The sequence below is a fragment of the Enhydra lutris genome, unplaced genomic scaffold (assembly GCF_002288905.1).
Source record: "Enhydra lutris kenyoni isolate GAN:26980312 unplaced genomic scaffold, ASM228890v2 scaffoldscaffold2, whole genome shotgun sequence".
Taxonomy (NCBI): Eukaryota; Metazoa; Chordata; class Mammalia; order Carnivora; family Mustelidae; genus Enhydra; species Enhydra lutris.
This window is the reverse complement of record NW_019154086.1, coordinates 6506845-6567792: the sequence shown is the minus strand read 5'-3', so window position 1 is coordinate 6567792 and position 60948 is coordinate 6506845. Positions and strand designations below refer to the sequence as shown.

The 60948-nt window shown below is 40.8% G+C and overlaps 1 protein-coding gene and 1 long non-coding RNA gene across 3 annotated transcripts in view; one reads left to right on the top strand and one right to left on the bottom strand.

The window, feature by feature from the left end:
* Positions 1-242: 242 nt before the first annotated feature.
* Positions 243-48760, bottom strand: LOC111150208 (enoyl-CoA hydratase and 3-hydroxyacyl CoA dehydrogenase). Of its 2 annotated transcripts, none has more exons than XM_022507628.1 (7): positions 48687-48760; positions 43240-43343; positions 36160-36332; positions 32166-32277; positions 23457-23561; positions 8513-8854; positions 243-1851 (listed from the first exon to the last, which is right to left on the bottom strand). In XM_022507628.1, the coding sequence occupies exons 1-7, from the start codon at positions 48758-48760 to the stop codon at positions 590-592; spliced, it is 2172 nt and encodes a 723-aa protein (XP_022363336.1). In that variant the 3' UTR covers positions 243-589. The 2 variants fall into 2 exon arrangements, with proteins under 2 accessions (XP_022363336.1, XP_022363344.1); XM_022507636.1 differs by lacking the exon at positions 48687-48760 and adding an exon at positions 48351-48383.
* An 11254-nt stretch (positions 48761-60014) lies between these two features.
* Positions 60015-60948, top strand: part of LOC111150413 — an 8864-nt gene continuing 7930 nt past the window's right edge. Inside the window, exon 1 of the long non-coding RNA XR_002640800.1 lies at positions 60015-60092. This is a non-coding gene — a long non-coding RNA (uncharacterized LOC111150413). The remainder of the gene's footprint in view (positions 60093-60948) is intronic.

Here is a 60948-nt window from a genome sequence, read left to right as displayed (position 1 = left end):
AGGGCCCGTAAGTTTTCCTATCAGTGCTGTGTGTGTGAAGTGGAAAGGGGTCAAAATGAATTTATGACTTAGTGGCGTTTATCAGGGATTCATTCTGGTTTTTTTTTTAAAGATTTTATTTATTTTTTATTTGACAGACAGAGATCACAAGTAGGCAGAGAGGCAGGCAGAGAGAGAGAAGCAGGGCTTGATCCCAGGACCCTGGGATCATGAGCTGAGCCGAAGGCAGAGGCTTTAACCCACTGAGCCACCCAGGCACCCCAGGGATTCATTGTTGACATTTCCAACAATCAAAGCACTTGGAAACCTCAACTTAATACTGAGTTTCTCTCCTTAGCTATTACGGTATTGACACAAGTTTATTCACTGGGATCGAAATGATTTATCCAATAAAGATGGACTCAGAGGCATAGGAAGCACATTCCTAAAGATTTGATCCATTAGAATAATCAGACAAAAGACATAAAGAGAAGCTTCAGCTGCTTTGTATTTCAGAGCAATCTTACTTTGGATCTTTTGATTTAATATCAATGAAATTCCATGAGCATTTCCTGATGCAAGCACATGAGTCATAACCTGGAAGGCTGAATCATAGTCTACTGCTAGGGGGTCCTGCTAAGCTCTGCCATTCTTTCAGAGGAGGGTTGCCCAGGTAAGCCAATTTTTTCAGATAGTCACAAGGCTCTAGTTGTGGAATATCAGGATTCTGCCTGTAATATTTCTGCAACTTCTCTAGCACTGTGGGCAACCCCACTGTGGAGGCGTAGAACATGGGCCCACCCTTGTGCCTTGGCCATCCGTACCCATGTAAATAGACAACATCGATGTGCTCTGGAGTGGCAGCCATCCCTTCTCCCAAGATACGGAATGCTTCATTGATGAGTGAATACAAACAGCGCTCGAGGATCTCATCCCGGCTAATGACACGTGGCTCGATGTGATAGGTTTGCCTGTACTGTGACAGGAATTCAGAGAGCCAGGGGTCAGGTTTGTGAATCCTACCCAGTGGCTTATCATATTGATACCAACCCTTTCCTGTCTTCTGGCCAAATCGTCCTGATTCACAGAGCATATCAGGAATTGGGCAATATCTCTCGCTGCCTCGCTTTCGGGCAGGCGCTCCTGAAGGCAACATAGGTCCAGTAAGACCTTGCCCTTGTCGAGATTTCCACCCCACATCCAGTCCAGCAAGATCTGACACTCTAAAAGGTCCCATTTTGAAACCAAACTCTTCCAGCACCTGATCTATCTCCTCTGGCTTACCGCCCTCTTCCAATAAGAAATATGTCTGATTGTAATAAGGCTTCAACATTCGATTGCCAACAAATCCAAAACAGTTACCTATAACTACTCCAATTTTTTTAATCTTTTTTGATAAATTCATAACTGTGGCAATGGTAGTAGGGGAAGAGTACTGGCTGGGAATAATCTCTAACAACTTCATGATGTGAGCTGGTGAGAAGAAGTGAGTGCCAATGACCAAGTGAGGGCGATCAGTGGAAGAAGCAATCTCGTCAATGTTCAAGGCTGAAGTATTGGTGCACAGAAAAGCTTCTGGCTTGCACACAGCTGACAGTTCAGCAAAGACCTGCTTCTTCAAGTTAATTTCCTCAAATACTGCTTCGATGACTAAATCTACACCACCTAGCTCCTTCAGGGATGTGGTTAACCTGGGTTTTGGTCCTAACCAATGGTGGCTGCTGGGCTGCATTTTGGATGCTTCCTTTTCCAAGAGGGAGGTTATTAACTGCTCAGCAGTCTCTAGCTGCTTCTTGTCCAATTCCACAGCAATCACAGGGATCCTGGCCTTCGCAAGAGCAGTGACGATGCCTCGGCCCATTGTTCCCAAGCCTGCAGATGAGAGTGAAGAGGAAAAAGAATGGTTCAGTGATATTGGGAACTGAAAAATTACTCGGTAAATGGGAGGCTTCTGTGGCAACAGGGCATTTAAAGAGATCGATGGGAGGAATACAAATGGACTGAATATTAGTTAAGATTAGGCTCTGTGTTAAATGCTCCAGAGGATGTGACATTGAGTAATATTCACGAGTGCACACACACACACACACACACACACACACACAATATTAGGACTGATAAACAGTTCAGCAAGGTTGTATAATACAAGATCTATATATAAGAATCAATTGTATTCTGTATACTAGCAATGAATAATCAGAATATGAATTAAGAAAACAATTCTACTTATACTAGTATTAAAAAAATAAAGTACTTCAGAATAAATTTAAGAAAGAATTGGAAGACTTATAATGCTAAAACCCACAAATCATTACTGAAATAAAGAAGACCTAATAAAGAGATATACATCCCCTGTTCTCATAGATCAGGAGACTTAATATTGTTAATATGGCAATACTACCCAAACCGATCTGCACCACCAATGCAATCCTCATCAAAAATTCAACTGGCTTTTTGCAGAAATCAACAAATTAAATTAAGCTGATCCTAAAATTCATACATAAATACAAGGAATCAAGAATCACCAAAGACATTATTAAAAAAGAAGAACAAAGTTGGAGGATTGACTCTTCCCAATTTAAAAATTTATGACAAAGCTACAGTATTCAAGTATTCAAGTGTGGTATAAGGGTAGACCTATAGAATTGAGAGTCCTGAAATAATCTCGTAACTGTGGCCAACTGGCCAAGATAATTCAATGGGGGAAGAATAGTCTTTTCAACAAATGATGCTGGGACAGCTGGGTATCCACATGCAAAAGTATGATGTTGGACTACTGTGCACCATATACAAAAATTAATTCAAAATGGATCACGGACTGAAGTAGGAGCTAAAACCATTAAACTGCTGTGAGTAATTCTCCATGATCTTGGATAAGACAATGGTTTCTTACGACATCAAAAGCATAAACAACAAAAACAAAAAACAGATTAATTAGATAACATCAAAATCAAAAAATTTTTGTGCTTCAAAGGATACCATACAGAGAGTAAAAAGAACCCCATGGAATCATCTATCTAATAAGGGACTTGTATTAAAATATATAAACAATTCTTACAACTCACAATAAAATACGATTTAACTTAAACATTTTTTCTGAAGAAAATACACAAACAGCTAATAAGCAATGAGAAGATGCATCCTTAATCATGAAGGAAATGCAAATCAAAACCACCATGAGCTACCACTTCACACCCATTAGGAGAGAGATCATTAAAAAGAGAGATGTACAAGTGAGGATGTAGTGAACTTGAAATCCTGACGCACTGCAGGAAGATTACAAATCCTTTCCCCAGACTGGGGAAGGGAAAAGGAAAGGGAGTATTACTTTAAGCAAAGGCAAGAACAGAACATGTAGACAAATTATTTGATGGCAAAGATGTTACTGTTCCTTCCCCTTACCATTTCATTTTTCTTCTGGGCACATGGAAAACTATTCTAGATCCTTTATTTCTTTAAAGATTTTATGTATTTATTTGAGAGAGACACACAGTGAGAGAGAGGGGACACAAGCAGAGGGAGTGGGAGAGGGAGAAGCAGGTTTCCTGCCACACAGGGAGCCTGATGCGGGGCTCGATCCCAGGATCCTGGGATCATGACCTGAGCCCAAGGCAGACGCTTAATGACTGAGCCACCCAGGTGCCCCTATTCTGGATCCCTTGTATCCTGATAGGGCCTGTGAGTACTTCCGGTCAATGAAATGGGAAAGGAGCGTAGTGTGGGATCACGATTGGCGCCCAGAACCTCCCACAAGATCCTTAATTACTTCAGGGGTGTAGAGGCTGCAGAGAACAACTGTGAGGCCTTGGAGGAGACCCTTGAGCAGGTGTTGGCAAACTAGGGTCTGTGTGCCAAATCCATCCCACCATCTATTTTTGTACTACCTATGAGCTACGGATGGTTTTGCATTTTGAATAGTTGAAAAAAGAACAAAAACAAAAACAACAATATTTTGTGACACATGCAAATTATGTCAAATTCAAATTTTAGTCTCATAAATAAAGTCTTACTGGAGCACAACCACACTCATTTCTTTCCATATCATCTATAACTGTTTTGTGTGCAGAGTTGTTTTGGTGCTGCAAAAGAGATCATACAGTCCAGAAAGCCTAAAATATTTACCATATGGCCCTTTAAAAAAAAGTTTATTGACCCTTATTCAGGAGAATGACAGTCATTACTTAGAAAAAACCTGTCCTAGAATGGCCTTATAGAGCAAGCAGGAAATAAATCTTTATTGTGTTAAGCCACTGAGATTGTTATCTGTTACAGCAGCAAGTTATCTGTTACCTCATCAACCCATTGTGGATGAAACCGTTTTGTGAAAACTATTTATATATTATTCTTCTGTACTTCTCATTGACTAGCTTTGGGGATTGGTTGGTTTTGTTTTGTTTTTTGGGGGATTGGTTTTGAATACAGAACGTTATCAGACATCAGAAATCCTTGTTTCTCTGGAATATATTTAAATTTCAAACTGTATTAATTTATTTAATGTAATAAATATATTAAATTAGTTAAAAACATTTAATTTTCCAAAATTAATAAACATCTGCATTTCACTCAGTAGCCAGAAGGCTGGATAGCTCTCGCTGCTATAGCAACTTGTATCCAAAACTTCGGCCTGGGTAAAGGGTTCAAATGGGGTTCAAAACCCTGGCCTCCTAGCTTTCAGTCCCAAGCCTCACATACAATTTTTAAGAGTATAGAAATTATAATCTCTCAGAGACAATGAGGACTAACAAGATGTAACGTGAAAATACTTTGTAAAGTGTCACATAAGGTAGGCGGGATCTCAGAAAGGACCACAGAACAGTGAAAAAAAGGCACCTGGGAGGGTCAGGCACAGTTCTTCCACGTTCACCTCGTGGAGCGGACCTGAATGACCTGGAATCCAAATCACGAAGTGGACCAAACTAATGCTTTTTGCAAGTGTCCCAGCCGTAACTTTAGATTCTCTTCAGCTCTATAAACGGACACATTTCATTTAATCACTGAAACAATAAAAACATGAAAACACAATGTATATTTATTTCAGAAAGTTCTTAGCTCTGGGCACCTGGGTGGCTCAGTCGGTTGGGCAGCTGACTCTTGGTCCTGGCTCAGGTCATGATCTCAGGGTTCTGCAATGGAGCCCCACATCAGGCTCTGCACTCAGCAAGGAGTCTGCTTGAGGTTCTCTCCCTCTCTTTTTGTCCCTCCCCCTGCCCACACACACACTCTCTCTCTCCCCTCTTCTCTTTCACCCAAACAAATAATTAAATTGTAAAAAAATATAAATAAATAGTTCTTAGCTCCTAATTTCTCTTCTCATGAACTTGTGGTCTCAAAGATCTCAAAAAAAGGGGGAGCCTGAAAAACCAAGATTTTCATTGTTGATAGTTATGTTTCCAAAGGTGCATATTGTATTTATACTGAATTTAGTTCCCTAATTTTTCCTCATTAAACACATGGAGGGGCAAGGGGTCCTGCTTCCCTAACAACTCATTGTCTTTAACTGCCAAGGAATTAATTCTAGTCAAGAACCTCTTCTATTGACAGAAGTAAAGACAGAACAAAGGATGCATTCATTGAAGGTTCTGCTGTTTTGGTCAACTGCAGTCTTCTCCCTTTTGGATGGCTTTAGAGCTCAGGCAAGGAGGGGGGACATGAACTTGCAGTAGTGCTGACCTTTCTGAGAAGACTGGAAATGGGCTCATGGAAGAGCACACTTGGGGTTTTGCCAGGGGCAGAGTGAAAGGACGGTAAGTCATGGAGTTGGAGGGCACTGACAAGAGAGTGGCTGAAGGGATGACCCTGGAAGCGAAATTTAGAAAGAGAAGAAAGTAAAGATAAGGGGAGCTGATTAAGTAATGGATATAGTTGGAACAACCAATGAAGAGATGTGGGAAGATACAAGGTTGTGGGGGAAAGGTCAGAATTTGAATTGCAGACGTGGAGATACATTAGGGTATAGGCAAGAGCCAAGGAAAAGTCCTAAGTAGGGGGTCACGGGAAGTGAAGTGAGGTGAACGTCACCGGATCTGAGGAGGCAAAGGCACCAGGAAGCAGGAGGGCTGGATGCATTGTCCACACAGACGATGGCAACAATCGGGGTGACAGCAGGATTTGGGGGAAAGTGGATAAGTGTGAGCCAGCCAAATTTTTCAACAAATGGGGGTGGTAGGAGTAATGACAGTAACAAGGAGGGAGAGAGCCATCAGACCAGGTGGCAGAACCACGGAAGAGTGTCCTGAAAGACACAATGGTCTGGGAAGGGAATTGGGAAGAGATGCGGGCAGGTTGGGAGGCAGGGCGTGGACTGTGAAAGAAGCAGCAGCATTTTTCTGAGAGGGCCACAGAATAAGTGGGTGCCAGAGTAAGCCGGGTCTCAGGCAGGAAGCAGATCAGGCTGTAGGAGTGTTCCAGAGGGCACAGGGAATAGGGGGAGGCTGCATCACAACAACGATCCAGTGTGGAGCAGTATGGGGATAGACGCGATGACGAAAGGGGAAATAACCAAACTCTCTCACTTTTTTTTTCTTTTTTTAAAGATTTTATTTATTTATTTGACAGACAGAGATCACAAGCAGGCAGAGAGAGGAGAAAGCAGGCTCCCCGCCGAGCAGAGAACCCAATGCGGGGCTCGATTCCAGGACCCTGGGATCATGACCTGAGCCAAAGGCAGAGGCTTTAACCCACTGAGCCACCCAGGCGCCCCAAACACTCTCACTTTATTTGTATCCAAGTTATCTTCCGTGGATTTTTAAATGGTTCTTCAAATATTTTTCTGAACAATATGGGGTGTACTCAAAAAAACAAAACCAAAAACTTTTAGATATTTCATGCCGGACATGAATTGGAAATCTTTTTTAAAAGGCTCACAACAGGGCGCCTGGGTGGCTCAGTGGGTTAAGCCGCTGCCTTTGGCTCAGGTCATGATCTCAGGGTCCTGGAATCGAGTCCCGCATCGGGCTCTCTGCTCAGCAGGGAGCCTGCTTCTCTCTCTCTCTCTCTCTCTCTCTCTGCCTGCCTCTCTGTCTACTTGTGATCTCTCTCTGTCAAATAAGTAAATAAAAAATCTTTAAAAAAAAATAAAATAAAAGGCTCACAACAAGGAAATAGGGAAATTCTCAAACAAAGGCTGATGAACTCAATACCGATAAATTTCATCTTTGTTGTTATATTGCATCAATTATCCTTGGCTTGAAGGAATATAGAGAAGAAACAGAGTAAGTGCACAACTAGAAACAAGTATTGGTGCTGCTGAAAAAAAGCGCAAAAAAGAAACATTCATAGTTCTCTGTCACACTCTCTATCCACCTCCTTTAAAAATCACAAGTGAGGGGCACCTGGGTGCAGTCGGTTGAGCAGCTGCCTTCGGCTCGGTTCATGATCCCAGGGTCCTATGATCCAGCCCCGTGTCAGGCTCCCTGCTCAGCTGAGAGCCTGCTTCTCCCTCTCCCTCTGCTGGTCTCTCTGCCTACTTCGTTCTATCTGTCTGTCAAATAAATAAAATCTTCTAAATAAATAAATAAATAAAAATCACAAGTGAGTGGGGGGGATGGGGTACCTGGGGGATGGGCGTTAAGGAGGGCACATGATGTGATGAGGACTGGATCTTATATGCAACTGATGAATCCCTGAACTCTACCTCAACTACTAATACAGTATATGTTAATTTGTTGAATTTAAATAAAATAAAATAAATAAAAATCACAAGTGAACAGAGTCAATGCTGGAAAGATCACAGCGTGACTGATACGGTAGACTGAGAGGATGCAGCGTGGGCTCTTTCCCTCCAAACTGGGTTGTTGCTAGACAGCGGGGTGAGGGTTCAGAAGGTTGACACTTTATTGTAAACTATGGACTCCTCCCTTGGAAGACTGTACATCAGCTGACACATATAACATTTTGCTCACCATTTCATGGGGTTTAAAATCCACCACAGACCATTCTTGGGTTGATACTAAGAACAAGGGAAGCTTGGGAAAGTAGCTCAAAAAAGCCAATCAGAGGGCTAGCTTCTGAGGAAAGAAGACATTTTGTTTGGGAAAATCCCAGAGGGAAAAAGTAGGGAGGTCACTCTTTCAGGATGCAGAGAGATTTGAGGTTAATAGTGTCGAATGGGAAGTGAATGAATCCAGGCACCAAGAAGGTAGAGCCTTCATTCCAAATACCTAGCTACAAGAGTGACAAACCGTACTTGGAAATGTGGTACAAATAATAATCATTGCTGGGAGATCCAGGAGCAAGAGATTCACGCAGGGGAGAGGAGGCGATGAATAAAAAAAAAAAAAATACCCAGAGTCTAGAGTCAGACAGACCTAGCGTCAGACCCTCACACTGCTTGTGTTTAGCTCACTGGTGAGGAGGTTGGTGTCTCTAGGCCTCACATGTAAAACGAAGATCATTCCCGTGCTGGGGTGAAAAACAAGTTAGCCACACAAGTAAAGTGCTTCGTATAGAGCCCAGTACCTGGCGGCCCTAAGCAAACAGCAGGATTTCGTATGTGCTGATTTGGAGAATGACTTTAACCCCACCACGTTCTTACCGACGACGCCAACTGAGGAGATGGGCTGTGCTGTTGCTGTTTTCCAGGATGCTCCTGAGGGGGTTGACCACTTACTGGCATTCCTCTCCGCAAAGAAAACATATTGCAGGGCTCTAGCCTGCCCTGATTTCTGAAGGTACATGAACAGCTCCTCCTCCTTCTTGATACCCACTTCATAGGGATACTGGACGGCAGCCTGGATTGCACGGACACAGGTCTCCTGAGAAAGGCACCCAGGATGCTGCTTCCGCATCTTCAGAAGGGCTTCACTGAAAACGCTGTCCATGTTGGGGAAGCTCTGAATTGGCTTGTTGCAGAGTCTACGGGATTCCAGAGGCTGATCTGGAAGGAAGGAGAAAGAAAATAGGACCTTTGGAAATGTTACTTATACAAAGGGAAAAGGAGTATGTTATAATAATAATAATAATAACAACCTGTTCCAATTCAAAGTACAAAATTAAATACTCTCCATCAAGCTATTTACTGTAGCACTAACATCAAAATATCTAATGTACCTTAGTCCAGTAAGACAGAATTTAGCAGATTCAATGCAATTTTCAAGTGACCTCATGTAGGCATAAAAGTTTCATTTTCCTTCTGTTCCAAAGTCAAGACAGTGCTATAATAGGTTAAATTTTAAACTCTCAGTGAGTTTAAGGAAAATATTTCTGAGTTAAGAATGACCCTGCAACTGCACTACTGGGCATTTACCCCAAAGATACAGATATAGTGAAAAGAAGGGCCATCTGTACTCCAATGGTCAAAGCAGCAATGGCCATGCCAAACTATGGAAAGAGCCAAGATGCCCTTCAACAGATAAATGGATAAAGAAGATATGGTCCATATATACTATGGAGTATTATGCCTCCATCGGAAAGGATGAATACCCAACTTTTGTATCAACATGGATGGGACTGGAGGAGATTATGCTGAGTGAAATAAGTCAAGCAGAGAGAGTCAATTATCATATGGTTTCACTTACTTGTGGAGCACAAGGAATAACATGCAGGACATGGGGAGATGGAGAGGAGAAGTGAGTTGGGGGAAATCGGAGGGGGAGACAAACCATGAGAGACTGTGGACTCTGAGAAACAAACTAAGGGTTTTGGAGGGGAGGGGGTGGGGGTTGGGTGAGCTGGCAGTGGGTATTATGGAGGGCATGTATTGCAAGGAGCACTGGGTGTGGTGCATGAACAATGAATTATGGATCACTGAAAAAAATTAAATTAAATTGAAATTTTTTTAAAAAGAATATTTTAGGTTCAAAATAATCTCAATTCCATTCCTAATAGTAACAAACACTTATAAGACGTGGAAAAGAAGTCAGTGTCTCTTGGTACAAGAGGAGACATACAAATCAGTGGAAGAGAATTGAGAGTTCAGAAATAAATCCTGACAGAGCCAACTGATTTTCAGCACAGGTGTCAAAACAATTCAATGCAAGGGGAATTTTTCCAATAAATGGTGCCGAAAGAACTGGATAGCTATATGCAAAAAAAGAAAGAAAGAAAGAAAGAAAGAAAGAAAGAAAGAAAGAAAGAAAGAAATTAGATCCTTACCTAGAACCATATATAAAAATTAACTCAAGGTGGAACATAAATCTAAATTAAAGAGCTAAAACTATAAAAATTTCTAGAAGAGAACACAGGGAAAATCTTCATGACTCTGGGTTAGACAAAGTATTCTTAGTATGATTCATGAAAGAAAAAAATCAATAAGCTGGAGGTCATCAAAGTTAAAGACTTTGTACTTCAAAGAATAGTATCATGAAAATTAAATGATAAACCACAGACTGGGAGAAAATATTTGTATGGTAGGCACGGTGTGCTGCACATGCCCAATGTCTACTTCCTGGTCCCTAGAACCTATGAGTATATAACCTTACATGGCAAAGGGACTCTACAGATATAACTATTGGCAAAGAAACTGAGGTGTGGAGATTATCCTTTATTGTCTAGATGTTCCCAACCTAATCGTATGAGTCCTTAAAAGAGGAGACCCTTTGCCAGTTATGGTGAAAGAGACATTGCTAATGAGGAAGGGTCAGAGAGACACAACATGGCGAAGATGTGACCTATTGGTGATGATACGGCTTTGATGATGGAAGAAGGGGGCCAAGAATCAAGGAATTTGGTGGTCTCTGGGCCATTCCCTTGACTTACAACCAGCAAGAACATGAGGACATTGTTCTCACAACATAAGATACTGAATTGTGCCAACAACCTGAGTGAGCAGGAAACAGATTCTCCCCTAGAGCCTCCAAAAGGAGTATGGCTTCAGACACCTGCATTTTATTTTATTTTATTTTTTTAAAGATTTTATTTATTTATTTGTCAGAGAGAGAGAGAGAGCGAGCACAGGCAGACAGAGTGGCAGGCAGAGGCAGAGGGAGAAGCAGGCTCCCCACAGAACAAGGAGCCCGATGTGGGACTCGATCCCAGGACGCTGGGATCATGACCTGAGCCGAAGGCAGCTGCTTAACCAACTGAGCCACTCAGGCGTCCCAGACCCCTGCATTTTAGGTCAGTGAGACCCACCCAGCAGACTTCTGACCTATTGATCTATAAGATAATAACACTGTGTCATTTAAACTGCTAAACTTGTAGTTATTTGTTAACAAAGCAAGAGAAAACCAATACAATTTGTAAATCAAATATCTAATGAAGTATTTGTATCTGGAGTATGGGAAGAATTCTTGTGACTCAACAGTAAGAAGGCAAACAACTCAGTTTTTTAAATGGGCAAAAACTTGAGTGGCTATTTCACCAAAGAAGATATAGGAATGGCTAATACATATGTGAAAAGGTGTTCAATAGCATTAGTCATTAAAGAAATGCAAATAAAAACCACACTGATTAAAAAAAAAAACCATAGTGAATGTGGTAGATTGTCTCTAAGTAATAGGGTGTCATTTCTGAGATTAAGTTACAAAAAGACTCTGGGTTCTTCTTGTTCACCCTCTCTTGCTCTCTCACTCGTTCATTCTGGTGGAAGCGAGCTGCCATGTGTGAGTGGCCCTTTGGTGAAGCCCATGTGGGAAAGAACTGAAGAAGACCTCCTTCAGCCAACAGCCAGTGAGGAGCTAAGACCCTCAGCCCAACAGACCACATGGAGCCGAATCCTACGAACAACTTGAGTCAGGTTGGAAGCAGATCATCCCTTAGTCAAGCGCTGAGGTGGAAAGAGCCACAGAAAATACCTTGAAAGCAATCTTGTGTGGAATCCACAACCAGAGAACCTAGTTCACCCCACCTATATTCCTGACCCACAGAGACTGCCAGGTAAAAGAGGTTTGATTTTAAGCAGTTAAATTTGGGAGTAATTTGTTGTGTAGCTAGAGATAATAAAGACACACCCACTAGAATGACTATTACCAGAAAGACATCACTAAGAGGTGTTGGTGATGATGTGGAGTAGCCAGAATCCTCAGCCATTGTTTGTGAAAATCTGAAACAGGACAGTACAGCTACTTTGGAAAACAGTGAGGCAGTTCCTTGAAAGGATAAGCTTATTGGTTAACCCAGCAATTTCACTCCAAGGAATCTACCTAAGAGAAATAAAGACACATGACCCCATAAACCTTGTACACAAATATCCATAACAGTATTATTCATACTAGCTCATCAACTGATGAAGGGATAAAGAAAATGCAGTATGGATATGCACAATACTGTTCAGCAATAAAAATATTATTGGCAAATTGCTGAAGCATGCTACAATTCAAATGAACCTCAAAAACATTATGCAACCTGAAAAGAAGCCAGATCAGAAGTTTATATATGATATGATGCTATTCGTGGTCAATGTCCAGAAAAGGCAAATCCATGTAGACAGAAAGATTAGTGGTTGGCTAAGGCCAGGGGTGGTAGTGGGATAAAGCTGCAACAAAATATGAGGGAAATTTTCGGGGTGGTGACAAGTTTTAAAATTGACTCATGGGGATGGCTGTGCAACTCTATACAGTGAACTGAATTATGCCTCATTAAAACTGTTTTTAAAAATGCCTCGAAACGAATTTATCAAGAAATGTATAAGACCTTTAAGAAGATAATTATACCATTTTATTGGAGAACATATAAAGTCTCTAAAAAGAGAGAGACTCCATGTTCCTGGATATAAACATTTCATAACATAAAAATATAAATATTTCCCATATATATTATATATGAATTTCTAATCAGAACACTCTATAATTTTAAAAAATTTCTCAACAGGAGTGCCTGGCTGCTCAGTTGGTAGAGCACGTGACTCTTGATCTCAGGGTCGTAAGTTCGAGCCCAACATCGGGGTGGAGCCTACTTAAAAAAATAATAGTAATAAAAGTAAAAATAACTCAACAGAATGATTCTTTTTTTTTTCAACAGAATGATGATTCTAAGGTTTGCATCAAAAGATAAATGTGTATGAGAAATGTATCAAATAAGACATGATGTTAAACTTTCTTCAGAATATACTTGGATAAAATTCCTAAAAATCTGTTATGGCCTGGTGTAATGTTATCAGTCATAATTTTAAGATGTATGTCACAGAAATAACCAAATTCTCTTGTCAACTGCAATATAATAAAGTCTCTTGTCAGTTGCATTATAATAAACGCATTATCAGATCTTCAAATAAAAAGAATGAACGTGGAACATTATATTACCAAAACTGCTGTCTACCTAAGCCAGAAACTGTTTCTTTTTAAAATATTATTTATTTATTTATTTGACAGAGAGAGAGAGAGACCACAAGCAGGCAGAGAGAGAGTGGGAAGCAGGCTCCCTGCTGAGCAGAGAGCCGGATGTGGGGTTCGATCCCAGGACCCTGAGATCATGACCTGAGCCAAAGGCAGAGGCTTAACCCACTGAGCCACGCAGGTGTCCCAGAAACTGTTTTTTTTTTTTTTTTAAGTGCTACCATCTCTTCAAGAATACACCATTACATCAAAAATGTACCTCAGTTAATTAGACAGAAAACCCACCAGAAGATATAAAGGAGTTTCAGTATAAAAAGGCATGTTCACATGAACCTGTCTGGCATTGGTGTGATACCACATATGTAAGGGAGACTGAGTAAGGTTTGGATTGAATCACGTACACATGTAAATTTATCTTTGAGGCACTGCATAATCTCAAACTTTTTTTAAAAAATATTTTATTTATTTATTTGACAGACAGAGATCACAGGTAGGCAGAGAGGCAGGCAGAGAGAGAGGAAGGGAAGCAGGCTCCCTGCTGAGCAGAGAGCCCGATGCGGGGCTCGATCCCAGGACCCTGGGACCATGACCTGAGCCGAAGGCAGAGGATTTAACCCACTGAGCCACCCAGACGCCCTCAAACTTTTTTTTAACCTAGGAGGCAACAATATTTCCTTAATGCCTGATGACTAAGTAGAATAAAAAATCATGGATTTTTAAATTAATGCTTTCCCATATGATGTTGAGAACAGGAAAGGAGGGGAACACAATGGTTAGCTATACGGTCCCTGTTTGCCCTGCTATAGTTGGAAAGATATGAACTCTACCCAACAGGTTTCCAATGACTGGCTCAGTTATCCAATGTGTTAGCCCGATCCTCAATTTCTAGGAAGGCAAGTTCAGCAGAGAAGGATGGAGACCTTCCCAGGGCCTACAACTGATTTAATTTCCTGGTGGTCCAAAAGGGAAGACAAGAGTGGTCAGTGGGGGGCTGAGGTGAGAGGGAACAAGTATGTGGAGGACAAAGTGCATGAGGAAAGGGGACTGAAGCACCAGTACTGCGGCATGAACAGGCAGCTGGGGCAGTCTGTGCGGGGACAGGGCACAACCTAGAGCTGGGTAGTGTCCTTGTGACACTACCAGAATTCCCATCTGGTTAGGACAGATTCCCAACACCATAGTACACATCAGAGTTATCCAAGGAATTCAAAAAGTTCAGATGCGCGGGCCCCACTGTAGACCCAGCTCAGAATATTTCAGGGTGGGGCCTACACATGAGTATTTTTAAGACTTCAACACATGATTTTGAGACGTAGCTTCTGGAAAGTGTAAGAGCAGAGCACTAGGTCAGCACTTGAGTCGAGGATAGCTGCAGCTCCTGGCAAACTTCGTCCTAGGCCAAACGCAGAAGAGGGAAGAAAGAAAAAAAGAGAGAGAGAGAGAGAGAGAAAAGAAAAGAGGAAAGCCTGCTTAATGGTGTGCAGTAATAATTTTTGCAGTAATTATTGCTGATCAGGATAATGCTTTTAACCTGGGGATACTCAGAATCTCTCGGACTGCAGGGCATTCTGGGAACTCCCCATGGCACCTGTCCAGACCAGTCCAGGGCCAAGCTGAGCCCATCCGCTGGAGAGCTGGGATCTGGGCGCAAATACAGATGCTTCTTCCTGCTCAATTTCCTCTCTCTTTCCTGCCGAAGCTATAAAGGATGCTATTACCTTACAAATCTGTTCTATTAGAACAAAATATATTCAGAATGTCCCCTTTGGGTCTACAGGTATGGTGTTTTCAATGTGTGTTTCTTACACACTGGGTTGTTTTAACGTCTTGGTGGTTTTAAATTCACTTAGCTGTATCCACATAATAAAAGAGCCAGGTATAGGCAGGTCAGCAGCAGTGTTTGCTGCCCACGAAAATGAAAAGAAGAACTAATTAGTGATTCAAGTATGCTTACAAATGAATTCTTTCCTTGACCCATTCACATTTTTTTCTTTAATTCTTTGAGGTATTGTAAGGCAGGCAAATATTCAAGTTTTGATTTAAAAAAAAAGAGAAATAAGTGAATCACCCTCCTAAAGGAAGAAAAGGAGGTGATTATTTTCCCACTTTCTGGGAAACTGACAGGAGAAGATTTTCTCTGCCTAGTTTAAAGAGAGGCACAACATGCAATTTACAGAAATGGTTACCTAAGACATGGAGGACGGTCTCTTCTCCAATTCTGATAAACAGTAAGTAAGCTGTGTTTGTCACAGAAGCTCTGCAAAGGACAGACAGGACAACTGTACTTTTTCAGTCTTGCAGGAGGTCACCCACAGAACTCGGGTATTACAAAAAAAGGCAGCTCAATTTAGACATGCGCTTAGGCCTTCTCTGGGAGGCAAGGTCACTCTGTTCTTGTGAAATGTGTGTATAAAGGTTCACAGAGAGCAAAAATAAATTATAAAAAGCCAAAGATAAAATGGAAAGAAAGACGATGATACCATTAAGATTTGTTTAAAGTCACAAAATCAAAATGAACACACAGACCAAAGTCTGTAGGCAGAATTAGAATCACTAAAAATGGCTAACACGGTGCCGTAAGAGTAACAGACCTGGTGTTCATTACAGGGACAAAAACAGCATTAGGTTCTGAGTCGAGGCCCCCAGCTGGATGTCTCCTGTGCCCCTCTTTGGATAACAGCACACGCTTTCAACTTCATGCCAGGAACATGCACGTGGGAATGGGGAGTTCTTACTCAGTTTGGGAATAAACAGGCTGCTGGCCAAATTCAAGTGCAAATAAATAGCATTTTATGGAACCCTCTCCTCGCCACTTTAGCCAAAGCAATCTGGTTTGACCAAGTAATTCTAAATTGCTCTGCTAAATCCATTGCATTGCAGTAGTCTGAGGAGTTTCATATAACAAGAGCGTTAAGATGCATGACACTAATTAACTTTCACAGTCAACTTTCCTCTCTGGGATGCATGTTAAATTGTAGAGAAATCGGCATCTACTTCCCAAATCTTCCCATGAATACATATACATGATATATATTATGTGGGGTTTGAAATCATAACCCTGAAACCAAGACTTGAGCTGAGATCAAGAGTTGGATGCTCAACGGACTGAACCACCCAGATGCTCCCCAAGTCATATTTTTAGATACGTGCTAACTTCCTATAATGCCCTTCTACCCTAACTGGTTCCAAACTGCTGATTACAACACGGACTATTAGAAATTCCTTTCCTTCTCTCCTTTCCTATTGGATGTGGAAACTAAGTTCCTTAATCTTTCCCTTGTTATTATTATGTTTTACACACACACACACACACACACACACACACACACACACATATGTATATATATATCCTTATTATTATTTTTAAGTCAATATTTCAGCTGAAGAAGTTGATCGGGGGTTGGGGGTAGGACATAGGAATGGGGTGGGAATAGGCTTAATTAATGGAGTATTTTTACAAATGGGAAAGGAGAATCCAAATTTTACATGTATTTTAAAAATCGAAGTATAGGGGCACTGGGGTGGCTCAGTTGGTTAGGTGGCTGACTCTTGATTTCAGTTCAGGCCAAGCTGGCCTCTGTGCTCAGTGGGGAGTCCGCTTGAGGATTCTCTCTCCCTCTCCCTCTGCCCCCACTCACACACACACACTCTCTCTCTCTAAAATAAATAAATACCTTCTTTTTAAAAATCGAGGTATAATTCACATACCATAAAAGTCACCATTTTAAAGTTTACCGTTCAGTGGTTTTTAGTATACTCACAAATACCCATTATAAAATAGAAATATATATTTAAAAAAGATTTTTGGGGAGCCTCTCCTTCAAGTCAATCCATCATTTTTGTTCTGGCAAATAACCACATACTAATAGCTATATTTAAAAGCAAATAAAGACTAGAAAAGAGAAGGAGGAGAAGGGAAGGAAAGCCTGGAACAAACAGAAAGGAAAAGCACAATGAAAATGAAAGGCAAGATAAATAAATCTGCCTACGCTGTGCATTTTGTAAGATAATAAATGGCAAATGTACATATGATTCTATGAGATAGTCCTTTGTTGAGTTGCACTATTTCCCCACCTTGTATCTCTGGTATTTCCTTTTTACAAAGCAACACCAAGGAATCATAGAATTCCAAATAGTGGAACTCATTTTAAAAGCAACAACAGGGGCGCCTGGGTAGCACAGTCAGTTAAGTGTCCGACTCTTTTTTGGCTCAGGTCATGATCTCAGGGTTATAAGAGTGAGCCCCTCCTCAGGCTCTGAGCTGGGAGTAGAGCTTGTTTGAGATTTTCTCTCTCCCTCTGCCCCTCCCTGCTCCCAGCCTCATGTAATCTCTCCTTCTCTCTCTAAGAAAAATAAATAAGTAACATCAAACAGTAAAATTTCCAGAGTTTCCCATGGGGATTCTAAGACTTAACCCCCAAAAGAGACATAGTGGAGCTGCCCAGGTTGTAGCAAGAACAAAAAATGAGCCCAACCCCTACAGCCTGTTGGGTCTCCGAACAGGGTTTGAAACCAACTAATTTTATGGAGTCTTTTCCTTTTCTTGATAAAGCCCCAAAAGCTGATTTGAAAGGTCTGTAGAAGGTCAAGACTATAATTTAGGTCTCCTGACTTTGGTCCTGAGCCCAGTTCTAACAGACTGCCCCTCTTCCACACTGGCCAGACATCACTTTTTCCTTTGGGTAAATTTAATGACTCAGATATGAGGAAAAGATACACATTTTTTTAAACTATTATATTTTTTTAAAGATTTTATTTATTTATTTGACAGAGAGAGATCACAAGTAGGCAGAGAGGCAGGCAGAGAGAGAGGGGGGAAGCTGACTCCTCGCTGAGCAGAGAGCCCGATGCAGGGCTTGATTCCAGGACCCTGGGATCATGACCTGAGCTGAAGGCAGGAGCCCCAATAAACATTTTAAAAAATATTTATTTCTTTAAAAATATGCAATAATATTTCTTTACATAACGCAAGTATGTGTACAGCGGGACGGGCAGAGGGAGAGGGAGAGAGAGAAATAAGCAGGCTCCCTGTTGAGCTTGGAGCCCTCCTTGGAACTCTCAATCACACAACCCTGAGATCATGACCCGAGCTGAAATCAAGAGTCGGAAGCTTAACCAACTGAGTCACCGAGGCACCCCAAGATAAATAATTTTTTTAAAAAATTAAGTCTTGGGGCATCTGGGTGGCTCAGTGGGTTAAAGCCGAAGCCTCTGCCTTCGGCTCGGGTCATGATCCTGGGGTCCTGGGATCGAGCCCCGCGTTGGGCTCTCCACTCGGCGGGAAGCCTGCTTCCTACCCTCTCTCTCTTCCTGCCTCTCTGCCTACTTGTGATCTGTCAAATAAATAAATAAAATCTTTAAAAAAAAATTAAGTCTTCATTATGTGCCACCCAATACAACCATTGACAAAAATTTGTTAGTTTATTTCCTTATGCAAATATTCATATGTACACATACAATTGTGCAATTTCCTATCTGTTGTTTTCTATAATATTACATGTAAGCATTTTCCCAAGTTCTTCAACTTTCTTTAAAAAATGGAAGTTTTAGGGGCACCTGGGTGGCTCAGTGGGTTAAAGCCTCTGCCTTCAGCTCAGGTCATGATCCCAGGGTCCTGGGATCAAGCCCCACATCAGGCTCTCTGCTCAGTGGGGAGCCTACTTCCCCCTCTCTCTCTGCCTGCCTCTCTGCCCACTTGTGATCCCTCTCTCTCTGTCAAATAAATAAATGAAATCTTTGAAAAAAAAAAACAAAAAAATTTTTTTAAATATGGACATTTTAATGGCTGAATGGGGTTGCTTCATTGTGATCTACCATCTTTTATGTAAACAATCCCCTAAAATGAGATTTTTGAGTTGTTTCCAATATTTAACAATGATATCCATACTATGGAATACTATTAAGTAATAAAAAAGAATGAAATATTATTACATGAAACAACATGGATCATTTTCAAAGACATTATGCTAAGTGAAAGGAGTCAGACACAAAAGGCTACATACTATATTGTGATTCCAACTATATGAAATTCTAAAAAAATAAAACTATAGTAACAGAAAGTAGGTCAGTGGTTATCTGTGGCGAAGGGGAAGGGAAGAGAATCTGTTGGAAAGAAGCATGAAAATACTTTTTTTTAGGGTAATAGAACTATATATTGATTGTGACAGTAGTTACACAACTATAAACAATTACAAAAATTCATCAAACTCTACACTTGAAATGGGTGGATTTTATTGTGTGTAAATTATACCCCAATAAAGCTTGAAGAAATGAAAACAGAAGCAAAGATTACTATGAAATTTCTTGAAAAAAAACTTATTTTCATTTTTGCATATTTCCTTTAAATTTTTGGCTATATTCATACTCTATACAGCTATAATTATAGAATCTATGTAAATTTCTATTTTAGACATTTTTATACACAATTTTACATATTTCTGTATAGTCTTCATAATTATGATTTAAAATAGTTATACATAATTATCCAAAGCCAAAAATCATTTCCCTACTGTTAACAGGTAAACTACCAAATTTTAAAGCAAAGGATTAAAAAAAAAAAAAGAGAGAAAGAAAAGGCAGATAATTCCTTCTCAATATTTGGATGCCACCAAGTGGACAAACTGTGCAATGTTGCTGAGAGCAAGTAAGCCATTTTATACATTTTATAAATTAAAAAAAAATCAACTTGATGTTTAGTTTTCTCATTTAAAGATTATTTTTAAAGTCAGATTTTAAAAATTAAAACAGACCATTTATAATTTACTAGACTACAATCCTCATCTATCTCTTTTATTTACTTAACTCTCAAATCTTGATCTGGGGAAATCAGTTAAGGAAAAGAACTTCCTGTCGAGACCTAGTTCTTTACAAACTGAAGCCGTGGGTGTCAATGCTAGACATGAGTCTATCACAAGGCCCAAACCAAAAACTCGTGTACAGATCTCCAAACGCAAACAGCCTTTGCTGTCAGCCAACCTAGTGACTTCTAACACGACAATAAAGCCTCCCGGGAGGTACGATGAAATTGGTGACAAAAAGTTGGAGACAATTGTATGGAAGGCAGAGAAAGATACCAGGAGACTCATTCCCTTTTGGGCAAAGACTTGCTAATTCTCTTTATGAGTCACCAGGATTTTCGCCCCACAGTCCCTGGCCTCTCCAGTTCAAGCTTTTACAGTTGCATTGAAACCGCAACTGGCTAGAGCCACAAAAAGAAAGATTATTTCAGGGAAGTGTTTGGTCCCTGCCAGGGTCCACAAAAGAATGACTTTTTCAAAAGAATGCCTTTGAATGACACTGAGCCATTGCCTACCACCAAGCAGAAAGATGAACACGCCGCTCTACCTGTGACCCAACACTGCTCCCGATTATTTTTTTTGGCACTCTTTAACCCTCCCCATCTTGCTGCCAATCTCCATAAAGTGAAAAGGAATAGTTGAAAAAAAGAAAAAGGGAAAACTCTAGGAGCACCAGTCCCAAGAACTCTTAAAGGAATGCCATGAATCCACAAAGTAAGAAACCAGCCAGAGAAAGAAAAGATAGCTTGCTGAGACCTAACTATGGTTTCATTGTGGCAAATTACAGAGGCTTGTTTCTTTCTCTTTTTTTTTCAAGATTTATTTTTTTATTTGAGAGAGAGTAGGGTGAGGGGCAGAGGGAGAGACTCTTCAAGCAGACTCCCTGCTGAGAGTGCAGCCTGATCTCACAACCCCGAGATCATGACCTGAGCCAAAACCAAGAGCTGGATGTTCAACCAACTGAGCCACCCAGGCATCCTGGTTGGCTTGTTTCTATTTGCTGAAATGTTTGTTTGCTTGTTTCCTTCCTTCCTTCCTTTCTTTCTTCCTCTCCTTCTCTTTCTAAGATTTTATTCATTTATTTGACAGAGAGAGAGAGAGAGACAACTAGATCAGGAACAGATGCAGGGGGAGTGAGAGAGGGAGAAGCAGGCTTCCCGCTGAGCAGGAGCCTGATGTGGGGCTCCATCCCAGGAACCGAATCATGACCTAAGCCAAAGGCAGCTGCTTAATGACTGAGCCACCCAGGCGCCCTGCTTGTTTTCATTTTTATTATATTTCTTACAGAAAATACATTATTTCAATACAAATTCAAAAAGTACAAAAGGGTAAATAATGAAAAGTGTAAACAACGAAAAGTCTTCTTCCAACAGCTTCTCTGGCTGACCAGCCCCATTCCTAGAGGCAACCATTAATCATTTCTTGTGAATCTTTACAGAAATATCTCATGTGTAGATGAACAGTTACATATGTACACTCTCCCCATATAGACATTCAGTCCCATTCCCCTTTCCTTTTTGCATAAATGGTGAACCACTATACACAATGATGTATAAGTTTTTTTTTTTAATTTTTATTTATTTTTATGAGAGAGAGAAAGCACAAGATGGGGGAGAGTCAGAGGGAGAAGCAGACTTCCCACTGAGCAGGGAGCCTGATGCTTGATCCAGGATCAAGACCTGAGCCGAAGGCAGACACTTAACCAACTGAGCCACACATGGCCCCCAATTTGTAGTGTTTTTCACCTAATAATACAATTTGTCAGAGCATTCATAACATATCAATATGTAGAGTTTCCTATTCATTTTAAACCTCTATCATATTCTATCACATGGATATACCATAAGATATTTAAGGAATCCCTTATTAAAATGAAAGCTTACCAGAGGAATGTTGAAAAAGAAAGCCAAAGTTGGTGGCATCACAATTCCAGATTTCAAGCTCTTACAAAGCTATAATCATCAAGACAGTATGGTACTGGCACAAAAACAGACACATAGATCAATGGAACAGAATAGAGACCCCAGAAATAGACCCTCAACTCTATGGTCAACTAATATTCGAAAAAGCAGGAAAGAATGTCCAATAAAAAAAGACAGTTTCTTCAACAAATGGGGTTGGGAAAACTGGACAGCCACATGTAGAAGAATGAAACTGGACCATTTCCTTACACCACACACAAAAATAGACTCAAAATGGATGAAAGACCTCAATGTGAGACAGGAATCCATCAAAATCCTTGAGGAGAACACAGGCAGCAACCTTTTTGACTTCAGCCGCAGCAACTTCTTCCTAGAAACATCACCAAAGGCAAGGGAAGCAAGGGCAAAAATGAACTACTGGGACTTCATCAAGATCAAAGCTTTTGCACAGCAAAGGAAAGAGTCAACAAAACCAAAAGACAACTAACAGAATGGGAGAAGATATTCACAAACGACATATCAGATAAAGGGCTAGTATCCAAAATCTATAAAGAACTTAGCAAACTCAACACCCAAAGAACAAATAATCCAATCAAGAAATGGGCGGAAGACATGAACAGACATTTCTGCAAAGAAGACATCCAGATGGCCAATAGAAACATGAAAAAGTGCTCCACATCACTCAGCATCAGGGAAATACAAATCAAAACCACAATGAGATACCACCTCACACCAGTCAGAATGGCTAAAATAAACCAGTCAGGAAACGACAGATGTTGGCGAGGATGCGGAGAAAGGGGAACCCTCCTACACTTTTGGTGGGAATGCACGCTGGTGCAGCCACTCTGGAAAACAGCATGGAGGTTCCTTAAAAAGCTGAAAATAGAGCTACCCTACAACCCAGCAATTACACTACTGGGTATTTACCCTAAAGATACAAATGTAGTGATCTGAAGGGACACGTGCACCCGAATGTTTATAGAGCAATGTCCACAATAGCCAAACTATGGAAAGAACCTAGATGTCCATCAACAGATGAATGGATAAAGAGATGTGATACACACACACACACACACACAGGAATACTATGCAGCCATCAAAAGAAATGGAATCTTGCCATTTTCAACGATGTGGATGGAACTAGAGGGTATTATGCTGAGTGAAGTAAGTCAATCAGAGAAAGACAATTATCATATGATCTCCCTGATATGAGGAATTTGAGAGGCAGGGTTGGGAGTTTGGGGGGCAGGGAAAGAAAAAATGCAACAAGATGGGATCGGAAGGGAGATAAACCATAAGAGACTCTTAATCTCACAAAACAAACTGAGGGTTGCTGGGGGAGGGAGAGGGTGGTCAGGTTATGGACATTGGGGAGGGTATGTGCTATGGTGAGGGCTGTGAATTGTTTAAGCTTGACGATTCACAGACTTGTACCCCTGGGACAAATAATACATTATATGTTAATAAAAATAATGAACAAAAAATTTTAAAAAATGAAAGCTTAGCTTCCTTCCAATCTTGTGCTATTTTCATTATATTCTTCTTACCAGAAATTTTCTGGACTAATTCGATTGCTTCCTCAACCGGGTCTGAGTTCACCATTTTGTCTAGAATACCCAGCTTGAGTGCTTCCTCTGCCAAAACATGTCTTCCTAAAACAAAACGATACAAAGAACAATGTGAGGTTAAAGCAAAAGCATGACTCTCTCTAGTAGGAAGGTTATCTGTCCTAGGTACAAACATCTGTTATTAAATGATATAAATAAGCAACACACTGACTTTTACAGTAGAAAGGTCACTATATAGGTAACAAGAAAACTTAATTCAAGCTTCAGCTCTACCTTCTACTACTGTTTGTGTGATGGTGAAGAATTGTACGGGAACCCCCCTTCCCTCTAGGCAAATGGGAATAATTATGCTTACCTCGGTAATTCTGAGTATCAAGTGAGAATAATACATTTTCTTTATATTCCATAAATCACTATACAAGTACTTTGTAAACGATACATCTCTAAAGAAGAAATGATTGATTTTTGAGAATAATAATATGGTAACAGCAGCAAAGCAGACGTACCTCTCTTACACCAATACACACCGACATACATACCAACACTGATTACCAAAAAAAAAAAAAAAAAAAAAAAAAAAGACCTGAAACACGAATATAGTTGGGTAAACAGGGAAATTATTAATTTGGCACTGTTTATGTTATAATCAAAATTACACGGGCTAAATGGGGTGGACTTCTGTCATTTTTTGCCTAGCCAGCAACTTTGTGGAGTTGCTATAATGTGAGTTTTAGAGCCCTGCCTTTTACTACAGCAGCTAAAAGGGAGGCAGAAGTGATCAGACAATTGTTCCTTCAGATCTATTCAGGTAGGGTGTGGCCCATGACCCCAAGTTTGGTGAAAGCAGGGCTCGGAAGTGGGGTGTTAGCCTGCAGTGAGGACACTAAGCAGCAGTTAGCGACATCTAGTGTCTGATGGCGGTGGTACCAGGAGCATCTACTGTCCGGCGGTGTCCTGAGTTCTTCACTAGGTATAAATATGTAATTTAATCTGAATATTCTGAAGTAGCAGGTTAAGGGATACGAGGACCCCTTATCACAGGGTCAAAGAAAGGAGACAGTAACACCTTACTTGCTTTCTTGCCAGTACCATCTTGCCTTGCAGAAAGTGATCATCAAATCAGTCTTGAGGGCAACAATGCCACAGTCCTAGCTGTTCACACAGCGTTAGTTTATATCATCTTTGAGACACACCCTCCATTTTGGGTTCTTAGTAGTGCTTCAGAGAGTTACAAATGGGTTTTCTTGATCTGATAGACAGTTCAGTGATTTCCAGCAGGGGCCACTCTGCAACATTATTTAGGCGATTTTCAAGAAGTGCCCTTGAAAACAGGCTCCCTGATTTCCTCCTGGGGTGAGGAGTGGATGAGTGGCTGCAGGTGTCAAGTCTCCTGTGTGTAAGATCACTGGGGCAGGGGGGTCGGGGGAGATGCCTGAGTAGCTCAGATGGTTGGGCGGCTGCCTTTGGCTTGGGTCATAATTTCCAGGTCCTGGGATTGAGCCCCATGTCAGGTTCCCAGCTTGGCAAGGACTCTGCTTCTCCTCCCTCTGCCTCTTCCACTGCTTGTGCTTTCTCTGTCTCTCTCTCAAATGAATAAATTAAAGAATCTTTAAAAAAAAAAAAATAAAGTGTTAACTCCATTGTTGGTGTTACGATTCTAGATATCAGCTTAGGCTATATTTAGTAAGCCTTTTTTAATGTTTCCCTGACTCATTCTTAACTTTACAAGGGAGTCCAAAGTGGAGACCCTAAAAAAACAAAACAAAACAAAACAAAACAAAAAAAGAACACTTGGGTAAGGGGTGAGTGACTCAGCCTGCCCAGGTTAAGGGCACCAATGGCAGACAAAATGGAAAATGGAAACCTGAGTACAAAAAGGCTCTTTGGGGCAAGTGTGTAGGTACTGTGAGCTAGCCAGAGGTGCAAATTTCTTCAGCTGTAATGATTGCTTTCAGCCTGGATTTCACACAAGTGGAGGTGTAGCACGACTGTTCTTACAAAGTCAGTGAGATTCTGGGTTCTTTGATTCTGTTTCAAGGGCCTAAAGATCCAGCTCTGTATGTACAACCCGAATATTCAGGCTCAAACTTAAACTTGCTTTTTCTCTTGCTGCCCTCAGTGTAGACAACAACCAGGGTCCAGGGGACTTTAATGAGAACCTTGCCAAGAGCTACTATAAGGAGACCCAGGGTAACTGAAGCTGAGACTTCTCTTCTTCAAAGTGGGGAATCTTGATTGTTTCCAAGGTTCTTCATGGCTTCTTTTCCAATCTTTAGAAAATCTTTTTCTACATGGAATCCTTTCCAATGTCATTTTTAAGGTCATCCTAAAATTGTACAATTTAAAAGGATAGATATATGATTCTGATGTTAGTTTTCTTCTAATTCACTGTGACCTTTTCTATGCAAATCAAAATCCATCATATCCTTACTGTTCGTACTTCTTCTCTTCATCAAGTTAAAAATAGTGGTATTTCTATAAGCAGCAGTGCTTTGGAAAAGGCAATCCTTGTTCACTTCATTTTTGTCAAAGAAGCCAGATTTCTTCCTGACTTCCCCCAAAATATGCTTGCCTTTGAGACTTAATGATGAAAACAGAGACACAAGATTCCTCAATATTCCCCCCCCATGCTTCAATTTTTGTAAACCTTGGACTTTACAGACTCATTTCACACTATCATAATTTCCCCCATATTTTATTTGCTTTACTTCCTTTCTATTTGATCTTTCACAGAATGAACAGCTTACGTGCTTTGAATTCTGTAGTATATTGGATTATAAGCACCCTCTTATGAATTTTACATTAGATAGTTAACAGACTGTACATTCTTAAAAGTGTACTTATCATACCATTTAACTTAAGACAATTTCTAATTTAATTTATTGAAAATCAAGAAATTTAATACTTTTAGTTTTTCTAGCTACCCTTTCATACTCTGTACAGATTTATAACACCTCCCCAGCATTTAAAAGAAAAAAGCAGCATTTTTTAGGCACATAGACTCATACTATTTTCTAATTTGGATCATGTACACATAGTTTTGTATGGTGGTTTCTGTGTCAGAAAAAAAATAATGGATTTCAATTAGCAGTTCCGAAACTTTTTAAGCTTAGGACCATTTTGCACTCCTAAAGATAATGGAGGACTCCAAAAAGCCTTTGTTTATGTGGATCATTTCTATCAATATTTACTATATTAGAAATTAAAACTGAAAACTTTCAAAATGTTTCTTCATTAAATCACTTTAAAACAATAAGGATAGGGCACCTGGGTGGCACAGTTGGTTAAGCATCTGCCTTCAGCTCAGGTCATGATCCCAGGGTCCTGGGGTGGAGCCCTGCATCAGGCTCCCTGCTCAGCGGGGAATCTGCTTCACCTCTCCCTCTCCCCCTGCTTGTGCTCTCTCTCTCTCCCTCTCTCTCTGTCAAGTAAATAAAATCTTTAAAAAATAATAACAAGGATAAATGTTAATGTTAACATTAATGTGAATACATTTTAATGCAAAGTAACTATATTTCCAAAAATTTAAAAGTCCAGTGAGAAGAGTGTCATTGTTTTATATTTTGCAAATTTCTTTCATGTCTGGCTTAATAGAAGACAGCTGGGTTCTCATATATGCTCTGCATTCCATCTGCTCTGACATCACATGGCTTACAACCACCTCTGGAAAGTTCTACTATACATGTGTGAGGGAATAAGAGTGGAAAAGGCAAGTCACGTCCAATTGTTATGAAAGTAGCTCTGACTTCATGAACCGCCCCCAATGGTCTTAGGCATTCCCCGGAGTACCCGGACCTCACTTTCAGAATTTCTGATATAGATTATCATTTTAAAGATCATATAGACTCTTAGAATAGGCTTGTTGTTTTAAAGACTGTACAGAATCTTACAGACTAGGATTCTACATCCTAGGATTCTATACAGTCTTTAAAATGGGGGCGCCTGGGTGGCTCAGTGGGTTAAGCCTCTGCCTTCAGCTCAGGTCATGATCTCAGGGTCCTGGGATCGAGCCCCACATTGGGCTCTCTGCTCAGCAGAGAGCCTGCTTCCCCCTCTCTCTGCCTGACTCTCTGCCTACTTGTGATCTCTCTCTCTCTCAAATAAATAAAATCGTTAAAAAATAAAATAAAATAAAATGATAATAATGTAAGGATAATAAAATATGACAAGCGTACAGGATGCCTGGGTGGCTCAGTCGGTTAAGTGGCTGCCTTCGGCACAGGTCATGATCCCAGAGTCCTGGGATCTAGTCCCACATCGGGCTCCTTTCTCAGCGGGCAGCCTGCTTCTCTCTCTGCCTCTGCCTGCTACTCTGCCTACTTGTGATCTCTCTCTCTCTCTGACAAATAAATAAATCTTTAAAAAAAATATGACAAGCGTATGCAACAGTCATGTACTAGAACTGCGTATGATCTGATTTGATACACACCAGCTCTGCCTCAGAACCTTGGGTACTAGGATAGTATACCAATGTTCCCTATAGTTAATGTTTATTTGTGGCTGGAGTAATCGTAGTTATTTTGAAAGTAATCTTTTGTTTTGTTTTTATCTTTCGGGAGCTTGCAGGATTCCATCTACTGAAAGTTTAAAATCTTAACCAAAGATACATCAGGCAATTGAAATCTCATCATTTTTTCCAAGAAAATGGTGAACTTGCTGAAATGTGACCTCTGGCTCCATTTCATATCTGAAGAGTTTCTTCTGTTTTTTCCTTTGGTTACCACTTCTCACCTTTTTGCTTCATGCTTTGGGAACTCTTGTTATTCAAAGCAGAGACCTCGAATACATACCTTCTCTATTTTTATGTTAGATTCTGAATTTCAAAAACGGATCTCTATTTATCCTGCACTTGCTGATTGAGTTGTCTGTCCGATCAAGTCCTCTTTTCATTGCTTTGAAAAGAAGTTATTTGGCCTAGTGTTTTGATTTTAGACAGGGGGTTCTTATTGAACAAATGCAGTATTTTCTAAGTTAGATTATTTTCTAAGATTTTCATTTTCTTTCATCTGTTTCACATTAATGTTTCAGTCTTTTAACACGACGGAATATTTTCAGAGGTTTGGGGCTCAGTGTTAAGTTTTTTTTGTTTGTCTGTGGGTTTGGGTCCCTGAATTGTATTTGCTGATATATATTATTGCTACTTAGGAGCTCTGGCTACTAAAATTTACCCTCCATATCTTGTTCAAATACGGAGAAAACTCACCTGAACTTAACCCACCTGAAAAGCAGGTAGGATAAGGATGCCACTCACAACATCTCCCTTACTATTCTAGGTACTAAGAAGTATCTCCTCAAAGTCTACAGCCTGAGAGTCCCCTGTCCTGGGAATGACCATAAAGAAATTCAGGGGCTGGAGCAAAGCTCTACAAGAACAGAGCAGAGACTCTGTATGCTGTTCAGTGAACAAGGAGGACAAACCCTAAAAAGAAAAAACAGAAGAGCAGGGCACTGTATCCTTGTCATTTGATTGGACAGAGAACACCAGGCAACGAATCAGAGTGGGCTCAAGCTTCTCTTTTGCGGTTACTGGGAAAGATTCAGCTGTTTTCAGGTAGCATTTTAAGGGAAGTGTGGAAAAGCAATGGTGGTTGTCCTAATTGCTTCACTTTCCAGAATTAGCTCTCTAACGGTTTCCAGAAGATCCAAAAAGGTTAGCTATTTACTCATTAATTTAATCTAAATCTGTTTACTTATTAACTTCCTATGGGCACAACAAGTTGGTGTTTTTTTTTTTCAACATTAACAGCAGCAGGGGATCTTCGACTTTCAATAACAATTTTTTTTAGCATACTCTGTTAGAAAAAAAAAATTCCAAACCAAAGACTAACAGTCTTAATGGCTTCATTATCAAGAGGTACTGTATTAGCCTCCTCTACAAATTCCCACAAACGTAGCAGCTTAAAACAACACACATTTCTTAGCTTAGCTTAGTTTGGAAGTCTGAAATAGGTCAGCAAAACTGTTTGGGGGCTCTAAGGGAGAATCCATTGCACGGTCTTTCCCCGCCTCCAGAGGCTGCCTGCATCACTTGGCTTGTGACCACTTCCTCCATCTTCAGAGCCAGCTGGCAACATCTTCTCTCCTCTCTGACCTCCTGCCTCCCTCTTCTAAGGATGCTTGTAAGGAATTTGGCCCACCTGAAAAATCCAGAATAATCTCTCTTCTCAAGATTCTTAAGTTATTCACATCTACAAAGTCCCTTTTGAATGTGAGGTAACATATTCAGCAGTTCTGGGGATGAGGACAAAGACATCTGTGGTGGTGGTGGTGGCATTATTTGGCCTGTCACAGTTGCTGTTCATTAAATGTTTTCTGTGTGGCAGCTATTCTACCAGAAGCAAGTCCTGTAATCTCATTATTCTTTAAAACAACCGTGTGGTATTGTTACTGATAAGAAAATGGAGGCCGAGAGGAGATCAGAAGACCTCTCTCCTAAACCCCAGCCAGTTTGTCCAACTGCCTACTTGACATCTCCACTTGGATGTCCCATAGTCCTCTCAGACTTAACATGTCCCAAAGTAAGCTCTTGTGATTTCTCCCTACAACCTACCCCACCAGCAACAATCCCCATCTCAATGTCACCATCCTTTCAGCTGCTCAGGCCACCAGAATCACTCCGTCTCCTCTTTCTTGCACCTCTTGCTTCTGATGGGTCACAAAATCCTGCTAGCTCTCCCCTCATAACATGGGCAGAATTTGACTATGTCTCACCATTTGCATGGCTACCCACTCAGGTCTCAGCTCTCCTCATCTCACCCTTGGATGATTAGAGCAGGTTGCTAATCATGATGTAGCCTTCCTACCTCTGCTCTTACCTCCAGTTAATGTATTTTCAACAGCCAGAGTGATCTTTTAAAAAACATAAATGAGAGCTTGTGACTCCCCTGCTCAAAACACTCCAATGCCTTTCTGCCTCATTTAGAAGAATAGCCAAAGTCCCATTCTATCATCTTCAAAGCCCTATATGATGCCACTTCATCTCCTATGTCTCTTCCCCTTACTCACTTCACTCCAGCTGTATCAACCTTCTTGCTGTTCTTTGATACTTCCAAGCATACTACAGCCTCCCGGGCTTTGCGTTTGCTATTTTCTCCATGTGGAATACTTTCCTCTAGATGTTGGCATAATAAGCCTCCTCACCTCTTTCAGGTCTTCACCCAGATATCATTTCATAGGAAAGCCTTTTTAACCCCTCCATCCCTAACATTTTATATTAAAATATTACTCCTCTATCCCTAACATTTTATATTCCCACTTTCTTTTTTTTTTTTTAAAGATTTTATTTATTTATTTGACAGAGAGAGAGATCACAAGTAGACAGAGAGGCAGGCAGAGAGAGAGAGAGAGAGAGAGAGAGGGAAGCAGGCTCCCCGCCGAGCAGAGAGCCCGATGCGGGACTCGATCCCAGGACCCTGAGATCATGACCCGAGCCGAAGGCAGTGGCTTAACCCACTGAGCCACCCAGGCGCCCCAATATTCCCACTTTCTGTTTTATGTTTCTCTTTGGCACTTATCTCCATCTAACCTACTATTTACGTGACTTACGTCATAGGTAGGCATGTGTGTGAGTATACAGTTGTGGTAGCTAGCCTCCAAAGTGACTCCCAGTGAGTTTCGCCTCTTGGTGTTCAAGCCCCCTCCCATGTTGAATAGGGAAGACCTCTATAAGCAAGATCATATGTACATTATGTATACATATATATTATATATATCTCATGTATAGATGTATACATGTATATTATATATCTGTTATGTATATACATAATCAATCAGAAAAGATGGTGCATTACTCCAAAGCTAGGTCATAGGACATCACAGCTTTCACCTTGTTCTGTCTTGGATCACTGACTCCAGAGGAAGCCACCGCCCATGTTGTGAAGACACTCAGGCAGCTGTAGGGAGAGGTCCACATAAAGAAGAAATGAAGCCTCCTGCCAACAGTCAGCATCCACTAGCCATCCATGTGAGGGAACCCACTTGGAAGTAAATCCTTTAGCCCCACTCAAGTTTTCAGATGACTACAGCTCCAGTCAATGTCTTGACTACAACTTCATGAGAAACCCTGAGCTAGAATCGAGCTAAGCTAGTCCCAAATTCCTGACCTGAAGAAATATCGTCAACCAAAACATGACTCTTTCTTCCAACCTTACCTCAGTAGGAAATCTCTTTAAAAGTCTCAGCAATATTTGGTAAATCTAGGGTGTTTAAATGTTTTATAGTGTTGTACTGTTCACATTCCCTAGTGTAAGAGAACAATCTTTATTTGTAGCTAAAATCTTAATACCTGTAAAAGGAAAAATTCAGTCTTTTCCACACTGACACACGAAATCTTTCTGTGACAATTCTGGTTTTAATTTTTATTTATATTACAATTTCTAAATTGAGTCTGAATATAATGTACCTTATATGAATACCAGTGTCTGTGTGTGGACACTTGAACTATATAATTGGTGCTTTGTACACACTTTGATTTAGAAGGCACTTACAAGTGGTCTTCATGGTAATGTCTGAGAAGCTCTCAGGGAAGGTACTCTTTCCATTTTACAGATGAGAAAAATCAATTGTCAAAGAAGTTGAGGTATCCTCTTAAGATTACATGAGTAGGGAATGGCCAATCTAGAATTTCTCTACATTCTCATTCAGTTCCTCACATCGCTCTAGACAGTTGTTGGCAGGGTTTGTACTGACCTGAGGTAATTAAGTCAAGTGCAGCAGGAACTCCAATGAGTCTGGGGAGAAGCTGGGTTCCTCTTGCACCAGGAAGGATTCCTAATGTAACTTCTGGGAAGCCAATTTGAGCCTATCAAAGTTTGAAGACATGAAGATCATAAGAATGAGATGACCTGTAAAATCAAGGCAACCATTCCCTTGGATTTCCCACACTCTTGAAAACACTGTTTCATAATATACAGCAAATATTATACAGGGAAAATGAGTCCACACTCTACTTAATTAACAGCATAAACAAAGCTGTGCTTCATGCTGAAACATATCTCTAACTTCTTACACATTTTTTCTCTGACTCCATTATGAGTTGTTTGGGCCAACAAAAATGATATTCTCCAGAAACAGCTTTATGGAGCCCTAAAAGAGTGAGGCAGCCAAGAAATTAAAAAAGACAACCCACAGAATAGGAGAGAATATTTGCTAATCATATATGTAGAATACATAAAGAGCTTTTCAACTCAATAATATAAAGACAATCCAGTTAAAAGGGGGCAAAGGCTCTGCATAGACATTTCTCCAAAGAAGAGATACAAACGGGCCAATAAGCACATGAAGAGATGTTCAATATCATTAGCCATCGGGAAAATGCAAATCAAAGCCACAAATTCACATCCAATAGGATGACTATAATAAAAAGACAGACAATAACAAGTGTTGGAGAGGAAGTAGAGAATACAAAACCTTCATACATTGTTAGTGGAAATAAAAAATGGTACACTCTGGAAAACAATTTGGCAGTTCCTCAAATGTTGAACATAGAGTCTCCATATGACCCAGCAATTCCACTCCTGGGTATGTACACAAGAGAAATGAAAACATGCCCACCAAAAAAAAAAAAAAAAAAAAAAAAAAGTACACAAATTTTCATAGCACCATTATTCAAAAATGCCAAGAAAATGGAAACAACCAAATGTCCATCAATGGATGAATGGAAAAAGAAAATGTGGTATATCCATACAGGGGAATATTATTAGGCTGTAGAAAGGAATGAAGTACTAATACAGGCTACAGCATGGGTGAACCTTGAAAACATTATGCTAAGTGATAGAAGCCAGTCATAAAAGACAACAAGCTGTATGATTCCATTCATATGAAATGTCTAGAATGGGCAAACCCATACAGACAGAAAGATTAGTGGTTGTCAAGGACTGGGGGAGAGGGTAGATGGTAGGTTACTCCTAAAGAGTATGAATTTTCTTTTTGGAATAATAAAATGTTCTAAAATCAACTGTGGTAATGGTTACACAACTCTGTAAATATGCTAATACACCATTCAATTGTACACTTTAAATGAGTGCATTATATGGTATTTGAATTATATCTCAATAAAGCTATTGCAGAAAAATAATCAGGCAACAACCTCAGTCCAGACAAGAGAGTGAGCTTGAGTCCTTTATCACATGCCTCTCCTGGCTATTTAAAAGTGGGTAAAGCTTGGGGCATCTGGGTGTCTCTGTTGGGTAAGTGTCTGGCTCTTGATTTCAGTTCAGGTCATGGTCTCAGGGTTGTAAGATCAAGCCCTGCATTGGGCTCATGCTGGGGCATGGAGCCTGCTTGAGATTCTCTCTTTCCCTTTCCGTCTGTCTGCACTGCTTGCCCTCCACCATCCCCCCCACCGACTCCAGCACCCCCCACCCCTGCACACATGCTCTCCCTCTGTTTAAAAAAAAAAAAAAAAAAGGCTAGAGCTCTGTTAGTCATCTTCTAGGTTCAGGATGGGAAGAGGAAAGCACTTTAATGCAGACTGTCATTTACCCACATTGTAATGCCCACAGCTCCAAAATAAATATCTGAGCCTCTCTCACACAAGGCTTTCCTAACAGTCAGTCATGATTTTTTCCACCACTATTCATCCCCATCCCCAGCTGACTTATTGCTCATAACTTAGATCTGCACTCGGTGTGCAGAAGGCACATTAAGAGGGACACATAAAAAGGAGCACTTAGAATATACGTCTTTATTCATAAGCCTTTATAAAAATTAAAATGCCCTAAGGGGGGGGTGCCTGGGTGGCTCAGTGGGTTAAAGTCTGCCTTCGGCTCAGGTCATGATCCCGGGGTTCTGGGATCAAGCCCCACATCGGGCTCTCTGTTTCTTGGAGAGCCTGCTTCCTCCTCTCTCTCTGCTGCCTCTCTGCCTACTTGTGATCTCTGTCTGTCAAATAAATAAATAAAATCTTTTAAAAAAAATTAAAATGCCCTAAGGAAACAAATAAATTATGGTATAGCTATAAGACAAAATTATGTAGCCATTTAAAATGATAGTTTTAAGGACTATTTACAATAAGAATAACAGCAAATTTCTCATCAGAAACCATAGAGGCCAAGAGGCAATGGGATGATGTATTCAAAGCATTTCAGTGTTTTTACTTTCAGGTAAAAACCTACTTTCAGGTAAAAACCTATCAAACAACAGCTCTATACCTGGCAAAACTAGCTTTTGAAAATGAAGATAATTTAGGGTGCCTGAGTGGCTCCGTTGGTTAAGGGTCCAGTTTAGTGTCTGACTCTTGGTTTCGGCTCAGGTCATGATGTCATGGATCATGAGATGGAGCCTGAGCAGGGCTCTGAGCTCAGTGGGAGTCTGCCTGAAGATTGTCTTCCTCTCCCCCCACCCCCAACTTATGCACACAAATGAGCACATGTACTCTCTTTCTCTCTAGAATAAATATTTTTTTTAAAAGATAGCAAAGAAAAAAAAGGTGTAAGAAAAAAAATACTAGGTAGGAAAAAGACCAGAAGAAAACAAAATAGAATGCTAATAGTAGTTATTTCTGTACTGTGAGTTTATGGGTGATTTTAGTTTATATCTTTACAGTTTCCTGTATTTTCTAGTCTATTACAATGATCGGTATTATCATTATCATTAGAAAATTATGTTACTTATAGGGGCGCCTGGGTGGCTCAGTCATTAAGCGTCTGCCTTCAGCTCAGGTCACGATCCCAGGGTCCTGGGATTGAGTCCCACATCGGGCTCCCTGATCAGCAGGAAGCCTGGTTCTCCCTCTCCCACTCCCCCTAATTGTCTTCTCTCTTGCTGTGTCTCTCTCTGTCAAATAAATAAATTAAATCTTTAAATAAATAAAATCTTTAAAAAAAAAAAGAAAAAGAAAACCATGTTATTTACAAAAACGCTACCATTGTAAGACTGGTATCACAGACTTCATCTACATATCTAATAGCCCAAATTGTATCTATCTACAGAAACAAATGGATTTACAGTTTTGTGCTATTTTCAAATAGAAAATTGTCTTCTTAGGGACTGATAATTATGAGGGACCACAAAACTGAAACCTTTGAGATAGGACATAAAATTTTAGGGGCACCTGGGTGACTCAGTCAATTGGGCGACTACCTTCAGCTCAGGTAATGATCCAAGATCAGGGTCCTGGGATCGAGCCCCACATTGGGCTCCCTGATCAGTGGGGGGCCTGCTTCTCCCTCTCTGTCTGCTGCTTCCCCTGCCTGTGTTCTCCTGCTCTGTCTCTGTCAAATAAGAAAAAATAAAATCTTAAAAGAATTTTTTTTTTACAGTACACATACTCAGGATGATAGTCAAACTATTTTCTATCTCATACTGCATGAACATGGCTCAGAGGAACCTGACCTGAGCCATATTACTGGAGCAGAGTCCTGGGGGCCCAGTACTGACCCAGGACTTTCCCTTTAGGTGGTAGATCATAGGGAGACCCAAGGGATAGGGTAAGGGGAATCAATTGGGACAGTCACGGGGCTCAGGGTAATAGCTATTCACCCATCGGAATAGACATATTTTCAACAACTACTTCCACTGTGCTGGGGCACAGCAGCAGAAAAACCAGTGCTGAAAATACATGAGTTGTTACCCAGTGAGCTCGTCCTTTAAAATGAACACCTCTGAGGCATACATAGCATTTAGATTTTGCCTTAAAGAAAAATCCCGCACACCAGGCCCCATAAGGAGTTTTAGCTGTTACCTCTGCATGGGCAATCCTATAGTGACAGCCCAGGGCCAGCTCCAGTCCCCCTCCTAAAGCCAGGCCTTGAATAGCCGCCACCACAGGCTTCTCATTTCTCTGTATTTCATCTACTACATGTCCCAGGACGAGGTCAGACATTCTTGGTGTACCAAAGCTGTGGATATCAGCCCCTAAGGACACAGACAAGGGAAAAGAAAGCTGAGAAAGACTTGGGCTCTGTTATATAGTGATAAGGTAACAGACAACTCTCAAGGAATCTCAGACTCTTAGGGTCCATGAAACATTTTATCTTTTGGGTGGACACACAGCGAAGAAAGAACAGCCTGGAAAACGTAGAACAACATGAGAGAAAATCCCCAAATCTTTATCAGGAATCCTGTAATCTTCTGAAGTCTGTCTTTCTATATGACAGGTAGCTACCCTACCTTTAAATAATTAAGGGGCACCTGGGTGGCATAGTTGGCTAAGTGTCTGACTTGGTTTCAGCTCAGGTCATGATCCCAGGGTCCTGGGATCGAGCCCCACATCGGGCTCCCTGCTTAGCATGGAGTCTGCTTGAGTCTCTCTCCCTTTGCCTCTCACACTCATGCTCTCTCTCTAAAATAAATAAGTAAAAATCTTTAAAAAAATGTTTTATAAAAATTAAAAAGCTCAGGGGGCACCTGGGTTTAGTCGGTTGAGCGCTGACTCTTGGTTTTGGCTGAGGTCATGATCTCAGGGTCATGAGATTGAGCCCCAGGTGAGACTCCACACTCAGCAGGGTCTGCTTGAGATTCTTTCCCTCTCACTCTTCCTCCTCCTCTGCCTCTCCCCTGCTTGAATGTGTACTCTCTCTCTCTCTCTCTCTCTCAAATAAATCAATACATAAAAATCTTAAAAAAAAAAAAAAAAGGTTAAAAAGCCCAGAGAAGGGGAACAGAGATTCTGAGGTTGAACCAGCCCTTCCTAATCTTTTGCATGGTATTGCTCACCAACCCTATTCACAGCAAGTTAGACCCATATCTTTGTTAAGAGCATGAAGGCATTACAACATAAAACTTCAGCAGAAAAACATACATATTTATGAATTACATGTTCATCAACCAGCTTGGAATTATGTTTTCATAATAGATTTTTTTTGTGATCAAAAAAAGTAACAACATTTATATGTTTTCCTAATCATAAAAATAACACATGTGGGGCGCCTGGATGGTTCAGTGGGTTACACATCTGCCTTCAGGTCAGCCCCAGGGTCCTGGGATCCAACTCTGAGTCATGCTCCCTGCTCAGTGGGAAGCTCACTTCTCCCTCTCCCTCTGCTGCTCCCTCTGCTTGTGCTCCCACTCTCTAATAAATAAATAAAATCTTAAAAAAACAAAACATGCATTACAGGAAATTTTAAAAATATACAAAGTAATTAAAAACACAAAGACCACCTCAAAAATCACCACACAGAGATAACAATGTAATATTTTGGAGGAATTCTTAGTTGTTTCCCAGTGCATATATGTAAATGGCTTTGTGACCTTCAGTAAGCTATTTATTTAGCCTTTAATCTCAACACCTTTCTTAAATGACTTTGAATTAAACAAAAATTTACTGTAATATACATTTAACAATACTGAGAGCATTCTATAACGTCATTTTTCATATTTTCCTTTATTCACATAACATTATAAATACTGAGCATTTTCCCTATAGCATTATCTATCCTTTAAAAACATTAAGCAAGGGTGCCTGGGTGGCTTAGTCAGTTCAGCATCTGCCTTCCGCTCAGGTCATGATCCCAGGGTTCTGGGATCAAGCCCCATGTCAGGCTCCTTGTTCAGCAGTGAGCTCTCTTCTCCCTTCGCCTGCCACTCCCCCGATTTTGCGCGCGCGCTCTCTCTCTCTTTCTCTCTGTCAAAGAAATAAATAAAATCTTTGAAAAAGCAAAAACGGTAGCTCTTTCTGCCCATGGGTCCTGTCCCTGGGCTTTAATAAAATCACCTTTTTGCACTCAAATAAATAAATAAATATAAATTATTTATAAATAAATATATAAAAATAAATAATATATAATATGTCTATTATTAATATATTATATAATATATTATATATAATTTACATATTATATTTTATATTTAATATTATATTAATATAAATATTTATACTATAAATATAATATTTAAGATATATAAAATATAATTAATATATAAGTATATGACATATAAATAAATAAATATTTATTTATTTATTTATTGGTATAAGTTAAAAAGTTAAAGCAATCATTTCATATTCAGCCTATTCATGTTTTTGTTTCTACCTGCTCCTTACCTAGCATTATGTTTTTTTCTTACCCATTCATCATATTCCTATTCTAATCTAGTGTTATTACTATTGTTCTTATATAGATTTCTTTTTGGCTTAAGAAAAACAAGATCTACTTCACCCTGTAACTTTAGATTTAAACAATATTTATATCCTGATAGCAATTAGCACATACTGGATAAACACTTTACACTGGGCACTGTGCTAAGTAGTTTGATATATTCTCTTACTTAATTTTCTTAACACCTAGTTTAAGTGTCTAACAATCCCCATTTTACAGGTCAGGAAGTTAAGGCTTTGAGCTGTGAAGTGGCTAGTTCAAACATATGACCAGTTAATTACTGGTAGAAAAAGGATTTGAACTTGGGCAGTTTAACTACATAGCCCATATTCTTAAATGTTATACTACATACCTCCTTCCACTTGCAGCATAAGGTTAGTATTATTATCCCATTTTACAGAAACCAAGGCACAGATAAGAGTACAGTGATTTCACTGTTTAACTGTGTATTTCTGGCATATAGAAATGTAACTAATTTTTGGATATTGATTATATATCCAGCAAAATTCTCATATTAATTCTAGTAGTTTTCTAATAGATTATTTTTATTTTCTGCAAACACTATCATATCTTCTGAATAATGAAGTTTCATTTTTTCCTTTCCAATCCCTATACCTCTCATTTGTTTTTCTGGCCTTACTGGGCTGGCCAGGGCCTGAAGCACAATGTCAAACAGAAATGGTGATAGCAGCTAGCCATGTCTTGTTCCTTTCTCAGAAGGAGAGCTTTCAGTTTATCATTTTATTTGATGTTTGCTGTAGATTTTCCAAAATGGATTAAGACATTTTCTTTCTATACCTAGTTTACCAGGAATTTTTATTTTTAGTACGTGTCAGATGTTATCAAATGTTTTCTTCTGCATTTCTTGAAAAAAAAGAATCACATGTTTTTTCTTTTCCAATCTTTTAACAGAATAAAATAAATTAATCTTCTAATGTTCAACCAATCTGGTATTTCTGGGGGAAAAGGTGATGTCTTCTACTTTTTATTCTTTGTTAGATTCAATTTTATAATATATTGCTCAAGATTTTTTATATCTAGTTTTGTGAATGAAACTGGCCTTTCACTTTGCCTTTTTTTTTTCCCCATTGCAAATTTCATTCACAAATTTTGCTTTTTCATACAGGCCTTGACAGGTGTTGGTACCAAGGTTATGCTAGTCTCACATAATGAATTGGAAAGTGTATTGGATTGAACCTATGACACTTGCTTTATTTGGAAATAGGGTCTTTGCAGATATAATTGAGTAATGATGAGGTCGTACTGGATAAGCATGGATCTGTCTCAGCTCAGGGAAGTCTGGACACAGGGGAGAGGGCCGTGGGCGAGAGGCAGGGATAGGAGTGAGAGAGTAACAAACCAGGGAACACCAAGTGCTGCCGGCAACCACAGAAGCGAGAGGACACCAAGAAAAGATTCTTCCCTAGAGCGTCCGGAGTAAGAATGGCCTTGCAGATATCTTGACTTTGAACTTCTACCCTCCAGAACTATGAGAGAACAGATTTCTGTTGTTTTCAGTCACCTAGTTTAAGTCATTTGTTACCGCAGCCCTAGGAAACTAATATGGGAAGTGTTCCCTCTTTTTATATTCCCTAAAAAAAAAAAATTTGTGTAAAATTAGAATAATATTTTCCTTGACTTTTTAGTTAGGGCTTGCCAAGAGTCACCTGTGGCTAGAGTTTATTTTGTGAGATTTTTGATTACTGACTCAATTTCTTTAATGGCTTTCTATTTCCTCATGAGTCATATTGGGAAGCCATAATATTTTCATAATATTTGTGTTATCTTTTTTAATGGCTACAGCATCTGCAGTGATAGCCCATTCATCATTTCTCATGTATATTGTGTCTTCTCTTTTTTTTCTTGATCAGTCTTCTCCAGAGGTTTGTCAATTTTACCAGTCTTTGGAAGAACTAATTTTGACCTAATTTTGAATCACATTTGTTTCTATCTCATTAATTTCTCCTCATAATTCCCTTCCTTCTACTTTATTGGGTCTATTTCACGGCTTGTTTTGTTAGTTCCTTGATACAGATGCTTAGCTCATTATATTTCAGTCTGTTTTCTTTTCTGATAAATACCTTTATGGTTATAAATCTCCTGTTAGTGCCTGGGTAGCTCAGTGGGTTAAAGCCTCTGCCTTCGGCTCAGGTCATGATCAAAGGGTCCTGGGATCAAGCCCCACATCCGGCTCTCTGCTCAGCAGGGAGCCTGCTTCCTCCTCTCTCTCTGCCTGCCTCTCCCCCTACTTGTGATCTCTGCCTGTCAAATAAATAAATAAAATCTTTTAAAAAATAAATAAATAAATAAATAAATCTCCTGTTAACTTTGCTTTAGCTGTATCCTTCAAGTTACATATGTCTCATTTTCTCTATCATTTAGTTCAAAATATTTTCTAAATTCTATTACAATTTCTGCTTTGGCTCAGAGATTATTAAGAAATGAATTTAGGGGCGCCTGGGTGGCTCAGTGGGTTAAGCCTCTGCCTTCAGCTCAGGTCATGGTCTCACGGTTCTGGGATCGAGTCCCGCATCGGGCTCCCTGCTCGGCAGGGAGCCTGCTTCCTCCTCTCTCTCACTCTGCTTGCCTCTCTGCCTACTCGTGATCTCTCTCTGTCAAATAAATAAAATCTTTAAAAAAAAAAAAAAAGAAATGAATTTAATTTCTAAATGTATGGGTATTTCTAGTTATAGTTTTGTTATTGATTTCTAGTTTAATGACATTGTTGTCAGTGAATGTATTCTAAGTGAAATTTATTGAGACAAATTTAATGAAAGTCTAACAACTCCTAATGCTTTTCTAGAATAATTTTTTCTGTCATTGAGCTCTAACTACATTCTCTCTTTTCTACCTCCTTTCTTACAAAGAAGTAATCAAGTTCTACATAATTGGGATCCCTCTTTCCATGCCACAAAGTCACTATCTTCGGCTCCTGATCTCAACTTTTCAAACAACAAAGTAAGCCATTTAATAACTGTATTTTAATAATAGTATTTTAATCTCTCTCAGGCTCATCTTTCTCACCCGTGAATGGAGATTTACTGAGGATTAAAATATAATATGTGTAAAAATACTGCTTTCATTATTAATAAGTAAATAACCTATACAACCGGCACACAGTAGGCAAGGTAACTGGTAACTACTATAATGATTAACATTTATACATTTCTTTATTGTTATGATTCCAATACTTATTTCTTCTCAGGTTTCAATGAACATACATTAAATTCCCTTGGCTGCAGTAAGATCACGTAGACCTTCCTATCCACGTGATTTTGTCAAAGGGCATAAACATATTCAGTGGGGAAAAGGAGAAAAGTTGTCACAAATACCACTGAATCCCTATTTCAGATTCTTTTGCCGTATGTTTTCAATATTTTTGCATCTTCATGGAGTAACCCAGTAAAGACTGTCATGGTCCCTGAGATGGGTGACCTTCAGAAGAAAAATGAACTCCATTTCAAGTTGCTGTGTGAAATAAAAAATAACATTTACTGAACATCTTCTGATATAGGAAGGCACTACACTTCCAGATATACCTCATATAACATCACAAAAACCTGTTAAGATAGATATTACTATCTGCTTTCTTTTTTTAAGATTCTATTTATTTGAAGCCAAATGATGGAAAGAGCCTAGATGTGCATCAGCAGATGAATGGATAAAGAAGATGTAGTATACACACACACACACACACACACACACACACACACACACACACACAGGAATACTATGCAGCCATCAAAAAACCCAAACTCTTGCCATATGCAATGATGTGATAGAGGGTATTATGCTAAGAGAAATAAGTCAATCAGAGAAAGACAATTATCATATGATCTCCCTGATATGAAGAATTTGAGAAACAAGACAGAGGATCGTAGGGGAAGGGAGGGAAAAATGAAGCAGGACAAAACCAGGGAGGGAGACAAACCATTAGAAACTCTTAATCTCGGGAAACAAACTGAGGGTTGCTGGAGTGGAGCAGGGTCGGGGGGATGGGGTAGCTGGGTGATGGACATTGGGGAGGGTATGTGCTATGGTGAGCGCTGTGAGTTGTATAAGACTGATGAATCACAGACCTGTACCCCTGAAACAAATAATACATTATATGTTAATTTTTAAAAAGATTCTATATATTTGAGAGACAGAGAACAAAATGAGAAAGAGAGAGAGTGCACAAGCTTGTGGTGGGGGGCAGCGGGGAGGGCAGAGGGAGAGGGACAAACAGACTTCCCGCTGAGCAAGGAGCCTGCTATGGGGCTCAATCCCAGGACCCTGGGATCATGAGCTGAGCCAAAGGCAGATGCTTAACCAACTGAGCCACCCAGGTGGCCCTACTATCTACCTTCTAAATAGAGAAATTGAGGTTCAGGAGATAACAGGGATTTGCCCAAGCTCCCATAGGGTGGAGCTATATGCAGAGCAGGTATGTACCAACATACCTGCTAGTGGTTAGTGTTAGTTAGTATATATTAGCAGGCATAACACCCAGCAAGCCTGGCACTAAATGTCTTCCAAAGGCCCAATCCAATATAAAGGAGAGTAAGATCAGAATCTTCTCTGGGTCTCCTTGTGACTGTGTCTCTACAATGTTTCTCATTCCCACTCAAGTCTCCCATATCTTTTACCCACCCTATGGCATTACCCACAGAGACAGCTCATGCACTATCGGTCTCAGTTTGTGGCTGGTTTCCGGAGACAGCAGGAGAGGGTTAGAGACTGGTTACCTGCAGAGAATTTGCCATCTGCTCCACAAATCACAATGGCTTTTACTGTATGGTCTGTTAGAGCTTTCTGCAGTCCCACTTTTATTCCATGGAGTACAGTCGTACTAAAAGAAAAAAAAAACACATGAGGCATTAGAATGGAGAGGAGAAGGGAGTTGAGGGAAATTGGAAGGGAAGTGAACCATGAGAGACTATGGACTCTGAAAAACAATCTGAGGGTTTTGAAGGGGCGGGGGGGTGGAAGGTTGGGGAACAAGGTGGTGGGTATTAGGGAGGGCACATATTGCATGGAGCACTAGGTGCGGTGCAAAAACAATGAATACTGTTACGCTGAAAATAAATAAAAAAATTTTTTAAAAAGGAATTTAATTTCTACCATCTCAGTGTTTTTTTCCTTTTCTGACAATGAAAAATGAAACATACAAACAATGGATAAAAACCTTAGTTACTTACTATTCAGTTTTCACTAATTTAATCAACTGATAATATGTACGTCAGGGTGCCTGGGTGGCTCACTTGGTTAAGAGTCTGCCTTCAGCTCAGGTCATGATCCCAAGATCTGGGATCGAGCCCCGCATTGGGCTCCCAGCTCGGTGGGGAACCTGCTTCTCCCTCTCCCTCTGTCCCTCTGCCCCACTCATGTTCTCTCTCTCTCACTCACTCTCTCTGTCTCAGATAAATAAAAATCTTAAAGAAATAATATATATTTCAACTTTGAATTAAGCATGAAGCTAAATAAATGAATAAACTTTTTAAAAAATAGTATTTTCCTGAACTTTGTTGTAACTTTGACCACTTAGAAGCAGCACTCATCAATTTTAAAATATTATTGTACACCCTCTATGTACAAGAAAAGGAGTTTACAACATTCTAGGAAACAACAAAATATCACACCATATGCTGTAATAAAAGTACAAAGAAAGTGAAGTGGACATTTACAAAGAGAAGAACTTACAATTTGTCATCCTAGCAAAATATAAGAAAACTGAAATAGTCTAAAAGAAACAACCTAAGAGATGTGTCAGGGGCTTCAAGTCACCCCAAATATCCAACCCTTCCCACTTTCTTTCAAGTATGACGCATCTAGTTTTTAGCTGGATACGTGACTGCCCAAAGTGAAGACTACATTTTCTGGCCTGTTATGCAGTAAAGCCAGTGTAAGGCATTAAATCCTGGACAATAAGATGATACTTTAAGAGTCCTTAAAGGATTGGGAATGCTTTTCTCTTTTCCTTTTCTGGCAGGAATGGGGATGTGATGGCTAGATCATGAGCAGCCATCATGGACCAAGAGGTGGAAGCCATGTATTGAGGATGGCAGAGCAAGAAATAAACAGACGGGGTCGCTGATGACTGTGGAGCAGTCATACCATTCTAAGACACTGCTCTGAAAGAAATCAACCTTTCCTTGTTTAATCCACTACTCTTTTGAGTTTTCTGTCTCTGACAGCTGAAACCAATACTAACTAATTTAAGAGGCAAAGGCAAAGTCTGGGAAAGAAAAGGCATGTAACTGCTACATTTCCTTAATGAGGGAGTCATCTACAGAATAGAGTCAAGATTAAATGAGTCTGCTGAAGGAAAAGAGAGCTGAAGGTAAATCCTCTGGATACACCCTCATTGAAGAAGTGGGAGAGGCTCAGCAGAGTGATTTAGTACCAAGGGAGCCCAAAGTCACAAAGATCAAGAGAAGAGAATTTGCCAAGAAGTAGAGGATCAATGAGTGTCAAGGGTTGGAGGAGGAGAACCTAGGAAATGTGATGAGGAATTGCTTAAAGGAAAAACGACAGAACCAGAGTCCAATTTTGCACTGGAATTCTAAGCATTCTGGGTAAAATATCTATTCTAGCATATAGGATGAAAAAGAAAAAAAAAACTTAAACAAATTTTTTTTAAAAACCAACAAACTGCTAGAAAAGCGAAATTGCTCAGATCAACAACTATGAGTTAAAATGTCAGGAAATAAAGGAGATACTGGTATATATTAACTCCTTTTTGCCTAGTTACTTTTCATCATTTAACCTAGATGACACCAGACAAAACCTCTTGGCTTTGACTGGTTAATTAGAAACCAAATCTACTAGGAGTACCTGGGCTCTGTGGGTTAAGCACCACTCTTGATCTCGGCTCAGGTCATGATCTCAGGGTCATGGGACCGAGACCCCCACACAATTCCCCCCACACCACCACATCCAGCCCCACATGGAGTCCCGAGTTGGCTCAGTGCTCAGAAGGGAGTCTGCTTGAGATACTCTCTCTTTCCCTCTGTCCCTCCCCCTGTGCTCACTCACTCTCTCACCCCCTCTCTCCCTAAAATAAATAAATAAATTTTAAAAGAAGGAGGAGGAGGTGAAAAAGAAGGAGGAGGAGGAAGAGGAGGAGGAAAGGAAGGACGGACAGAAGGAAGGAAGAAAGGAAGAAACCAAATCTGCTAATGAGATTTGGACCCATCCAGAACACTCAGAAGTTCAAAAGGCAAATATTTCCTTTGGGTAAATAATGGTTGCAAAAGTAGCCAAAATCAGTGCCACTGAGGACAAGAGGCTAGCTTCCCCCCTTTCAACCAAACTCTACTCTTTTACCTCTTACGGTCTCGCTAATTTTGCAAAAATCAAACACAGGGAAATGAAAATGGCTGTAAACAGGCACAGCTTTACCAGATTCAATCCGACAAAGGGACCACAGCCTTGTAACAATGAGTTTACATGGGTTAAGAAATAATTTTCTCTGGCGCCTGGCCTGCTCAGTTGGTTAAGCCATTGCCTTCGGCTCAGGTCATGATCCTGGAGTCCTGGGATGGAGTCCCGGAATTAAGTCCTGAATCGGGCTCCCAGCTCCACGGGGAGTCAGCTTCTCCCTCTGACCTTCTCCCCTCTCATGCTCTCTCTCTCTCTCTCTCTTAAATAAAATAAATAAATATTTTTTAAAAGGAACTTCTTAAAAAAACAAGACAAAAGAAATTATTCTCTCCCTTTAATATTGTCTAAGAGTGGAGAAATTTGAGTCTAGAGTAAAGATAACATTTTCATGGGTGCTGAGCAAAGCTCTTTAGCTTCTGTGGCTTTAGGAGGTCTTTCATGTGACAGTTTTTTTAAATCCAAAGGTCATCATATTAAGTTTGTAGCTTGTGACCAGCATTTTTTAAATCAAAGAAATAGAAGAGAAGAGAAAAATAGAATATGACAAACCATACACCATGTAAGGATAAGGGTTCTGTTTTGGGAGGTTTTCGGAGGGGGGGCTGTTTGTTTGTTTGTTGTTTGTTTGTTTCTGCCCAGTACAGAGCTTGAAGTCACAACCTGCTCCCCCAGATTAAGACCTGGGCTGAAATCAAGAGGCAGACACCTAACAGACTGAGCCACCCAGGCGCCCCATAAGGATAAGGTTTTTTTTTGTTGTTGTTGTTGTTTTTTTAAAGATTTTATTTATTTGAGGGAGAATGAGTGAGAGAGAGCATGAGAGAGGAGAAGGTCAGAGGGAGAAGCAGACTCCCCAAGTTGCTGGGAGCCCGATGCGGGACTCGATCCCGCAAGTCCGGGATCATGACCTGAGCTGAAGGCAGTTGCTCAACCAACTGAGCCACCCAGGCGCCCCAAGGATAAGTTTTGTTTGTCCTACACTTTAGAATCTTCAGCATAGGTAAATTTCACCACAACCTTAGGAGGTAGATACAAACTTTTCTCTTGCAGGGTGGGGGCGGGGGGTGGGGAAGGGGCAGGCTAAATATGAGAAACGCTTAAAATCACTATGAGAAAATATTTCTGGTTACGGGTATAACACTGTGAAACTTTTTCCCCAAGTTCGTGATGGGCATGGTTTGGCATTATGAGCAGAGGCTGACGCAGAGTCCTAATGTCTACTACCTCTAACTAAAACATAGACAAGTCCAAAATGGATATGTAATCATATCACTTACATTTTTCTTCATCAAAATCGAAATAACAGATATTTTGCTTTTTTTTTCTGAGAATGGCAAGAAACTGGACATATTCTTGTTATGATTTTATTCCTGCACCTCTTTTGTATTATTAAATGCAATAACTTGTATTAAAAATAAGAATTATTCTAATACTTATGATAAAATCAAATCTGACGACACTAAGATAAAAATTCAGTTAAAATTAGCAGGCCTCCTCATTCCAGTTTCTCTCTCTCCTTTTTTTCTATTAACATGTAATGTATTATTGGTCCCAGGAGTACAGGTGTGTGAATCATCAGTCTTAGACAATTCACAGCCCTCACCATAGCCCATACCCTCCCCAATGTCCACAACTCTACCCCGAGGCCCAGCAGCCCTCAGTTTGTTTTGTGAGATTAAGAGTCTCTTGTGGTTTATCTCCCTCCCGATCCCATCTTGTCTCATTTTTCCCCCTCCCTTCCCCCCACCCCGCCTCTCAAATTCCTCATATCAGAGAGATCATATGATGTTTGTCTTTCTCTGATTGTCCAGTCTCTTTTTGCTCCAGTGGTATGTCCTAAGGATGTTGACCAAAGGTCTTTCTGCTTGTTTTATATATTCTTCGTAAATTATAATTTCTGCTAATCCTACGCTCTGAGGATGGGTGGCTCTTTCCTGGTCTGATGGATCACTATCCTTTTAAGAAAGATATGCAAGAACCAAATGTATATAATTAAACATTTTTTAAATAAAAACCAGAAAAACCACCAGTTTTGAAAGCACGGCTGTTTAAGTACACTGCACACATCTGTGTGAAAGTTTACCAAGGAAGGTGCTCCACGATGAAATTAAAGAAGGTAACTGCACAGTCGTTTTTTGGGAAATGCTACTTAATGCGCTTTCTCCAAACATATCTTCCAGTGAAGCACCAAGGCCTTCAGTTTAGAACAGATCAGGAGAAAGAACTGCATTTCTCTGCCACATCACAATTCACCTGTTCTCACTGACTTGGAGTTAATGAGGACCTTTGTTTATTATTTATTTATTTATTTATTTATTTATTTATTTATTTTTTCCACAAATGTGAAGCCACCTTCTCATCGGCTTTTTAAATCTTTCAGTCACACATTGGTAGGGTGGCCTGGGCTTGGGGCTGGGAAGTGAGGGATCAAGGTCCGGTCAGCGAGGGATCAAGATCCGGTCAGCATTGTTACCTTTGGAACAGAACATACACTCGAGAAGTCAAAGCGGCTAACAAGCAGAAGGGCTGAGCACGAAGCTGGCACGGAGGATCCGGTCTGAGCCCAGCTCCCCCACTTAGTAGCCATCTGCCTGCCTCTGAGCCTCCGTTTCCTCACCAGCGAAACCGCGATCAGAGTTCGCAGCGAACGTTCACAAAGCTAACCGAAGCACCAGGCCGCGCCGCGCGGCGCCGTTCCGTCTGTGCCAGTGTCTTTCTGCGTTCCAAACAGCCGCGGGGTGAAAGCCTCGGAGCTGGCAGGCGGCGAAGGGCTCGCCGTCCGCGGGCCAGAGGCGACCGAGCCGGTTACCTGATGGCGTTGACCGGCGGGTTTCGGAGGCGGATCAGCGCCAGGCAGTTCCGCAACCGCTTGTACTCCGCCATGTCTCCTCGCTCGCGAAAGTCGCCTCCGTCTCCCACTGCTAGGCTATGCCGCGTTCCCCCAACCCCGCGCGGGTCCGGCCCCGGGAGGAGGGGCGGCCGCAGGGCCAATGTGAGCCGGCCGCCGCCTCCCGCCGCCAGTCCTCCCACCTGCTTCTCCTCCTCCACGACCCCAGCTCCGCTCTCGTGCTCTCGTTCTCTGTGCTGGTTCCTAGCACGACGTGGATGAGAGAGGACGGTGGAAGAAGGGTGCAACCGTAAGCAAGTCCAAGTTTGCAACGCTGCCTTCTCTGGACAACTTCTGGGTTCGCCAAGCTGGCGGAGCTGTCCTCATCAGTTTTCATCTTCATGATCCTTAACAGGGATAGATACCTGGGATCTTGCCATTCAGGTGATAGAACACAGGCGTGGGACATGAAATACACGCACCATGAATTTGATTTAAACCGGTATGGGACCAACCACTTACAGAACAGTAATTTTATCTGTCTCACTATAACGGCGCAGCCTAGTGAAATGTGTGGGTATCTTGTCTGCCCTAACCTTCTCTTTCTTTCTTTAAAAAAAAAATTCCCCATTGGGGCGCCTGGGTGGCTCAGTGGGTTAAAGCCTCTGCCTTCGGCTCAGGTCATGATCTCAGGGTCCTAGGATCGAGCCCCGCGTCGGGCTCTCTGCTCAGCAGAGAGCCTGCCTCTCTCTCTCTCTCTCTCTCTCTCTGCCTACTTGTGATCTCTGTCTGTCAAATAAATAAATAAAATCTTTTTTAAAAATTCCCCCAGTTTTGTTGGGATATAATTGACATACATCACTATAAAGTTAAAGGTATACCCCATAATGACTCACATCGATTGGAAAATGATTGCCGCAATAAGTTTAACAACCAGCATCTCATATACATTAAAAAAATGGACAAAAGGGGGGGAAACCTCTTTTCTTCTTCTGCCATTCCTAAGCATCGTGATTTCTAATCATTCATCCTCGAATTGAGCAGCTATTAAAATAACCCAGACCCAGCCCCTTCCCTCCAAAAGCACACCACCAAAACAAGGTTTTTCTAGATGCCATCAGCTCTGGTGGTCCTCCCAGTCAGTCCATCAGGCGGTCAGAAGGCAGTCTGGAAGTTTCAGAGGAAAACAAAATGAAACAATGGAATGCTTTTGTTCACTGGTGTATCACAAATCTCAGCAATGATAAGGGACTATTTTCATATTCTTTTACCTCTTGGGAATAAAACCAGGTTCTAAGTCTCAAGAAAGTAGTATTGGCTTGAAGCCCTGGGAACAAGCAGCAGTCTGAAGGTATCCAACCCATCACAGACAGCCAATCTAGCAAGGACAGCCCTCATTTCTAATAGCCAGCCAATCACATACAATGCAGTGCATGCCTCTCGGTGTCAACATCTGACAAAAGCCAGCTTCTGCAGGTGAAATCCATCTCTGATACCTCTGAAAATTTGCCAACTTCTCAACTCCGTCTTGCTCAAAAACATGATATAAAATCAACAGTCGGCTCTGCCTGGGAGAAACTTCATGAGCAACCTAGCTTTCCTTATTCCAGGAAGTGACAGATTCAGCTTCATCTTCTTATTTCAGATACTGGTCTCTAGGGGAACAACTCCACAGAGGCCTCCTAGTAACCTTGAGTGTCTCCACGAAGGCCATGTAGGCGAGACTGAATAGCTCTGAACGGCCTGAAGTTCTTCTTGGATCAAGAGTTGATAAGCATGGTGTGGAGTTGTCTCAAGGCAGGTTCTCACATCTACCTTGGAGGTGTGAGCCATAGGTCATTTCTTATCTAGTTCCCCAGTTTTAGTTGACTGCAGAACTTTCTCCCTGGTGCAAGCTGCTAACTTCTATGTGAATCTACAGAACTGCTTGACAGTAATTTAGAGTTGGCTCTTCACCAGGAAAGGACTAAGGTAAGCAAGCAAGGCACCCAGTGGGCAAAATGTAAGAGGGCACTCACTCTCAGTATCCTACACCTGCCCACCCCGCCCTTTTCCTCAGTAACAGAGCGACTCACTGTTCCTGTGATCTGTTATCTAGCCTCTCCTGGTTGGTGTCATCCTACGGGACCAGGGATAGGGAAGGTGACACCAAGCGGATCTTTCACTTGTCTGTGTAAATAATAAACTGTCTAAATCCATTCAGTCTCCTTACAGACAAACCTATGGAAGTGTGGCAAGCCAGTGTAGCAAGCGCCACCATGCTGCCGACGACAGACCACCTGACCATTTGACAGTCTCTTGAGCATTGCGATGAATTGTTATGTTCTCGAGTTGTCTTCTCATTTGTCCCAAGAAGTGCTACTTCAGAGGGTGTCATTTCTCTTAGCTAGTGTACTTTGGCATCAACTGCATGTTGAATGTTAGCTTTGCTTAATTATGTCTCTTTCACTGCTGTTGTGTTGCAACTAATGAAAATAGATCAGTTAATCAGAAGCTGTGTGTGTGTGTGTGTGTGTGTGTAAGTAAACTCTATGCCCAATGTGCCGCTCAAACTCAGGACCCTGAGATCAAGTGTTGCATGCTCTAGAAGAGGTTTTAAAATTATAAGACAAATAAAAGAATGTAAATATGGAACTTTTGTGTGCTAGATCATGCAGATATGTACTCACAATAAAAACAGAGATGTCTATCTACTTGATTTGTGTTGTAAAACTTTATTCAATAGTGGCATGAAGTCATCAGGGCTGACTTCTCTGGTAAACCAATCTGATTGTTCTGGAACAATTGCTTTGCAGCTGGAGTGATAAAATCTCTCACATGTTCTCTTCCATGTGCTTCCCCCTTTCACTGTGGGACATAAATGGGCACAAGACCTCAGAGGAGGAGGGGGCAACAGATAGAAGCAGCCTGACTTCTCAAGTGAACTTGTGTGACAGACTGGCCTGCTGACTAGAACCAACATGGACTGTCATAAGAGAAATAAACAAATGTGGGTCTCTTTGTTAAGGAATTTTAACCTGCCCTGTCTAATACAATGAAGAAATGGGCAGTGAATACATTCTTCCACAGTGAAGTTGGCTGACATTTGAGGAGAAAAGCTGCTCACATAAGTACTTGAAATAAGAGATGCGATATAGTGTCTTCACTGTGCCAATAATATTAGCAATGACAATTTCTATAATTTCAAGTGGCTCGCTTAAGTGTTGAGCTTTGGAGATAACACACACACACACACACACACACACACACACGGTATTCAGTACCTTCATGATGAAGATAAGCTATCAGGATTCCTAAAGAAGTCCCAACTGTGGCAGAAAAATGACTCAGTCATGACAATTATCTTCACTGATTAAAATGTGATCAAGGAGGTATTCTTTTTTTTTAAGGTGTGGGGTTTTTTTGTTTTGTTTTTTAAAGATTTTATTTATTTATTTGAGAGAGAGAGAGTACAAGCAGGCATAGGCAAAGAGAAAAGCAGTCTCCCAGCTGAACAAGAAGTCTGATGTGGGACTCAATCCAGGACCCTGGGATCATGACCCAAGCTGAAGGCAGACACTTAACCGACTGAACCACCCAGGCATCCCTCAAGGAGGTATTCTTGAGCATATTTAAAGATCATGCCCATAGGCTGCAACCAAATCTGAACTCAGTGTAGCCAAAACTTAAACCAAGAGCCCATTCACTGCTATCTCCCATATTTCAACCTCTCAGTTTTTCAGCGAGCGCTGCTTCTCACCTGTCATCAGCTAGATAACATTCATGTTTCCCTAATTCACATTTGTTTCCCTTTTCCCTACCATAAAAGACATTTTTCCCTTTTAAGTTTCAAATGATATCTTTTTCTTAAAGGATAAGGAATTTTTAAATTGAGATCTAACTCACACACTATACAATTTATCCTTTAAAGTGAACAATCTTGTGATTTTTAGTATTTTCACAAGGTATACAAGATCACCACTCTCAAATTCCAGAACATTTCAATCATTCCAAGATAAACTCTGTACCCATTATGCAAATTTGCCTATTCCACATACTTTAAATAACTGGAATCATACAGTATGTGGCCTTTGCACCTGGTTTCTTTCACTTAGCACAACATTTTTGTTTGTTTTAGGGAAGGAGTGGTTCCAGGTCTCTCCTTGCTTCAGGTAGTTCCCTGGCTTCGTGGCAACACAACAACAGCATATGGTGTTTTCCCCATGTGGGTGTATCTCTGAGTCCCAAATTCCCCTTTTTATAAGGACACTAAATGACCCCATCTTAACGTGATCATCTGCAAAGACCCTATTTCTAAATCAGATTCCATTCACAGGTCTTATTGACTAGGACTTCACATCTTTTTGAGGGACACAGGTCAGCCCATAACAGCCCCATGCAGTCACTGCAGTAGATGCCCTTTTAGGGGGCAGAGCAACAAAAGGTCAGCTTGAGCTCCATAAGCAACCAGGTAGTCTTGGTATTTGAAGCTACAGAAATGGCAACGACTTCCACTCTTCCGAACTATAATTTGTAGTTTGGGTTTTGTCACATTTGTTTTTTTGTTGTTGCTTATTTTTATTAAAGAAGGCTCCATGCTTAGCATGGAGCCCAACATAGGACTTGAACTCACAACCCTAAGATCAAGACCTGAGCCAAGATCAAGAGTCAGTTGGACACTCAACCAACCAAATCACCCAGGCACTCTGATTTTTTTTTTTTTTCTAAAAGTAAGCAAAACTGTCCAGAATGGAGAAATATTTATCCTTAAATAACCACACAAGCTAGCTTTTTCCACAAGAATCAACCACAAGAACAAAGATATGGACATTACCAGCCACCTCCGAAGATACTAGACATGTTAGAAATTAAAATAAACAGAAAAGATGCAGCCTCCATCTGACTTTATTTTTTAGGGGAAGGGGACAAATTTCTTTGACAGGATGCGCACCAAAGTAATAAAAGGACAACATTTTGCAAAATGGGCTTTTGATGTTTCACAAGAAAAGGCTTCACACTTAAAATTGTGCAAGTTTTCTCCTTTGAAATATGCATGTAGACCAGTCTATTTATTTATTTTTTCACTTGGATGTTCTGCACAACATTGTGTTCAATCCTAACACCATATTGTGATTCAAGTGGTTTTTCCAGCTAAGTACATTAATGATAATAAACACAATAATACAAAATCAAATAACTAACATTTCATTGTTCTCATGTTTTGTCCTAAATGCTTTGCATGTATGAACACACTTAGTCCTCCTTGCAGTCCATGGATAAGGCATCATTGTTTATCAGCGTTTTATGGAAGAGGCACAGGGAGCTAACTTGTCTAAAGCCACATTGCTACTCAAAAGTGGAACCGAAGTTTTAACCCACAGTGTCTGGGTCTGGAGGCTGCATTAGCGTGTTTTTAAGATTCGTCCATGTCATATAGTATGCATCAGTGTTTCATCTCTTTTAATGGCTGAATAATAGTTCATTTATGTATATATCACATTTTGTTTATCCAGTCATCAATTGATGGGTATTTGGGTTGTTTCCACTTTTTGGCTGTTTTTTTTTTTAAAGATTTTATTTATTTGAAAGAGAGAGAGAATGAACAGGGGGAGGGACAGAAGGAGAGGGAGAAGCAGACTGCTCAGCATGGGGCTCGATCCCAGGACCCTGAATTCATGACCTGAGCCGAAGGCAGACGCTTAACTGACTGAGCCACCCAGGCACTTCACTTTTGTGCTGTTATGACTAGTGCTGCTATGAACATTTTATGTCCAAATTTTTATGTAAATATGATTTTAATTCTTTTTGGCATATACCTAGGAGTAGAATTGCTGGGTCATATGGTAACTATATGTTAACTTTTAAAAATAAGTTTTCTTTGATTGAACTGTAATTGACACAAAGTTATATTAGTTTCATGTGTATAATATAATGACTCAGCATTTCTATACATTACTCAGTTCTCATCCCAAATGTACTTCTAATCTCTTTTATTGACTCCCCAACTCCTCGCCCCCATACCTCCCCTCTGGCAACCACCAGTTTGTTCTTGGTTTGTTTCTTAAATTTCAGAGGAGTGAAGTCATATGGTATGTCTTTTCCTATCTGACTTGTTTTACTTAGCATTATATTCTCTAGCTCCATCCACATAGTTGCAAATGGCAAGATTTGTTCTTTATAATGGCCCTAGACTAAAGTTGAAAAGATAAGAATTGTAGAGTTGAGTGTCTAGTACAGGAATAAATGTATATATATTTAAAAGACTTTATTTGATAGGGAGAGAGAGAAAGAGAGGGAACATGAGCAGGGGGAGGGACAAGGGTAGAGGAAGAAGCAGGCTCCCCATGAGCAGAGAGCCTGATGAGGGAGGACCCTGGGATCATGACCTGAGCCAAAGGCAGATGCTTAACCAACTGAGCCACCCAGGCACCCCAGAAATGAATGTATATATTTTTTCTCTTTTCTAGCCTGAGAATTGCCTTGGGACTATAGAATGTGTGTCCGTCTCCTCTGTGAGTGTTCAAATTGTGTAGATGTGAGAAGCATTGCTACAGCCATTTTGCCACCTTGCAGGAAGCCTGGCATAAACTGAAGCAGATGCTACTGAAAGCAGAGTAGAGAGGGGAAGAAGAATGGGCCATAAATCATATCCTGAGTTGCTGGAACAACCAACCCTGATACCTGTGATAACAGTCCATTTACAGAGGTCAATACATCTCCTATTGTTGAATTATGTCTTGCTGTGTTTTGTGGACGATGCAAAGAGGTGCTGCCCAGACTACATGGAAGGACTTGCTTCACAACTCCACAGAGTGTGGCCAGCTGGCAGCCCCCAGCTGTTAGCTTCCCTGGGGTCTGCCTTAGCTGTAGAGAGCCACCTTGTTTTAGTACCCTTCCTGAGGCAGACTGCATCCGGTAGAAAGGGTTGGCCATTTCAGCCTGACCCAGGATAGTCTCTGATGGGCACCACTCACTCTGCAGCTCTCTCCCAAGCTGGCTGAAGATTCCTTCAACCTGAGTAGCAGTACAACATTTTCCTCTGACCAATCCTGCTTCTGTCCATTCCTAATAAAAATCCTCATCTTCAAATCCATGTCTACCTCTCAAAAACACAGTCTGTGACAAGACTCCTTTCACATCAGTCAAAAGTATCCAAACTGAGACTCCACTGGATAGTTTCAACTTGGTGCTGACTACAGGAAGGGAAAGGCACTCATTACCTTATTTTAGGCTTTGTGGAAATTTTCAAGCATACACAAAAAACAGAACATCATGAAACCAAATATGCCCATCTTCAACAACATTGCTATATGTTTACCATCTTTATTACCCGGACTCTCCCATATTATTTTAAGTCTCAGACATTATATGATTTCATCTGTAAATACTACAGTGCACTGCTGTTCACTTTGGGATGCAAAGCAGTGCCTTTTGCATTCTCCCCCCAACGCAATTCCTATCTGTTCTCTCAACTTTCCTTCTTCTTTCCATCATCACAGCTTTCAAGAGTAATTTGATAAAAGAAAAGGCAGTAGTAGTAAGAGATACAAGGGCGCAGAAAGAATCCTAAAGTCCATTCATTCCTTCACTCATTCAACAAATATTTTAGGCCTATCATCTCCTAGAGTCTTGGGATGCACAGTTGTTACTCTTATAGGTGGTTGTTCAGATAGGTGGTGTAATGATGTCTTGGTCAGATGAACTAACAAGAAAGAAGAGAAGAGAAGAGGAAAGGAGAGGAGAGGAGGGAAAGGAAAAGAGAAGAAAAGGAGAAAGAGAGGGAGGGAGGGAAGGATGGAGGGAGAGAGAAGAAGGGAGGATGAGGGGGAGAAGGAAAGAAGGAAGGAAGGGAAGGGAGGAAGAGGGAGAGAAGGAGGGAGGAAAAGAAAGTGTGTCATCTAGTGGTTACAGTGGGAAATATGCACTATTTTCTACTATACAGAACAAGATAAGGTTTACTCCAGACAGGACCTTAAAGAGGAAATTGAGGCCCAGAGAAGTGAAGTCTAGTCACATGGCTTGTTAATAGCAGAGATAGGCATGTAACCCAAACTTTGACTCTAAGACCTATACCAATATCTATGTAAATTGTGATTCAGACTCTTAAAAATGTGGTTCAAATGATTTTACATATGATCAAAACATATTTTTTGCATTTATTTTTGTCAAGTTATGGTATTTTGGTGGCAAAGGGGGAAAAGTGCATTGATTGAAAGAAGTAAATAGATGGACCTATGATAATATTAACACTGAATTATTTTTCCATTAGAAGTTCTCCCTCAGAATGCCTGGGTGGCTCAGTCAGTTAAGCATCTGCCTTCGGCTCACGTCATGATCCCAGGGTCCTGGGATGGAGTACCACATCGGGTTCCTTGCTCAGCAGGGAGCCTGCTTCTCCCTCTATTTGCCCCTCTCCCTGCTTGGGCTCTTTCTAACTTAAACAACCTATGTTGACTACAACTTAAGGTATTTCTTCTCATTTCGTATCCATGCTTTGATTTTCCTTACTAAAGTACTATCAAATCCTTTAAAATAAATATATATTCCAAAAAAAAAAAAAAGAAAAGAAAAAAGAAAAGTTCTGCCCTCATGGGACACCTGGCTGGCTCAGTCAGTAGAGCATGAGACTGTTAATCTTGGAGTTGTAAGTTTGACCTCCATGTTAGATGTAGAGATTATTTATTTATTTATTACAATTTTTTAAAAAAGATTTTATTTCTTTGACAGAAAGAGAGCACAAGCATGGGAAGCAGAAGGCAGAGGGAGAAGCAGGCTCCCTGCTGAGCAAGGAGCCCGATGTGGGATTTGATCCCAGGACCTAAACCCAAGGCAGACACGTAACTGACTGAGCCACCCAAGCACCAGGATGTGGAGATTATTTAAAAATAAAATCTTAAAAAAAAAAATTCTGCCTCCCTCACCATTTAGAAAGTTCCTCAAAAGCAGATTATCTTATTTATCTTTGTTGTTGTTGTTGTTGTTTTTAAGACTTATTTTAGAGAGAGAGAAAGCATGGGGTGGGGCAGAAAGAGAGAGAGAGAGAGAGTCTCAAGCAGATTCCCTACTGTGCATGGAGCCTGAAGCAGGGCTCAATCTCACGACCCGGAGATTATGACCTGAGCCAAAATCAAGAGTTGGATGCTCAACCAACTGAGCCACCCAGGCTCTTATTCATCTCTGTATATCCAGTGCCTGGCATGGTGTCTCTCCTAAATGAATAAAGAAATGAATGGAATCAGGAGGTTGAGATTCTAGGACCAATCAGTTCTAGATTCTAGTCAGAACTAGTCATTCTAGAATCTAGTCAGTTCTCTACTGACTGCCACTGCTAACTTTGTGACTTTCAGCAGATTATTTAATTCTTATTGTCCATAGATTCATGGGTATTAAGGAGGGCACGTATTGCATGGAGCACTGGGTATGGTATATAAACAATGAATCTTGGAACACTGAAAAAATAAAATTAAATTACAGAAAAAAAGTCATCTTTTTTAATTCTAGAGTTGGAAGAAAACTTAAATTTCATTCATCCCAACTACATTATTCTGTGGGTCTATAGAATTACCTGATTATTTGGAACACGGACTTATTACCAATATTTGAATAGTAATACCCACACTAGCTTTATCATATTCCTAGAACAAAGACTGAATATTTAAGAGAAATTGCTTGCAATACATTAGTCTAAATAGGTTTTTGTCACGTTGGGATGGCTGGGAGGCTCAGTCAGTTAAGCATCTGCCTTCAACTCAGATCATGATCTCAAGGTCCTGGGATGGAGTCCCATATCTGGCTCCCTATTCAGCGAAGAATCTACTTCTTCCTCTGGCTCTCCCCCTGCTCATGCTCTCATTTGCGGGTGCTCTCTCTCTCTCAAATGAATAAATAAAAATCTAAAAAAAAAAAAAAGAAGATTGTGTCACCTCATTGGCGATGCACTAAGTCTTTCTGTTTACCTTTGGTTACTGCTTGGATCTGTTACTTATTCCCATCCAGACAGCTAAAACAGAAGATAGAGATCACAGGAGCTGATACTTAGCCCCTCAGTTCTGAGTAAATATACGAAGTTTTCCAGAGGAGAGGGAGCTAACTCTATAGGAAATGCACTCAGCACTACCAGACTAGAATATTCAAATGATCATCAGATTCGTCCGTCTGCTAGGTTTCATTGCTCCTCTCTCCTGGACTGGGATTTTCCTAGTCCTTTTCACTTGAGAGTGAAAGTCATGAAAGTGAATCTGTTTTTACCTTATTAGCACCTTGAGGCAGATTTTGGGAAGGGATGGAGGTGGTGCGCATTAAGACTCCACTTTTGGTCCTAGCCCTGGCACTAGGACTTTCAGTAAGTTGCTTCTCTGGGTTCAATTTTCCTCTCTTGTAAGATCAAGAGGTTGACTAAATTATTATCTCTAAAGTTCTTTTTCATTTCTAAAACTCTGTGAAGTTTTTTGTTGTAAGGATAAGACCTCAATTCAGCTGGTCTCCTGTTTTTCCCTGGGTTAGCTTTCTTCCTTCCATAATTTATTATCTCCATGTTTTTGAGGACAGAGCCTGGGTTTTATTCACCTTTCTTCCAGTATCTAGCACAATAACCAAGCAGGTGAGTGACTTCAAGTAGGGTTGAAGTTGGTTCCTACACAAAATTCCATCTTTGGAAGAGCTCACACTTAAGAGGAAGGTACCAAGTACCATTAATCCCTTGATTGAAAGCTGAGGTTACAACAGATAACTGGAAAACTGGTTCCAGCTTTCCTAACCACTTACCAGTTCCAACAGGAAATAAGAGAGTGCTTGCAATCCTCACTCATTGGGCGTTTCATTGTGCTGGAGCTTTCTGTGTTATCTCAAGCAACGCACATACCAACGCTATGTTTTAGGTACTAGTATCATCTCTGTTTCACAAAGAAACGGGCACAGAAAGGTTAAGTAACTTGCCAAGGTAACACCCGTACAAGTGAGAAGCAGCGTTCGAAACTAGACAGTACAACCTCAGAGCCCGCACTCCAGAGCACTCCAGCGAGCAGAAAAATCGGAAAAATCACAAGAACATTCTTGGGTTCGAGGCATGGAGGGAGCAGAGGGTAGTGACTGCAGAAGCCGACACACCAGTCTGAAAAGCAAAAGATGAACTTCGAGAAGTACTACGCACCGTTAAGGAAGGCAGGGGTAAAAGAACCCTATAAACAAAATCTGGAGCGCGCCTGCATCCCGGGGGAACCGAGGTGGCCGCCGGAAGTGACGTCACTGGGCGGGGTGGGACGGTAAGCTGGACTACAGAGCCCTGTGGAATTTCGGCCGGAGGTGATGCACAGGAAGTTACGCCCTGGAGGCGGTACCAGGTAATGGAGGGCGTCGTGATGGGCGGGGCGTCGCGACTGTGGTCATCCTGGAACCTCGGGTCCCGGGCAGGTAACGTGCTGGTTAAACTTGGACCGGGTCAAGGGTGGCGGTTGGTATTGGTGGCCCAGGTAGTTCGGGCAGGGAGAGATAGATCTCGCTTTAGGCTGGAGAAGAGTCTTCTTGGCGTGGGACTCTCTGGGGAAGGTGGGGTATGGGGAACTTTGGGAAGGGGGTCGTGAGGACCAAGGCCGTCGAGGAGGTACCGGCTTGAGACTTCCGGGAGTCGGTCATGGCTGGAGTTCGTGGGCTCCTGAGCCTTGGCGCTCTGGGGTGAAAGGTGGAGCCTGGGCGTTGAGATGAGCGGACCTCGAGTTCATTTCTTACCTGCTCTGACCCCCGCATCTGTACCGCTAATAGGGAACAGGTACTTCATCTCTTAATCCAGGACGGTGCCTTACCACTATTAGGCATTCTTTACATGTTGTTGAATGAATGGGTTATTCAATATGAACGCACGAACCAGATTCGCGATCAGCAGGGGGAACTTCTCCCGAACTTCAGGATCTCTACCTGAGTGTAGAAGTGACTTCAACTTATGAGGGTTCTGGGGGAGTAGAGATTGAAAACACTTGTTGTTTTGTGAGATTATTGAAATTTATAAATTTGTTTTATTATTTTTGATGGTGGGGGTAGAGGATAAAGCGATTAATTGAGCTTCTTTCAGATTCCTTTACTTTTCTGGCAGGTAATAATGGGGGAGGAATGATAAGCTACAGTTGTAGCACTGAGCTTCTAATTAGTGATCGAAGTGTTTTGTTTTCAGCATTATGAACTTGCTTTCTATTTTCTTTATGTTTTCTTTCTTTTATTGTAGTGCTTCTTGCATTGAGAAATAAATGATTTCTTAACAAAGATGAAATTAATT

Bases quoted from the DNA above. Each gene is read 5' to 3' on its own strand.
- LOC111150208 (XM_022507628.1), bottom strand. From the start codon at position 48,760: ATGGCGGAGTACAAGCGGTTGCGGAACTGCCTGGCGCTGATCCGCCTC. The intron at 36,333-43,239 runs GTAACCAGTCTC...CTGTGTCCTTAG, and splicing joins AGATGGCAAATTCTCTGCAG to GGGCTGATATCCACAGCTTT. The intron at 8,855-23,456 runs GTAAGAAGAATA...CCTTCCTTCCAG, and splicing joins ATTAGTCCAGAAAATTTCTG to ATCAGCCTCTGGAATCCCGT.